This window comes from Balaenoptera ricei, unplaced genomic scaffold, assembly GCF_028023285.1.
Source record: "Balaenoptera ricei isolate mBalRic1 unplaced genomic scaffold, mBalRic1.hap2 scaffold_802, whole genome shotgun sequence".
In the NCBI taxonomy this organism is placed as follows: domain Eukaryota; kingdom Metazoa; phylum Chordata; class Mammalia; order Artiodactyla; family Balaenopteridae; genus Balaenoptera; species Balaenoptera ricei.
In genome coordinates this window covers 1-61,126 of record NW_026777990.1, presented here as the reverse complement: position 1 = coordinate 61,126, position 61,126 = coordinate 1, and the positions used below count along the sequence as shown (strand labels likewise).

Sequence of the window (61,126 nt, the reverse complement as noted above, 5' to 3'; positions counted from 1 at the left end):
TAACAACCTTTATCTAGCACTCTTCCCATTGCCAACTCCCCATTTCCTTTCTTGTTTAGGGTGAGTATACGATTCCATCCTATTCCACCCATTTAACCTACGTTGTCACCGTCCATGGTGAGTGACACTGGACACACCAAAGAGAGTTCCTCTGACTCAGTGGGGGACCCTGGCTCTGCTCTGATGCTGGCAGAATCCCTGTGATGCCTCGCTGGTGGTTGGTTGCTTCTTCTGGTTGAGATCAATTGTACCAATAGCCCGAGGGGCAGAGGAAGTACATTTATGGAAAATCAAGTTGCTTTGACAATTTCAGCAGAAGGGTGAGGAAGACTTTTAAAAGGAGCGTCTCCCGACTTTTGGTATCAGAACTCAAATGTTTGTCTTGCTGGTGAGGAGAAGACGGACCTGTGGATCTAAGAACCATCATTCTCTCCACCTTCATGCCCAGAGTCTGGAGCAGAGTAAGAGGGGCCAACCACAGAGGGAGGTGACGATGCCACTGTGGAGGGAGGTGTCAGGATGTGACACCACAACCCTCCTCTCTGGCTTTCTGTTCCTACACCCACTAGACACTTTATTTCCTCATTCCTGCATGAAGGTAACATGCCAGACATTAGACACTAGGGGAGTAAACTTTAAAAAAACTTAGTACCTGCCTTCAAGGAGCTTGGAAAACAGTTGCACCTGAAAATAATGACAATGAAAGGTGACAGGTTCAAGGAACAGTGGGACGTCTAGAGGGAGGACACCTAGATCATCCTGGATCACCAGGAAGGGTTCACGTTGTCTGAGCTGAAATGTGAAAGATGAGTAAAAGTGTTCTTGGCTGACGAACAGGGCCCAGGCATTCCAGACAGTGAGGACAGCTAGGGAAGAACTGACACACAAGAAGAGGGTGGAAAAGAGAAGGAGTATGATAAGGGCTCATCAAATATACTAGGAAATACACTAGGAGAGAGAGATGATATAGAGGCCACAGATAAAACAGTTTTGAAAAGGAGGAAGAGATTTCAAGTCAGATTCTGTAGAGAAATCAGAAGAGATAAGGGATTCAAGTGCCTGTGGGGCTTAGGAAAAAATAAACCATTGTAGACATTGGTGATAACAGTTTCTGCAGAAGAGCAGGGGGTAAAATCTGTTAAGAAGTCAGGGGAAGTATATTACTTTTCTATTGCTGCATAACAGATTACCATAAATTTAGTGGCTTAAAAAAAAACACCTATTTATTTTCTCCACGGTTTTTTAGATCAGAGGCCTGGGCAGCTGAGCTGGGTCTCACAAGTTTGAAATCAAGATGTCAAGTTCATCTCACCTGGAAGATCTCCTAAGGGAAGGGTCTGCCTCTAAGTTCCCCCATGTTATTGGCAGAATTCATTTCCTCGAGGCTGTTGAATTCATGGCAACTTGCTTCTTAAAGCTGCTACTTTGATCTCTAGCTTTCTGACCCTCTTTTAAAGGGCTCATTTTATTAGTGTTGCCAAGTCCGAGCTCATACTGTTCACCGCATGTCAGGCTAATAAATTGAGAGATGAGTTGTTGGGGCCAGGAATAGCGACTTTATTTGGAAAGCTAGCAGACCAAGAAGATGGCAGACTAGTGCCCCAAGGAACCAGCTTCCCTGAGTTGGAATTCAGTCTTCTTTTATCTAAAAAGAGGAGGTGGTTTGGTTAGTTGTTGCAAAATTCTTGGTGTTGGAATCCTTTGTTCTTGCAGCTGTCCACATAGGTCTGTAGGTCTGGTCACAATGCTCCTATAAACCTTCAAAAAGACAGATGTTATTCTGTTCTGCAACTTTTTATCTCTATATGAATGGAAAAGTGTTACACCTTTAAAGTTTAGAGCCTTGAGAATGGGCTATCCTGCATATTTCAGGCTATAGGCAACATTCTTAACTTGTAGCTAAAGCAATAGATACACAGGTTAAAGTAAAAGAAACACATCCAATATGGAGTCAGATTTGTTCTTCCCTATTGCATTAGGGCATGCCTACTCAGGAGGATCTCTTATTTGATTAAGTTAAAGTCACCTGATTAGGAACCTTAAATACATTTGCAAAATCCCTTCACCTTTGCCAGGTTCTATTAGCTAGAATCAAGTCACAGTCTCCATCTGTACTTAAGAGGAGGGGATTAAGGCAGTGTGTGTGGGGGTGGCTGTTTGAGAAGTCATTTTAGGGTGTGTTGGCCAGAATAAGTAAGGAAATCAACACAGTGATGGTAGGGACAGGTGTGACTGAGAAGAAATCTACATAGACTTGTAACTAGGGTATTTACAGGCACCACAGATCTTGGTGCATATGTGTGCATGTGTTTTTATCAGTTAGATTTTGTTGCTTGACAAACAGTGCCAAAATTGTGTTTTCAAAGAACAACCATATATTTAGCTCAAAAATCTGCAGGTCAACAACTTGGCTGTGTTCAACTGGGTGGTTCTGCAGCTCTGGGTCAGGCTCAGCTGATCTTTGCTGTGGTTCACTTACGGGTCTGCAATTGGCTGCTGGGTCAGCTGCTGGCTGGTTAGCTGTCTGGTGGTTGGTTAGCGGAGATGTGGTCTGGTATCTTCCAGGGGACTAGCCTGGGCTCATTTACATTGTGGTAATGCTCTGCACTCAGCAAGCCAGTAAGCCCCAATGCACAAGTGCTTTTCAAGTCACTGTGTCTTGTATCACATTTGCTAACATCCCACTGGTCAAAACAAGTCATATGGTCAGGTGAGGTTAAAGGGTGAGTGAGGAAAAGGACTTTGCCTTTCTTATGAAAAGAGTAGAAAAATGTGGACATTTTTACAGTCTACTACATGATAGTTATTATTATCTTTTTAATGATGAGAAGTATTCTGCTTTATGTTAGGATGAGAGAACCAGTAAAAAAGAAAAAGGATGAATACGTAGCATACAGGGGATAGTTAATGAAATGGGATCCCTGAGAAGGCAAAAGCTGCTGGGATTCAGAGCACAGAGGGAAATTTACTCTTAAAAAGGGAAAAGACATTATTTTTCTTTAGAATGAAGGAAAGGGGATAAGAATAGGTCTAGAAAAAATTTAATTTTTCTGGTAATCGCAATTTTCCTTGGAGAAAAGGAATCTCAGTCATCTGTTGCAAACAACGAGGGAGGTTCTGGGAAAGGGGTTAGTGAGTGCTAACTTTGTGGAAGGCTGTTGTTTAGAACAGGAGAGGAAGCTGAGGTCAAAATATAAGAAAAGAAAAAAAAATCCCAAATGACCCACAAAAAAGCTGAGTGGTACACAGCCCAGCTGAGACTGTAGACCTTAAATTTATGATGACACCAATTTACAGTGCCTTACCCAGCCCATGTGTGAATTAGAAAAAGGTACCCCGTCTGCTTAGTGTAGGAAAGTTCAGTCCCACTCTCAGCTGGTGCCCTGGTACAGGACAAGTTCTTAAATCGAGTGCAGTGGTCCTGGGTTCTGTTATATTTTTTAAATAACAGCTTTAAGTAGACTAGGTCTAGGAGCGTAATTGATTTAAGAATAATGATTTGCCAAGTGGATTGGCAAAAGAACAAGATGGCTAGGGTGTTGACAATATTGGCAAGAACGTTGAGATTAAATAAGTATTTCTAAAACCTAAAATGCAAAATAGCAGGGGATGAGGGAGATGAGACTGGCTAGGAGGAGAGGGGCTGTGTTGTGAAGGAACAATCTTGAGTTCATGGTAGATGTGGGAAAGTATTGGTGGCATCTTGAGCATTGGTGTGTTTTGATTAGATTTTTAACAGGTCAGTCTGAAGATAGGTGCAATTGGGTGAAACTAGAAATAGGAATACCAAAAAGATGACTTAAATTGTTCAGGTAAGAAAGGCTGAGAATCTGCTCAGTCACATTGCAAGTGTCCATCAGTGAGAAGAGGACAGATCAGCAGGTTTGTTTAGGATGCCCAGGTGCTATAATGTAATGATTGCATGCAAGGACAAAGGAGAATCAGGAGTTTCTGCCTTGCAGAAACTGTACAGATGCAGGAGAAAGAGCACAACAATATGGACCAACATGGTTCAAATCTTGGGAACTATTCAGACCATCAGGCAGCAGATCAGACATTTTGGCTTTTATTCAGATGTTTTGGAATCTCATGGACACATTAGGAAAAACTGAATATACACAGAAGCAGTTAATTTTATTTATTTATTTATTATTGAAGTATAATTTATTTACAATGTTGTGTTAATTTCTACTGTACAGCAAAGTGATTCAGTTACACACATATAAATATATACATTCTTTTTTTAAATATTCTTTTCCATATGGTTTATCATAGGATACTGAATATATTTCCCTGTGCAGTACAGTGGGACCTTGTTGTTTATCCATTCTCTCTATATATAATAGTTTGCATCTGCTAATCCCAACCTCCCAGTCCATCCCTCCCCCAACACCCTCCCTTAGCAACTGCAAGTCTGTTCTGTATCTCCGAGAGTCTGTTTCTGTTTCATAGATAGGTTCATTTGTGTCGTATTTTAGATTCCACATATAATTGATATCATATGGTATTTGTCTTTCTCTTTCTGACTTACTTCACTGAGTATGATAATCTCTAGTCATATCCGTGTTGCTGCAAATGCCATTATTTCATTCTTTTTTATGGCTGAGTGGTATTCCTTTGTATATAATTCCACATCTTCTTTATCCATTCCTCTGTCTATGGACACTTAGGTTGCTTCCATGTGTTGGCTACTGTGAATAGTGCTGAGAAGCAGTTAATTTGAGATTGACTAAAATGACAAGGCAGCTATACTACAGAGACTGGTTGTTAAAATAACTGATAGCCTCTATTATGCAGGATCCAATGTGGATTTAGGATTAAGACCATCCACTTGATGAGAGCAGAACACTGTAAGCCTAATCTGTTACAGAGATTACTGTGAATGTATTCAGAGCTCAGGATAGCTTTTCTAGGAGAAGAGAGTTTTGAAAATGATTTTGGAGGAGGTATGTGGTAAGGGAGCTCAAGGAATCAGAAGAGGGCTGGGGATTGGAGAACATAGCCAGGGGTGATTTTAGAGAGGTGTCTGAAGCAAAGACATCAACAAATATCAGGTTAGAAATAAATGGTGGAGAAGACAGAGAACAAGTTTGAGAGAGAAGGAATTAGAGAACCTAGAGAACAGAACAGGGGTTATTAATGGGAGAGGATGAAAAGATTGATATAATTTGTAGGCATCATCAAAGAAGTTTATTATCATCAGTAAGGGATTTACAGGAAAGAGCTAAAATAAAGGGCCTATTTCGAGCTACTTGACTGAACATTTGACAGGTATCCATCCTTTCTTCCTGCATAAAATTATTCATGCCTTTACTTGCTCTTTTTTTAAAGTTATTAATATGAGGAACTCAGGAAAATGAATCTTTTTCATTAAAAAATGCATTCCCCTCTCCTGGGAATTTTATAAAAATATGGTGCCACATTTTTATATTAGTATAAATTAGGATAACATCAAATTAGAAAAAAACATATTGCAAATGCTTATTAATACATCAAATAGGAAAATATAATAAAAAACATTCTTAGACTTTTCAGAATCTTTCCCTTTGAACTTTTCTTAGAAGTTCTTCAATAATAAGCTATTAGAAAGTACAGTAAAATTCAGAGTTACTTATACTAGGTAAGATATGACTTCATGTAATAGAATGTTTGGTAATTAGAAGCCATAGTCTTGGGGAAATTGGAGGGAACAGTCTTTTCCTCTGATGAGACCCTAAAAAATCACAGTCCTGAGATTTTAACATGATAATTTGGTGGATAATCAGGATGAATTAATGAGTTTGTTATATAAACTGAAGTTATTTGGAAACATGACTGAAAAGGTAATGGAATTTTTACGGCTGTTATTAATTTTCAATTTTTTTTATAACAAAAGCTATGGCATAGCATGCAAAGAGACTGTACATAGCCTCGAAATTTCTTCATTCCTTCCATGAGGACAGACCAATCATAGGAAACAATTAGAGAAGACCTTTCACTTATGGCTAATCACATGAGTTGGTTTTACAAATACTGGATAAGCAGAATTGTTTTTAAGCAAAACTTATGTGAGGGAATTGTTAAGCTTTCTTTCTCAATTTGATTGAATTCTGTTTGATTTTCAATTATCGCTGATTTTCAGATATTCTGGGTTACATGCCAAAATTATTCAAAAATAATTTATGTGGCAAGAATTCTGTGTTGCAAATACACAAATGAATTTACATATAAAAAGAGAAAAATATTTTGGGTACATTTGCTCAGAAACTTAGAAGTTTGGGGTGAGTTGTTTGAATTTATCAGTGTTTAGAACTCAAAACTCTTATGATATGAAAATCTTTGCATTAGGACTGACGGACACCTTCTTAACATGTTATAGAGCAAAATCAAGAAATATCTTTTACTGAGTTTATAAATGAAGCTCTTGCTAAGTTTAATTATTATGGTCGTACACTTTTCTGCTATGTAATGCAATGTACATAATATCATTATACAACTTAATATATAACTTAATAAATTAAGTATATAACTTAATAAATACAAATTAATATTTTGAATAACAGATATTCCCTAAATTCTGTATTAGGTACAAATATTTTCTTTTCTCTTATGGATCAATAGACTCAAATCAATAATTTTGAAGGGAAACCTCTGTTTAAACGATTTGGCTTTAGAATCATTTATAATTTCAGTATTTGTCTTAAAGTACTGGATAATTTTAAAAATAGCGCAAGAATAGAGCTAATCAGTTATTTTACAGGCTCTCCCTAGCTTCTCTTGAAAGTGATACATTATTTCTTTATTTTCTTTTTATTTGATGTGGGATTGGTGGCTTGCATTGTTCCAGGCAGATTAGATGAACCTATTTGCAGGGCACCTATAGAGACGTAGACATAGAGAACAGACATGTGGACACAGTGGGGGAAGGGGAGGGTGGGACGAATTGGTAGAGTAGGTTTGACATAAATACACTACCATGTGTAAAATAGATAGCTAGTGGGAAACTGCTCTATAGCACAGGGAGCTCAGCTCGGTGCTCTGTGACGACCTAGATGGGTGGGATGGGGGCAGGGGTGGGAAGGAGGTCCAAGAAGGAGGGGATATAGGTATACATATAGCTGATTCACTTCATTTTAAAGCAGAAACTAACACAACATTGTAAAGCAATTATACTCCAATTAAAAAAAAAAAAAGATAAAGTACTCTGGCTTCTTTCCATATGAAAGAGTATCTATTCATTCCTTCCAGCATAACTCACATCATTTGTTAACTGTTCATTCTGGCAAGTAATTAGGGAAAATATTTTTCATAAGCTAAAACTCCCTCTCTGTTTCGGCCTTGGCTTTCACTCTCTCAATTTATCATAGTTATGTTGATGTTGAGCGCTGCATGTTTTGAATTCTGGGCATCATTTTCAGGTTTACAATATGTAGGAGTAGTCCACGTTTTTAGAATTTTTAACACTCAAAGTGTGGTAAAGTTTTTAAGGATTGTAGTCATTATTATTATATTATGGTTTATATTCTTGCAATGGAAGAAAACCTATTTCCTTTTCCAAAGTGCATTTTGAAATTTATATTGATGGTGATTTAAATCTTTTCAAATCACGCAATTCCAAAAGGAGATAACTCTTTTAGATTTTTGTCAATGAATTATTTTCCAAAGGGAGACATGCAAATACAATTTTATATTGATGTTCATTCTGGAGAATAAATGAGATATAGTATCTAAGAGTTCACCGTTTATTTATATTTTATTTCAAATTCAAAGCAATGCCCCATTAGCCAAACAGAATTTCTGCCATTTTCTCAAAGGTTTAAGGGCCTCTTTTTGTGTAAACTAATAGGACTGTTTGCATAAACGCGCAAGTGACAAGAATGTTTTGACAGTTTCACAAATGATGTCCTATGACCCTGTCTATTTCTCTTTCCTCTAGTTAACTCCTCCCACTGCCTCTGAGCAGCTTGCCTGTAAACCACCTGCTTTCTCCTTTGTTTCTCCAACTAATCAGAAAACACCACCTGTCCCAGTCGACCTAGCCGGAGCCTCTGTCCTGGAGGAGTTCCACGCGAGGAGGCTGGATGTCAGTGGGGCCCTGGTGGAAGAAACAGCCACGTACTTTCAAACTTCCGCTCACTCTGCACCCTTTTTTGCACCGAAGGGCACGTCCTCGACGTCACAGTTCCCCCATCCCGCTCAATTATCAGGTTCTCACTCATCCAGTCCAAGTGCAGTCCAGCAAAAACCTGGCCTGACGTCTGAAGTCCTCAAGAAGACTGTCACCTCGCCTGTCCTTAGTCCCAGAGAAAGTCCGAGAACCTCTTCTCCTTCAATGTCCTCCGGTGCTTCTCTGAAGTCGAATTCAGCCTCCTACATCCCAGTCCGCATCGTCACGCACTCACTCTCTCCGAGTCCCAAACCCTTCCCCTCCCCTTTCCACGGCTCTTCTTCCACTCTCTGTAGCCAAGCGTCATCCAGCGGGAACGTCTCAAAGTCAGGGGTGAAATCCCCAGTGCCCTCCCGGCTTTCCCTCCTCACTGCCATCCTCAAGTCCAACCCTTCTCACCAAAGACCCCTTTCCCCGGCTTCCTGTCCCACCTTCTCTCTCAACTCCCTGGCTTCTTCCAGGCTCACACTCGATCAAAAAGTTAAACAAACCTCTCCTACGCCTAAAAAATCCCTCTCGAGTTGCTCCCTGCGAGCGGGGTCTCCAGAGCAAAGGGAAAACCAGGTTTCTGATCTCAGCCAGCAATCCTTTCCCTTCCCTTCTTCCACTAAAGCTGCTCCCCTTCCTGTGGCATCCTCCCTTTCTCCCCCCAAACAGGGCAGTAGCAGCCTTGCTTCTTTGAATGTAGAGAAAATGCCATCCCCCACTTCTTTGAAGAGCAGCCCAATGATTTCCCAGCTGCAAACCAGTACCTCCAGTTCTACGGGTCTGCCTCCTGTCCCTCCAAGATTTTCTCCTCTGTTTTCCAAGGGCAGACAGGATGCTGACCTCAGGGGCCCAGGAAAGCCCAGGGATATTTCCCCACATCCTTCTGCGTTAGCCTCCTTGGCATCATCTTCGGTGTCTCCTCCCACTAACCCAAGAGCCAGGCTCCCCTCTCCAGAGAAATGCTACCATCCTTCCCCAACTCTTTCAAACCTGATAAGCAGATCCAAGAGAGCATCAGCACCTCTCTCTGGCCAGGGGCAGACACCTTTAGCTCCTCCCCCACACCCTGTCTCCAGCGCTGGCTCTGCCTCTCTTCCCCAACTGGGGTGCTCCGTTCTCCCTTGTGCTAATCCGCCCACGGAGGTGCGCCACCTCAGTCCCTCAGCGCTGCACCCAAATCTTACCCTGCCTTCAAGAATTGGGAAATCCGAAAGCTCCATATCTGACCACAGGTCATCTGTTTCATCCCCATCACCTCCCATCTCTCTAACAAGAACCAACGAGCTGATTTCACCTTGTGCATTGTCCATGTCAACAGGCCCTGAAAATAAGAAACACAAGGTATTTTTTTTTTTTTTTTTTTTTGCACGTTGCATGGTGCATGTTTCTTTTGAAATACGGAATCATTTTTTTTCAGAGGAAAAATCAGCAATTATGATATTCTTTCTGTTCCTACAAGGAGATAGTGCAAGGGGATCTAGGATTTGGTATATTTGAATGTGTAGATGAATTATAAACAGTCTAAAATTGTGCATGTTTCTGAAAACCTCTTTGATTTTGCAAATCCTCTTATGGTAACCTTTTATATCTGTGGCTCCAAGGGCATTTTTTCCAGGCATAATATGAGTTATATTATTGATCCCAAAGATGGAATTTAGAGCAGTTAGATGGAATTTGGGAATATGATACATTTCTGATTCTTTAATAACATGGACCCTATTATCCATCAAAATATCCTGTACTGATAAAATAGTAGACAGGATTACTGTAAAATGGAATATTATCATATATCAAGCCCCATATGATTGCCCAGCCAATTTGAAAACTTTCTATTTCCTTTGCTGGCATTTATTTATTAGTAGTAATTTTCTTCCCCTTCTACCATGATGATTTCTTTATTGCTCTCCATACACCTCAAGCTAAATCAATATGGACTTAGCTATATACATGTTGGGCAAAAGAGAATAGAAATTTCCTTTGTATGTGAAAATTATTTGATTTATTATGAACACTGAATACTTAATGATTATAAAATATGGAAAGTATGGACAGGCTGGGTAGAGGGAAGTAGAGTTAAGAGAGGAGAAGTATTGACTTTTTAAATTTTATTTTAACATCTTTATTGGAGTATAATTGCTTTACAATGGTGTGTTAGTTTCTGCTTTATAACAAAGTGAATCAGTTATACATATACATATGTTCCCATATCTCTTCCCTCTTGCATCTCCTTCCCTCCCACCCTCCTTATCCCACCCCTCTAGGTGATCACAAAGCACTGAGCTGATCTCCCTGTGCTATGTAGCTGCTTCCCACTAGCTATCTGTTTTACGTTTGGTAGTGTATATATGTCCATGCCACTCTCTCACTTTGTCACAGCTTACCCTTCCCCCTCCCCATATCTTCAAGTCCATTCTCTAGTAGGTCTGTGTCTTCTTTATTCCCATCTTACCACTAGGTTCTTCATGACCTTTTTTTTTTTTTTCCCTTAGATTCCATATATATGTGTTAGCATACTGTATTTGTTTTTCTCTTATTGACTTTTAAATGCTCTGAAGCGACACATTGAGGAAGGATGGGAAATCAGCATTTATTTTAATATGAGAAGGGAAACATTTGAAGGAGTTACCCATAGCATTCATTGTTCATTTTTCCTGGAGGAAGGCAACTCTGCCCTAGAGTGTACCGGCTTCCCAACTGTTCTCATGTGATTTAAGACATAGAGTTTAGACACTTAGGATTCAGTCAGTATTCTATAAATGAAATAAAATTCTGAAAGTGTCTGTATTAGGAGGGGGTTTGGATTTTCAGTTCAACGCATTGAAATAACACCATTTTGGAGTGTCCAAGTTGGTTCCATGGAGATTGTGTTCAACTCTGTCACTGTTGGGATGATGAACTTACCATGGAAAAGATGAAACAGCCCACATGATGCTGTTAATATGTTACAATACAATTCAACTTACAAAGCATGCTTTAGACATCTACTGTATGCCCACCACTATACTAGCTTTTTTGTGGATGTGTTTTATTTTTAAGGAAAATAATCCTTTGTCTTAAAAATATATTTTATTCAGCAAAACAACATATATATAACGTGGAGAAGCTATAGAGAGTTATTAAATCTACAGTAAAGCTAGAAAACAAGGATAAGGCAATATTAATATAACATAATACAGATTATGTATAAAAGTTCACTGAATTCAGTATAAGAGAAATATTATTATGGGATATGGTTAGTAAGGGAAGTTATCATAAATGTCAGGCCTGTTGGAAATGTTTAGGATTTAGCTTAATGAAGAGGAAAGCAGGTGGCATTTCAGAAATGGTAAACAACTCCACCAAATATACAGATGATGATCCCAGAGGAGTATATGTGGACACGTAAGAAGATTGGGCTTATCATCGAATAGTGATGATAGTAATGATAATTACAGTAACAGATATCAAATACTTTCTGTGAGTCAAGGACTATCCTAGTAGTTACACAAAGTAGTTAAAATTTAATTAAAAGGGACCATGTTAGTTAATTTTGTCACGACCATATGAGATTGGTAATATTATTTTCTTCATTCTGTATACCAAGAAACTGTAGTTCAGTGAATAACTTGCCCAGGTTACATTTCTTATACTGGCAGAGCTGACATTTATATTAATTGAAATCTACTGATTCCTGAAGCCATGTTCTTTATTACTGAGATTTATTGCTACAAAGCAATAACTCATATTAATTATCATTTTAGCCTTATTTATTAATTCTCATGAAGGAATGAAATGATGATTAGAATTACCAATTTACATAATATTTGGATCATTTTAAAATGTATTTTTCAAGATTATTAAGTCCTTGTACTTTAAACTTCAAAGCAAATGGGATGGAGGAAATCTAACTTTCTCTCTAAGTTCGAAAATATGATTTATTTGAGGTGAAATGACCTGGTGATTATCTTTTCAATACATATGTGTGATTATGGAACTCATTTGTAATGTATTGAAAAAAAACCCCTGGTGATCTAAACATTACTTTTTCCTGAATTTATTGGCAATTATCTCTTAAACCATACTGCCTTACACTTATTCTTTACCTTTATGAAAAGTAGTTTTACTCCACAGGCTTCTTAGAGGGTTTCTGTTTGTGGTTCACTCTGTTCTGTTCATGTTTTGTCCCATTTTTGGAGAGTTGGAAAAGGATGAGCCCAGAGCGGCTTCTGATGAAGTCCTTTTTTGCCCTAAAATCAAGTTTTTTGAAGACCTGTTACTCCCCAGCTCATTTACTGCCCCCAGTATTGAAGAATTTTCAGTGTTAGCTTTATTTTTTCTGCTTATTTTCTTTATTTCCAAGTTAATAAAGTTCAAAATTTGATGAACATGTATGAAAATATGGAGAATGATTATAATTAATCCATTTTTATCTGTTCCTTTGAACATAAAAAATGTTTCTTATAATGGGTAAAATTTATGATAACTTTTGCAAAATTAGTTTCTCTTGAGACATATTTATTTGTCATATTTATCATATACATATCATATAATTATTTGTCATATTTATTTCCTCCTTGCTTCTTGCTGTTATCTCTGTAGGTAAAAAATCAGTATGTGTATATATATATAAGTAAAACTATTATTTGCAAGAATTGTAACTTGAGTGTAAAAAGTTCACTAAAATGGACACTGTTGGATACTGGAAGAGATAAATCTTATTGCAGTTTCTTTTGATGTTTGATTCGTTTTGTTTAAATTGCTAAGATTATTTTATAGATTGATAGGACGAAATAGACAAACGCTTTGGGATATCAAAGAATTTATATGCTTTTACGGACTGTTTCTTGTCTGGCTCGTTCCACTGTGGTGCTAATCTGAGCACAGAACCCTCTTTGAAGTCAAAGAGTTTCAGATTTAGATCAGCTTCACTCAGTACCAGATCCTGAAAGGAAAGAGGTCCTAGAATACAGATAGCCATCAAATTAAAACATCAATGCTTGAAAGATATTAGTTCCAAGTCTGGCCTTACTGTCCTTTGATATGAAAATGAAATGGAACAGCTAGCTTAGGCTGGGCTAAATTCAGGTATAAGATATGTTTGATGTTTCTTTTTCATAGATAGAATCTTAAAGTTCGGAATCTGCTTTTATTAGTATAACAGCTATATTCTAATTTCAGATATGGTTGAAAAATATTATTTCACATTATAATCATGGTCCTAGACAGGATGAGTGTCTCCCTGAATGTTGCTCCTATGGCTCTTTGATCAATGTGTATATTGTCTGAGACACTTTTTCCCCTTGGGAAAGCCTGAATATCAGAAAATTAATCTATGGAGTTGTATTTGGGTTCCCAATATCTTTTGCCTTCATTATAATTTACATTTTTCTCCTAACGAGTTATCATGGTGTTCCACATGGAAATTTGGGATGGCCATTACATCAAAACCTCATACATTTTGCCCCTCAATGATGATGGTCTGAAGCTCTGTGTAGGCTTCAGTGGTGTCACTGCCCTGGCCTGAAAGCTAGCTGGACACATGGATTGGTTAGGGAATCAGTTGGGAGCTTTTGGATATTTCATGAACTTTTATAGCTGATGTTTTATTTATAAACTCTCATTCTTTTAAGGCATCATATCATTTCCAAGTATATCACACTGAAAACTTGGTGGTTACAAGCTTCTATGTGATTTTCTCCATTTCTTTTTTTTTTTTTTTTAATTTTATTTATTTATTTTATTTATGGCTGTGTTGGGTCTTCGTTTCTGTGCGAGGGCTTTCTCTAGTTGTGGCAAGCGGAGGCCACTCTTCATCGCGGTGTGCGGGCCTCTCACTATCGCGACCTCTCTTGTTGCGGAGCACAGGCTCCAGACGCGCAGGCTCAGTAGTTGTGGCTCACGGGCCCAGTTGCTCGGCAGCATGTGGGATCTTCCCAGACCAGGGCTCGAACCCGTGTCCCCTGCATTGGCAGGCAGATTCTCAACCACTGCGCCACCAGGGAAGCCCGACTTTCTCCATTTCTGCTGATCCTTACATAATCTGGGAAATGAACAGAAGGAAATGTACCTCCATGAGCAAAACTGGTCAATCTGAGTTCAAAACAAATCACTCATTCGTACAATAAATATGTATTGAGTGCTTATTATGTATACGTTTCAAAGTTGTGAAGATGTTGAAACAAATAAAATTGCAAAAAATGCATGCTAAAAGAACATTTATATTCTATGGTGAAAGAGAAACAGTCCACAACCCTCCCCCTCCCCAATAGGTAAATTTTCTTGTAAGTTAGAAGATCATAAGTGGTATAGAGAAAAGTATAGCAGGCTAAGAGGTGGTTGTCACCAATTTATGTTGGGTGGCAGAGATAGGTTTCTTTGAAAGGGTGACATCCAAGGAGGTGATGCTTCTTGAGAGAGTATAGTTAGGCCCTTCCTCAGGGTCTTGTTGTTTATGTAATTTGAGGTCCTGGCATTTACCTGTACTTAAAGTGTAACCATGAGTTCAAATCCCTGATTCTCAAGGCAAATAGTACAGTTTGCTTTGAGATCTTATAGGTCTTTATTACTAGAGCCTGTGGTGAATTTTATGTGTCAGTGATGGGGGTGGTGGTGAGGAGAGCGGTGGGAAGTATTTTCTGAAGGGGAAGGGTGTGTTCTTGCTATCCCCACCTTCACACCCAGGATTTATGTTACAATATCTAGCATTGCCTATAAATAGAATTAGCTCTGATAAACTTACATACAAAATGCAATTTCCTTTTTTAAACCTAAACTTTGCCCTGTACCTGTCATCTAGTGAATATTTAACAGATATTTATGGAAAGATGACTAAAACCATAGATTGCAAATTTGAGAGATATAGTAGTTATCACTGAATTTTTTGCTGGATTCAAAGTCAGGCTGGTCGGTTCTACCTTGTATGATTAGCTAATGGTGATTCCAGCCTGTAATATTACAGCCTATTCTTATTATTTAAGTTGTAATTACAGTGACTAGAGTGATCTGTAATTTTAAACCGAGGAAGGGAAACCAATGAATTTGCTTTCATACCTGGAAGTCTTGACATACTAGAAAAGAAATATGCTCCAAATTTGGATATTGTTAAGAGAACCTAAAAGAAATATACTGAACACAAAAAGTATCTCTTATGGCAACAAGAATGATGTTTGGACTGAAAAGGAAAGGCTACATGTGTCTTAGAGATGCATAAAGCCCAAGATAGATGAAGAACTAGAAAGGACATCTAGTTGCTTTAAATAAGTTCATGTCTCCTGGTCTAGATAAATCATATCTCAAAAAACAGATGAAATTTCTAATTCTATTGCAAAAGTATTGTAAATGATGGGAAAGAGGAGATTTACCAGAAAAAAAGAAGCAAGCTGTTTTTTAACACAAAAAATGGAAGGTAAATTCTGAAAATTATGGCAAATTCTTAGGTTGTGAATGTTTACCAAAACAGTTATAACTGGAAGTCAGACATTTTCTTCAAGCAATAGACATTTTATTGAATGCTTTCCAGCTTCTAGCTTTTGTGATGTCTTTCATGGTATCTTGAACAAGGAGAGATATTTGAGAAGTAGTGATATATTTCTGTGAATTCTGAATGCTTAATCCAAAGCATCCTCGAGATCACTGTCTATCTCATCACCTTATTTTAATTTTATGCATATTATTATCTCTCTATGGCTTTTCTTTTGCTTTCTTATTTATTTGTTTGTTTATTGTTTGGTTCAGTTCATTAAGATGTAAGCTCTAAAGAGTAAAGGCTTTGTGTGTTTGTTTACTGCTGAATCACCAATACTTAGAGCAATGCATGTCACAAAGTAGATACTCAATAATATTTTGTTGAGGGAATCCATTAGTTGAACTACCATATCCAAATAAATTTACAAGGTGGATTGATGCCCACCAGGTTGACAGAACCCAGTAGGCAAGAGCTCCCTATCCTTGTATGTGACTTGAATGAAGATAAAGATGATATGCCTAAAAAATCGTTCATGAAATAATATAAAAGTATTATCTTTGCAGTTTACAATGACTGACAAATCTAATCAGAGAAATTGGATAGAGATAATACCTTAAGTGCTATTTTTGGATCTAGAGGGAAAAAAGCATAACTACAGGATGGAGTTTAATTTCAACAAATGTTAAGAAAAAGATGAAAGGATTAGGAATTTTAGGTGATACTATACTCAATGTGATCCAACAATATAAAATAACCTCAACTGCATTCTGTGTTTTCTAAACACACCACAAAAACCAAGGAGGCAATTCCAATGATTATCATCTTCACTGTATTAATTGAGTTTATTGTCAATATCATGTCAGTGATGATGATATTCTACTTTGTGTTAAAAATACATCTAGGTAAACACACCTTTTAAAAATTTATATATAATAGTGTGTTAATCCCAAATTCCTAAGTTATCCCTCTCCCCACGTTTCCACTTTGGTAACCATAAATTTTTTTTTAGAAGAAATGCAAATGTTCTTTTATTTTATTTTTAAATTTTTCTTATTTTTTAGCTATGTAGGGTCTTTATTGCTGAGCGTGGGCTTTCTCTAGTTGTGGTCAGTGGGGGCTACTCTTTGTTGCAGCGTGCAGGCTTCTCATTGCAGTGGTTTCTTTTGTTGTGTTGCATGGGCTCTAGGCATGTGGGCTTCAGTAGCTGTGGCATGTGGGCTCAGTAGTTATGGCTCGTCGGCTCTAAAGTGCAGGCTCAGTAGCTGTGGCACACGGGTTTAGTTGTTCCGTGGCATGTAGGATCCTCCCGGACCAGGGCTCAAACCCATGTCCCTTGCACTGGCAGGTGGATTCTTAACCACTGCACCACCAGGGAAGTCCCCATAAATTTTTTTTGAAGTCTGTGAGTCTGTTTTATAAATACATTCATTTGTATCATTTTTTTACACATTGTAAATCAACTATACTCTAATATAAACTAAAAATTAAATTAAAAAAATTTAAAGGAATATTGACAGAGGAAAGGGATAGTGAAATTCTTCAGCTGAGGATCAGTAAGGAAGGGGTAGATGGAAACAGCAGTATAACTATCACCCAGAAGAGAGTTCTTAGTCCAAGCAGGGAAAAAGAGGACCAAGGTCCTATAGGAGTAAGTTAGCAGGAAACATATTTTGGCTCAATATAAAGGGGAATTTTGTACCAATTCTAACAGTTAGACCTAAATATGCTGCCTTGGGAGGTAGGCAATTGTTCATGGTGTGGCTGAACAGAGGATCAGAGAGATTGATGCCTTGGATGAGGGGGTTGAAACAGATTGCCTTCAATATCACTTCTAATTCAAAGATTATATGGCATTACATTTATAATAACAAGATATTGCTCTGTAGAGGCTTCACCAAATATATTCTTTAGGACAGCTGCGGATAGGAGAACAAACATTATAAATGATTATGTATCCTGAAAGGAGAGGCAAGGGCATATGGCAGGTATATCACAGTTGTTGGGCTGGAGCACCCTTGTCCATATCCCAGCTATGATTTAGTAGCTAGTGACCTTGGATAAGTTTCTTAACATCTGTCTGCTTTAGTTTCCATATATAAAGTAAACATAATGTAATATCTACATAATAGGTTTGTTGTGAAAATGAAATGAGATAATACACATTAAGTTTTCAGAAGGGTACCTGGCTTGTAGTGATTGTTATCTATTATTATTGTTGCAACTATTGCTACAGTTAAATATCCACAAACCATTGTGGAGTATTAATAACATATTTTATTCTGCATTATTTGTTTGTTTAGATATTCCTTGGGAAAAAGTATCTTATAGAGAAGCATGGATATTGGATCCAGATGGGCCTGGATTCCAAATCTGTTTGTTTTTTATGGGCTGTGGTCTTAGATGAGTCACCTGAGCTCACCACATCTCCTTTTCCTAATGACTCTTTAGTTATAGGGATTCTGCAAAATTAAATGAGGCAATGCATGTCATTCGCCTAGTCATAGATGTCAGCTCTAATTCCACATGCTGAGATGGCATTTTACTTTAGTGCTTATCCAAATACATTATTTTCTGGAGACCATAGCAGTGCTGGATCAATAGAGAGACTTATAATTAATGACTTTAGTCATTAATTATAAAATTACAGGATTCTGCTTCAGTAGGTAAGCTCAAGTCTTGAAGGGACCAGAGGCTTTCTTCTTCCAGGTCTGGCATTTTGATTTTTTTCTACTTGAACTTCTTCTTAAGGAATATGAATGTGCCAGCCTCTTACCTTCCTCACACCAGTTGAATAAGGGTTACACCAATGCCATCTATAAAATTCAAGGTTTTATTTTACTTGATTACACTGTCTTCTTCTGTAGATCCTTTGGTCTTCTTTCCAGGGGACAAAGACAGCCTGGAGCTGTGTGCCAGTTTCCCACTGGCTCTGGGCTAATGGGGAAGCTGCCTGAGAGCTTTTGAAGTGAGAGGAACCTTGAGTTTAGTTAAGCAGCTTGGGACCCAGAACAATATCAAAACTGGGTCTTTGGTTATGTATATGATACTGGTTTCTACAACTTTCTCATGCTCAACCCTCTCCCCCAAATACTTCCCAAAACTGAACTAGATTACTCTGAGTTTTACTTAAAACTCAGAATGTTTTCTCATTTGATTCATTAACATCACTGTATTAGAAAGTACAGGAGAGGGTGGTGAGGTTTAAAAAAATGAAATTAAGATCAAGAGCATGGCCTTCTAGTTCTTCCATTATGGAGTTAAATTGCTGATATCACTTCTATTCAAAATACACTACTTTCTAAAAATTACTGCTAAATTTTATGTGTTCTGATCATTGTTTTTATGAATGATGCAAGAGAATGTATTGAGTTCAATTAAACTTATTGGCATAATTTTTGTTAATTATGGCACTATAAAAAAGAATTGCTTTCCTTTGAGAATAAAGCAAAAATACCCCAAATATTTATGCAGTAATATTCCTCTCAGGGCATGCTGCTAATGAGAAATTTATATATAACTTTGTAAAAAGGAATGTTTTTAAGTTCTGAAATGATATAGCATATACTTGCCTATAATCCCTAGGCTGCTATTTTACTGTGATATTTCTTTGCTTGTCATTCTAATAAAATATTAACATGATAAACTAATTTTTTTCTGTCAAAAACAAGTGTTGAAGCATAATCACTATTTTCTTCACTTGATAACATGAGGTTTAACTTTGTAGAACTAGTCTAAATTTATGTCACGTTCTTTCCCCTTTTCAACTCCACTCTTGCTTTCTGGTTACCCCCATTCTAGCAATACAAGACCAAGTCCAGCTACAAGGCTTTTGCAGCAATCCCAACAAACACATTGCTTTTGGAACAGAAGGTCAGTGTTGGCTCAAAAGCAGACTGAATTTTGGTGATGTTTTCTAAAATTGCTTATGTCATTTTTTTATGTTTAAAAAAAATTCTGTTTTCAAATTCTGCCTTTACTAAAATAAAATTCTGCTCTTAGTTTAGGATGACGTGGTGAAAGCATCTTGGTGGATAGAATCGGAGACATCATTGATTTATTGGTACAGTCTTGGTAGGAGCCTGGAGTTATCCAAGCTACTAAGCAGCTCTGAGAAACTTGATTCAGATTTGGGTACATCCCTGTCCTTTGGAATTTTAAATGGTTATTAATATTTAAGAGCTTCTACCTCTATTCACATTGATCAATAGAGTAGAGGTAAAATGGGGTTACATGTGGGCAACTGGCCACCTTTGAAATTTGATGATTAATAGTGGCTTCCACAGGGTGGAAATATTTTAGCCAAACATCCAAACATCTTTATCCATTTTCCTCAACCATTGATCTGACCTCCATGAATGGGAGGGAGAGGTTGAGATCCCTTCCAATGACCCAGCTACTTTCACATGGCTCCAGGGTATTTTTGACTTGCTATTGAGTCGCTAACTATAAAATTACAGGATTCTGCCTCAGTAGGTAAACTAAATTAAAGCCCCTTGTTTCATAAGTCCATTACAAAGGCTCAAATGAAGCCCCAGTGGAGGATCATATCAGAATTGAAGTGAATCCAATTACCAAGTCTAGGACATGACACATTTCTTATGTTATTTTTATGATATTTATGTTGGCAATTTATCTTTGCATGAAGCCCATTTTTTTCTGTGCAATTATAGTGTTTCAAATAATGTTATAATTTGTCAAAATGTTAATGTTTGCAACCAGGTGGTATTTTGACCACTGGCTTATGAGCCTACTACATTCTTGTTATTTTAGCATGATCTGGAGAATAAAACTGTTATATATTCTCTTGTCTAAAAAAGTAGGAATTGTTAGTGGGAGATGCTAAGTGGTATATAGGTGAACATTGGTTGGCAGTATCTCTTATATCATGTATCTCTGATAATAAATTCCCAATTATCCGCCTGTGGCCCAGAGTCTATGCTCTATATATCTGAATGCCTTGAACTGGGGGGTGGGGGGTGAGGGAGCCATCTGTAACTTTTTCTCTAGCTTCTCTTCTGAATTTTGACCTTCTATGGTTCATTGAAAGACGAGATGGGCATAAAACACCAATTTCAGGAGGTTTCAAGAGGCTTCAGGAAGTGACACCTTCACCAGATGCCCCTTATCCTATTTTCTAGAGTTAAATATTATGTGGAGTCATAGTAGAAGTGTTCCCTCACCATAGACCTTCTCCCCATTTCAGATGGACATTTCCATCTGAAATCTGGTCACAAGTGCCTGCCTTCACAGAAATGGGAGAAACTCTCCCACCCAGTAGCCAGGCAGAGAGAATAGGGGCTGTTGTGCCACAGTGTCCTTCCCTCATGCTGGCCAGCTCTCTTCTCTTCCAATTCAATGGATTTTAGAGATTATAATCCATTAGTCAGTCATTAAAAATGAGGAATGATTAGCTTAATTTCAAATTGCATCACAAACCCGTTTCATAAGTGTCTATGGTGGTATCGCTTTGCATTGAACCTAATGCAAGTTCATATGGGAGAGGTTTTGTGTTTTTAATTTTGAATAAAACATACTGTTCAGTAAAATTATTATTTTTATTTTTAGTACCACAACATGTAAATATCATGATATCTAGTTTAAAATATCTAAGTTTAAATATCATGATATCTAATTAAAAATATCTAATACAATTATCTAGTGTGGATAATGGTCTCTTGGCTAAGATGTTGTTTTGGGGCAATAAATATTTGAATTCTTCAAAGGTCACAGGATATAACATGATGTTTGTTTTTCTTTAGAGCCTTTTATAATTCCACATTTTTTTTTTTTTTTTTTTTTGCTGGCTTTCCCATGTTATGTATTCCTCAATGAGAGATTTTACTTTGTAAGAATTTTTAAATAACAAAAGTATTATCCCAAGATTTTATGAGAGTTTATTTCTATTTTCAGTAATATTTCTTGAATGATATTGTGCTGTTTCTATCATGATTGCTGTTTTTTAAAAATAAATCTGGTAATTTCGATCTTTTTGCCCATCTGTTTATACAATAGAACTCATCCTATGCCATTAAAATCAAAGGGACTTATTTCTGAATTGAGTGAGTAAATTAAAACTCTAATCATCAGAGACTCATCTGTTTGGGAGAGGATTAACATTTTGGAATATTTTAAATCACAGAAGGTTTTCTGAGATCCCTTTAATATCTTACAGAACAGCACAATTAAGGGGTACGGTGATGGCGCAGTGTCATTACAATATTCTGTTAGGGTCCGTGCTGTGGAACAACTTGAAGATAGAAAAAGCACATTTATTTCGTCTTAAGATGGATGGGCAATTAATTCTCTCCCCCAACCAGATTTTTTACACCACATTCTGTTTTATAGCATATAGTATAATTAATGAGGAACCAGAATCACTTTAAAAAATAATACTATTTTTAAAAGCAAAATTTTCTCCAAATTGAAATACAGGCATCCCTTCCAATCAGACATTAAGTTTTCATTGAATCCTTGGATTGGTTTCAGTTTTAATCACCCCTTGATGAAGCCCATAATTTTCAAAAGAGTACATTTTGTTGGCAGGGGACACGAGGTTTCTGATACTTCAATTCTGTAATTTATTGTCCGCGTCAAACTTAAATTTATAGCTTATTCGGTTTTCTATCATTTTTTCCCCTATGAACGTTTAGGAGGGAAACATTTTAAACTAAAGCCTTAACTAAGGCTTTACAGGCATCATATTTTAATGTGTTGGCATTGGGGTCTTTGACTTAATCTCCTGCCAATAATCATCTTCTCTAAGATTGAGATTGAGACAAGTGATTATAAAGCAGGAACAAAATAATGAGATGAACGTGCATTTGTGACTGTCCTTATTACAATATGTTCAACAATATACTGGGCTCTGTAGAGGAAATAATTTTGATATGGACATTATTTTTTAGTCTCAATGTAGGTACTGCTGTCCTTTTCAGAGAATGTTGACGATCTCTCTCTCTCTTATTGACTAATTTTTCTTCTTAATCATCTTAGTCCGATAGCAATAGGTAAAAAGTTAAAATTAAACTGAAGGGCACATATTAATATTCTAAATAAATGGATTATTATTTTTATTGAGCAATTGTATTAAGGAAAGGAAAGATGAAGGGATATTTCCTTGAAATCAAATAATGCGAATATATATTGTCTCACAGTGATTAATTTTTTTCCATGAAAGAATACACTTTTTCCTTGTAAGTAGTTTATCTGTTCCCTTCCTCACAATTATTTCTCAGGATAAAATCAAGGCTATGGTTAGGTACTGTTTCCCAACAAATGATATTACTATGCATTTAATTCATAAGCTTAATGTGTTTGAAAGAATTTTAGAGTAGCTCAATTTTATAAATAGCACCTATAAATTATAAGATTAATTATTTAAATGAAAGTTACAGGAGAAAAATTATTTTATTTTTCCTGGTGGAAGGAGGATAAAGAACAACCGTTTTGAAGACAGTAGTAAAAACTGTGCTACAAAAATAGAAAGGTAAAGATTTGAGATATCTTGTCAATTGTCAAATCATTTTATTCTAAGTTGCCAGTTTAATTTTTTAAAACATGAGTTGGTAAACTCCAATCTGATTAAACATATGTCTTTGGGTGAGACTATTTTAGGATCTTTGCGTGTCTCAAAAATTTAACAAAATCTGGTTACCGACTTAGCATATGGTCTAGACTAGAGAGACATCTCTTAATTTAGGTTAGTTCAAGAAGTAAATGTGTTCCCAATTTCTTTAACAATGGGAAAGTGCCCAGGACCCAAATCTATACAAATCTATACTAATTGGTTCTTCTTGGGCAGTTGTCTACCATGCAACTATTTCTTTTAAGGCGCTTACTAAACCATATTAAAGTGTGCATATTGGTTGTTGTTTTTTTTTCCCTACTATAAAGTATTTGAGAAAATCTGTTTTGTTAAACAGTCATTGAATGAATTAATTTAGTTTGCACCTGGGTAGGTCTCTTAAATTTCCAATTTTATTCCACACGATTTTAAAGCAATTTTTTGCTCATAGGACTGTAAAAATAAGGGGGCCTCATATATGGCAATTAGGATGATGATAAGCGTCTTCCTTTAGGGTAGAATAAGCTTCATCAATTCTAATTCCATGGAAAAGATATAAAAGGCCTTCTGCTACAAGGAAAGTAAGTTGGTTTTAGACTTGGTACCTTTTAATGGTTAAAGAATGCAATCACAATGGCTGCCATACTGAGTACTTTAGCATGTCAGACACTGAGCTAAATGCTTTACTATCCTCACAACTCTGTGAAAATTTTGGTGCTCCAAAATGTCAACTAAATTTCCCAAAGCTGCAGGGCTAGTGAGTTGCTGAAATGGACCTTAAGTGGGATCTGATTATCCCCTAGCTTTGCCCTGCTCACCATGCAACAGTGACATCAATTAGCTAAAGTGAAATATTGAGCAAGAGGTGATGTTTTGGATAATTTTTTATTACTTGCTAAAAGATATTTAAATCTTCATTAAATTAGAGCAGCAAAAAGTTTTTTTTTGTTTTGTTTTTTTGTTTTTTTTTTGTTTTTAATGAGGAACAGTTAAAGGGAATTGGAAATAACTTAGTTCTGACAAGACTTAAGTTAGTGAGGGTTTACAAAGCAGCCCAATTTTCTGAGTTATTAAAAGAGAGGTGGTGAATTACAGTAGAGGAGGTGCTGGCAGGGAATCAGGAACACCCTTCTGATATACTTGATTAAACGAAGAAAAAGTCTAGAGGCTTTGAAATTAAGCCTTCAGGAACAGGTTTGAAACTGGCCGTAATGACTTGCCAAAACTCCCTTCCTTCTGTGTGAGAGGAACAGACATTTAATCCTCCAGAGATCTTGGGATTAAAAACAGCAAGTAAATTTCCTCAATTCTTGAAATTTTTAAACCAATCATATGAAAATAATCTGCTGATAAATATTCCTAGACCTTTAAAGAAGCTGTAATTTTATATATTGGAGGCCCCTTTGGCTTACAGCATACATTTCCCCCTTTTCTTCAGATCTGAATGCTATTCATACCTGAATCTCCAACTAGAGAATCAAAATAAGATTTATTTAGCTGAGAATATCTCCAATCCTACAAATGGTTTTGTATTAATGACTAAAAATCAAGCAAATCTCTTGTAGTCACAGGATTTATTCTACCAAATAGCTGGTCAGATTAACAAAGTATAGCAGTTTCTGGGTTCTGCCTGAATTGATTTTGGGGAGGTTAATTTTATCATTATTGAAATACAGTACTCGCCCATGAAATTTTTGAAATCCAATCCAGTTAGATAGTCCAGGCATCACAAAAAGTTTACAAGCCCTTTTAGAGTATCCTTCCTTTGGAAGCAGTTTACTTTCTAACTCTACTTAGAGTGCAACTAATTCATTCTATTTTTAGATTTTTAGAACTTAATCCTATTTCCAAAGAGAGCAGGTTCTAATCAGTCTGCTGATTCAATATATCTGACTTAACAGTGTTTGCAATTCCATGAGAGATGCTCCTTTTGGATGGGGAACACCTATTACAGTGTGTGGGCATATATTCTCATAAAGACTTTGATTTACAGTGCTTGCTCCTAGTTCTTGCCTCTTAATTATAATGTCATGCTGAGCTCAGGAACTATTTTCTTCTAAAAGGAGATTCACTATGTCTCTTTTCAAAAACTGGGCCCCAAAGTTGGTTGTGCTGAGCAAAATATAACCACTTTTAATGAGACTATTTCTAACCATTAGTTAAGAATCTTTAAAAATAGGATTCAAAGCATGTTCCATTTATGCCTCACTTGGCTATCAGACAGTTTGGTAGAAAATATATGTTTTTTTAATAAAATCTTTTATTGGAGAATATTCTGAAAGAACTTCACTCAAAATGAATAAATCTAAAGAAACATCAATACAATCCTGCTGGCTAAGTTGTCAAAAAACAATCTATGGTCAGGCTTCACATTAATGGAGATTTAATATATTTTCTTTTAATACATTTTTGTACTACAGAGAAAAAACCTACTTTTTATGGCTGCTAGAAGGAGTGGATCAAGATGATATATTTGACAGAGAACTCCTTGTCAATAAAAAAATCAATTCTAGTGAATTTCAAGGCTATTCAAACTCAAAATAATCCCCCTTCCAAATTTTAATGCAGTTCGAGTATTGTCTCCATTTCAAAGTTTCAGCATTACTGACTGAATACTAGTTATCTTCCTTAATTTTCCAAGCATTCTGAGTAGATAGTTTTTTCATTCTTTGAGTAAATTTCAATACTTTAAGTAGCATAATAAAAGTTGTGTTTGCCTATAGTAATGTCCCACGAAGTAACCAAGATAATAACCTTATTTGATTTTGGCTGAAAAAATATTCGCTCATTATATTAACATGGATCACATACTCAGATCTTTGATGGTAAACAAATTTAAGAAATATGGGAAAATAAATTGTTACTTAAAATATTCAGAGTTTAAACTCCTTCTCTAGAGCATTTTACCGAGGCATATTAAGATCATATTCTTTCTATGATTCATTTATTCATTTAACTCCATTTATTTGTCAGTCTGCCCTTTCAAATCATCCTAAAGATCTTTACTGAAGACATATCATGTGCTGTATCCTGAGACCACCAAGATAAATACCATAGTTTCCTAATTGTTATAGGGCAAATGGTCCAGTAGAGAGGAGATACAGTTGAAGAGTAATGATGATACAATATGCTTAAGGCATGTATGGAATGATGCGGTGCCCCAAGGAGGGAGGGGCAGATTTTGCCTGGTGCAAACGCCAAAAAACATTATACAGGAGCTGGATTAGGATTTTTAGGAAGAATACGAATTCTAAGTGAGCTGAGGGTGGAGGAGGGATAATCTAGGCAAAGTTAGAAGGTCAGGAAGTTAGGAAGGTCAGCACAAGTTCAAAGAACTCAAGTGATCCATTGTGGTTAAAGAGCAGCATGCAAGTGCGGAGTGGGTAGAAGGTGTTGTTGGAGAGCGAGGAAGAGCTAGACCAAGGTTCTCTCCTAAGGAGTTTGTTGTTAATCCTGGTCACTAATTAAATTTTTTCTTTTCCTTTTTTTTTTCCTTTTTTACTTTACAAGTATTTTCTCCCAGTCTATGGCTTTTATTTATTTATTTATTTTGGAGTACAATTGCTTTACAATGTTGTGTTAGCTTCTGCTCTACAATGAACTGAATCAGCTATATGTATACCTGTATCCCCTCCCTCTGGGTCATTAATTTCTGACTTTTTTCTTCTCTATAATGATCGTCATAGTTAGAAGCCATGTGTAGTGTAAAGCCTAAAATTAAAGCCCAATACTACCTGCTTGGCACCTGGTAGAATTGGGAGGGCCTCAGCTGGTCTAATTGCAAGCTCACCTCCCCACTCTGCTCCCCCAGATAAGGTCCCCTAACCCTCCCTATCAAACCGACCAGGTGCAGTGCCTACTTAATCAAACAAGCCGACCACACCTTTCTAAGGAAGCAGGAACACCTCACTCTCTTGATCCTACAAAACCTGCCTTCCACAGCCCCTGTTGTTCACTGTTCCCCGAGCACAGGTCTTATGTGGCCCTGATGGAATGCACAGTTTCTTCCCCTGGGCCATGACCACCTCTGACTATTAAACTGCTGTTGATGGCATCTGTCCAGTGTCAGGTGTCATGTATTTGGCCATCCCCATCACCACAGAGTGGGAAGCCCTTCCCTTATCCCACCAACAGGGTAAATAGGAGATGATTAGAACACCATGTCAAGGAAAAATTAAGCTGTCTGAACACCAGCAAGGAGTTATCCTTATGACATTTTCTGTTCCTTGCTATCCATTACTCATGATTAATCAAAAATATAGAGGATGGAGGAAGAGAGGAAAAGAGAATTTTTTTATGGTAAGAAAGAGGCAGTCTCAAGGGTTTCTATTAGGTTATCATAGCCAATGTTTTATATTTTATTTAATGCAGAGAAATAGATTTTGAAAAAATGATTTTCAGATAGTATTTTCCTTTGTGAGTTATTGAAATAAGGGGGATAGCTTAACATAATAAATGTTTATTTCCTCCCCACATCACAGTGGGGTATAGCTCAACTTGGCCATTCAACATGGCTCTCTGTCAGTGACTCAGAGATGTAGTCTATTTCCATTTTGCATCTTAGGTATATGCTAATAAAACATTTGGTTGTATCAGGCAAAATAGAGATTAAGACACAAAGCACTATTAGGGATATAGAGGGTTACCTTATAATGACAAATCTTTAATTCATGAGGAAGGTATACTTCTTCTAATTACGAATGTAGCTAATAAAATGGTTTCAAACTACATTGAGAAAAATTGCTAAGATCACAGGGAGAAATTAACAGACTCACTACAATTCTGTGAGATTTTATGGTGACTTTCAATTAATTGATGACTTTCAATTATTAATAGAATAAGCACACAAAAGAAAGTGGTAAAACTAAGATGATTTGAAAAAAAAAAGAAAAATCTTGATCTGATAGATACATACACACACACACACACACACACACACAGAGCTCTGCAGCCAACAATTAGCGAATAGATGTTTTCTTTAGCATAAATGGAATATTTACAATTCTCTAATTTTAAATGGAATATTTACAATTAGAGAATAGATGTTTTCTTTAACATAAATGGAATACTTACAAAAAACTAATCATGTCTTATACCATAAATCTCACACTACCTAAGAAATGGCTATTTTGAGAAGTTCTATGGTTATAACTAAATAAGTAGGTAATTTAAAAATTGAGGGGAAAAAACCCTTATATTTAAAAAAAAATAGAAAGAAAAACTACCTTAATGGAAATATCTAAAAATGTATTTAGAATTGAATGACAGTGACCATACAACATATCACAACTTGTAGAATGCAACAAAAGGGATTCTTTGAGGGAAAATAGGATAAATCCAAAGAATGTAGAAGGAAATAAATAGTAAAGATATGAACAGAAACTACTGAAATGGAATGTGAGTATGCCAAAGAAGATCAAAGCCAAAAGTTAGTCCAATTAAGAGATTAGAAATGGATAATTCTACATGGAATTTGATTAAGAACAAAAGCAGGTGGACACAAATAAATATTAGAAATGATGAAGGAGATGGACCAAGATGGCAACATAGGCAGCTTCTGAACTTCTCTCCTCCTAGGGACACATTGAATATAAAGCTGCACATGGAGAAATTCCCTCTGAGAGAAATCCAGAAACCAGCTGAGTGACTCCAGCATCTCAGATTAATAAGAAAATACCCATACAAAACCTGGCAGGAATGGCTGAGATACATTCTTGCCATCAACCCCATCCCTGGCACAGTGCCAAACAATTGGGAGGGAAACCCCAGCTCCCAACTTTGCCCTGAGGTTTTAGGCTGCACATCTAATGTCCCAGCCTTTAAGCCTCCCACCCAAGGGACAAGCCCCCAAAATACTTAGCTCCAAAAGCCCATGGGGCTTGTGCCCACAAGAACTACAAGACTCCTTATATTGGAGATACTAGTTCCACAGGAGAAAGTAGGCAGTTGTGGACAATGCCTCCAGGTCAGAGAATAGCTCATCAAATGTTTCAAAGATATTTCTTCTTGAGACATACAGGGCTTTCTTTGAATTCAGACTTTACTACATGTATATTTGACTAAAATCCTCACATGAGAACTATTTCATTTATTATCACTAGGCACTAGATGAACCAGCCAAGACAGAGAGCATCTCCAAGGACAACACATTAGATCCACCTCTGGAGGTAATGGCTTCAGATCACCCCTGCTTTTGAAATGCAATCCCGAAACTCATTGCTAACCCAGTACCTGGTTTCAATTCTTCCAGTTGTGTTCCCCTGAACAGCTCAGGCAGCAAACTGAAGAGCTCTGTGCTACCATTGATAAGGTCTTACAGGATTCCTTGTCTATGGTAATGCCTTAGACTAGACCGTGCAATTCAAGCCTTTGCTTTGCTTCACTTCATTTCCCGCTGCTTGGCTAGGATGGATGCATCATAAGCTTGTCCTTTTTTTTTTTTTTTTTTTTTTCTAGCATTCTTCTGATTCTCCTTCAAGTTCCCTACAGACATTTTTGGGTTCTGACACAATCAAAGTATGTATGTATTTAATATAATTTACTGAACCATAAGAATTACTAGATTAATGATTTTTAAACTGCAGGTCAAGGCCCAGTAGTGATTTGGGAAATTAGTGGATAGCAACTAGCATTGTGTTTCTTTTTGTTTTTTGTTTGTTTATTTGTTGTTAGCAAACAGCATATTAAAAATAGAATAATAAGAATATAAACTATCAATCAAACTGTATTATTCCAAGCAGTGAGTAGGTATTGTTGACATTTATTTCAATTCATTTGCATGTACAGGTATAGGCATGTGTATATAGGTTGCAGTAAAATCTATTTCTAACTGTAGGTCAAGTTCAAAACAGTTTGAAAGCCAAAGTATTAGACTGTGTTGTTATATGTTGGCATTTAAGATATAGAACTGTATGTAGAATTTGTGACTTATTCTCATCCCAAACCATAGCTTCAGTCCTTATGTAATTCCGAGCCCTTAGACTTGTAGAAACTGAAAATGAGGTAGACTAAAGTAGTGTTAGTCTTAGGGATTTAATACTGGTATTATTTCTGGAATTCTTTTCTTTTGGTTAACTGAATTTATTTCATTGTTCGTTGACTCAGAGGGACAGAATCCTGGATATTTTAGATCATTTGAGGATTACTAAAGCATTGTTATAATTGAATATTTAAGTACTCCCTTCTTATCATGTAGCCTTTTTCATTTGTTGGGATGAAATATTACATTTCTCCAAGTTATTATTTTTTGAATGCTTTGTACAGATCTACTTACCCAAATTTCAAAATGATTGTGGTTTTTCTTTTATTGATAATTGTTAGGCTTTTTTGGTCAGTCTTATTTTCTCTCTTGGAATTAGTATAAATACTTTTTGCATATTCTTTTTCAAAATTGGACAGTGTATGTATAAAGTAGATTTTATTTTATTTTACTTATTTAAAAATTGTTATTAAAGTTGATTTACAAAGTTGTGTTTAAAGTAGATTTTAAATGTACAAAATTGCCTATAACTAAAAGAGTATTTCTAATTTTCAATTGGAACATTATAGACAAATATCCTTTAATAATGATGTAGAAGCCAGGTAATCACTCATTGTCAATATTATTATATTTTAGTAAAGAGAACCTGCAAATGGATACTTATAGCTTCTCTATTTGTAACCTGTTTTGTATATTCTTTAAGTCTTTTAATCTAAAGATAGAAAAGTTTGATTTACCAGAGACTATATAAATTTTAAATGTATTTTTTTCTCAATTCATTTGTTGGACATGTAAAAATACCCCATATTATATTAAATGTAATAGGAATAGGACTTAAGTAACATATGAGTAATAACCTGTATTATTGATTTATTTAACAAATATTTAATGCTTATAGTGTTAAAGATACATTATTCTAGGCCATTCAATTTAAGGCAATTATTTCATTTAACAAATATTTATTAGTGCTTACTATGGGCTTGGCACTGTGAGGTACTATCGTGACAAGTGTGAGCAAGGCAGAGTAATCGGAGAGGCGTACTTTTTTTTTTAAATTGAAGTAGAGTTGATTTACAATGTGGTGTTAGTTTCAGGTTACAGCACAGTGATTCAGTTATACAAATATACAGATATGTATTCTTTTTCAGATTCTTTTCCCTTATAGGTTATTACAAAATATTGAGTATAGTTCCCTATGCTATACAGTAAGGCCTTGTTGTTTATCTATTTTATATATAGGAGTATGTATATGTTAATCCCAGCCTGCTAATGTACCCCTCCCCACACCCCCTTTCCCCTTTGGTAACCATAAATTTGTTTTCTATGTCTGTGGGTCTGTTCTGTTTTGTAAATAAGTTCATTTGTATCTTTTTTTTTTTTTAGATTCCACATATAAGTGATATCATATGGTATTTGTCTTTGTCTGACTTACATAAGTTAGTATGATAATTGCTAGGTCCATCCATGTTGCTGCAAATGGCATTATTTCATTATTTTTTATGGCTGAGTAATGTTCCATTGTATATATGCACCACATCTTCTTTATCCATGCATCTGTCAACAGACATTTAAGTTGCGTCCATGTCTTGACTATTGTAAATAGTGCTCCAATGAACATTGGCGTGCATGTATCTTTTCAAATTGGAGTTTCCTCTGGATATATGCCCAGGAGTGGGATTGCAGGATCATATGGTAGTTCTATTTTTAGTTTTTTAAGGAACCTCCATACTGTTCTCCATAGTGGTTGCACCAATTTTCATTCCCACCAACAAGGTAGGGGGGTTCTTTTTCTCCACGCTGAGAGGTGTACTTTGGATATAGCGATCCGAAAGTAGGATTCAAACTGAGACCATGAAGGAAAGAAGCCAGTCATAGAAAGATCAGGGAGAATAGCTTTCAGGAAGAGGAGTAAGCATGTGCAAATATCCTGTCAGGAAAGAGCTTAGTGTGCATGAAGGCCAGTGTGGTTGCAGTATGGTGAACAGTGTGAAATGAGGTGAGAAAGGGGTGTAGGGACGGTGAGGATATTTACATGCCATGCCATGAAGTTTGGATTCCAGGGAAAATGGGAAGATATAAAAATATGGGGGGAATAATATGAAACCATTGAGAAAGATGGCTGATGGCTGCTGTGAGGAGGCTACCGAGGTCAGAGGAAACATGACGGTGGCCTGGTGCAGAGGAGCTGCAGAGAAGCACTGGGTATGAAAGAGATATTGCAGCCTTGCTTGGGTTTGGATGTGTGCAGAGAAGGAGAGGAGAATCGTGGAAGAGCTCCCGCTCTTTGCCTCGACTGTAGACAAACGTGAAGGAGGCTCAGTGTGGTAGAGGGAAGAGGGTTATGTTTATTTGGATAGGATAAGTTCAAGATGTGTGTCAGGAGGCCTTAAACCTGTGTGCTGGAGCTGGTAGGATGGATCGGGGGATGACTGGTACGTCGATGCTGTGGACACCCTGTACGGAGCTCCCAGGAACAAAATATTGCAGGTCCAATCAAGAAGAATGAAAATCTATTGTGGTCAGAGCAGTGTGGTAACATGGAAGCTACAAGAGCACAGTGTTTAAGAGAGTGTGATCGTGGTGATTGTTGCCAAGAAAAAGAGAATGAATAAGGCTAGAGAAGCGTTCATAAGATTTGACTTTGATTTTGAAACTATATTGCTATTGCTTACGTATTTATTCTCATCGTTTTGATTTTTCTAGCCTTTAGTAGCCCATACAGTCCTTGTGAACCTGAGGCTGTTCTTTTTAGTCTCATATGAAAATTGTGACCTTATATATTGATACATAACATATATGTAATTTTTAATTCATGTTTTCCCAGATGTATCTTTTATTACTTTTTTCTATTATTATTATTGTTTTACTATTTTCTATTACTTTATTTTTTTATCTTTTTGTACACTCATCTTATTTTCTTCAAGACAACATATTTCTAGATATCACTTTTATAGTTGATCTGAAATTCTGTTTATCTGGGACCTTAAACCATTAACAATTACTGTAATTCTTCTTATATTAGGACTAATATCTCCTATCTTATTTTATATTTGCTACTTGAACTGTTTTCTTTTTTGACTTTCCTGCTTTCCTTTGGATATTTTGATATTTACTGGTTTGAAAATTTTGAAAATTTTACTTTACATTTTTGTTACTTTTCAAATTTATGTCTAAATTATTAAGGACAATAATTATGCTTATTTTCCTATCAATTTTAAAGCTTACATATATCTTTTTCTAAACTTAAGTTCCACAGCATTTTTCACTTTCCTGTTGTTTTTAATCAAGATTGATCGATCTATCTATTTATCTATCTATCTATACATATGTATGTAGACATAGTTTGTTAGTATTTTTTGGACATCTAGATCTGAATTTTAATGGTTATATTTTTCTTGATTTCTTCCTTATTTAGACACTTATACTTTATTTAGATCCTCATTTCTTACACATTCATAGATTTTCCTGGATTTATTTTTCTTCTTGTTGACCTCTTTGTTGTATTCAATAAGGTCTTTTTGTATTGATTCTATTGCCTGTGTTCCTGAGATTATCATTATTTTGCCCTTTTATTTATTTATTTTTAGTTAAATTTATTTGTTTATTTTTAATAGATCTTTATTGGAGTATAATTGCTTCACAGTACTGTGTTAGTCACTGTTGTACAACAAAGTGAATCAGCCATATGCATACATATATAGCCCCATATCCCCTCCCTCTTGAGCCTCCCTCCCACCTTCCCTATCCCACCCCTCTAGGTCATCGCAAAGCACAGAGCTGATTTCCCTGTGCTATGCTACTGCTTCCCACTAGCTATCTATCTTACATTTGGTAATGTATATATGTCGATGCTACTCTCACTTTGCTCCAGCTTCCCCCGCCCCCAACCTCCATGACCTCAAGTCCATTCTCTATGTCTAAGGCTTTATTCCTGCCCTGCCACTAGGTTCATCAGTACCATTTTTTTTTTAAATTTTAGATTCCATATATATGCGTTAGCATACGGTATTTGTTTTTCTCTTTCTGACTTACTTTACTCTCTGTGACAGACTGTAGGTCCATCCACCTCACTACAAATAACTCAATTTTGTTTCTTTTTATGGTGAGCGATATTCCATCGTATATATGTGCCACATGTTCTTTATCCATTCATCTGTGGATGGACATTTAGGTTGGTTCCATGTCCTGGCTATTATAAATAGTGCTGCAATGAACATTGTGGTACATCTCTTTTATTTAAAAACATTTTTTAAAATTAATTTATTTAATTTATTTATTTTTGGCTGCATTGGGTCTTCATTGCTGCATGCGGGTTTTCTCTAGTGTGGTGAGTGGGGGCTACTCTTCATTTCGGTGCGTGGGCTCCTCGTTGCAGTGGCTTGTCTTGTCGCGGAGCATGGGCTCTAGGCAGGTGGGCTTCAGTATTTGTGGCACGTGAGCTCAGTAGTTGTGGCTTGTGGGCTCTAGAGTGCAGGCCCAGTAGTTGTGGTGCACAGGCTTAGTTGCTCTGCAGCATGTGGGATCTTCCCAGACCAGGGTTTGAACCCGTGACCCCTGCATTGGTAGGTGGATTCTTAACCACTGCTCCACCAGTGAAGCCCACATGTCTCTTTTAGAATTATGGTTTTCTCAGGGTATATGCCCAGTAGTGGGATTGTTGGGTCATATGGTAGTTCTATTTTTAGTTCTTTAAGGAACCTCCATACTGTTCTCCATAGTGACTGTATCAATTTACATTCCCACCAACAGTGCAAGAGGGTTCCCTTTTTCACCACACCCTTTCCAGCATTTACTGTTTCTAGATTTTTTTGATAATGGCCATCTGACGGGTGTGAGGTGATTGCTCATTGTAGTTTTGATTTGCCTTTCTCTAATAATTAGTGATGTAGAGCATCTTTTCATGTGCTTCTTGGTCAGCTGTATGTCTTCTTTGGTGAAATGTCTATTTAGGCCTTCTGCCCATTTTTTAATTGGATTGTTTGTTTTTCTGATATTGAGCTCCATGAGCTGTTTGTATATTTTGGAGATTAATCCTTTGTCCGTTGATTCATTTGCAAATATTTTCTCCCATTCTGAGGGTTGTCTTTTCATCTGGTTTATGGTTTCCTTTGCTGTGCAAAAGTTTTAAGCTTAATTAGGTCCCATATGTTTATTTTTGTTTGTTTGTTTGTTTTTATTAATTAATTAATTAATTTATGGCTGTGTTGGGTCTTCGTTTCCGTGTGAGGGCTTTCTCCACTTGCGGCAAGCGGGGGCCACTCTTCATCGTGGTGTGCAGGCCTGACTGTCACGGTCTCTCCCGTTGCAGAGCACAGGCTCCAGACACGCAAGCTCAGTAGTTGTGGCTCACGGGCTTAGTTGCTCTGCGGCATGTGGGATCTTCCCAGACCAGGGCTCAAACCCGTGTCCCCTGCATTGGCAGGCAGATTCTTAACCACTGCGTCACCAAGGAAGCCCTATTTTTGTTTTTATTTACTATTTTGTTTTCTATTTTGTTTTTATTAATCTAAGAGTTGGGTCCAAAAAGATCTTGCTGTGGTTTATGTCAAAGAGTGTTTTTCCTATGTTTTCCTCTAAGAGTTTTATAGTGTCCAGTCTTACATTTAGATCTTTAATCTATTTGGAGTTTATTTTTGTGTATGTTGTTAGGCAGTGTTCTAATTTCATTCTTTTACATGTAGCTGTCCAGTTTTCCTAGCACCACTTATTGAAGAGGCTGTCTTTTCTCTATTGTATGTTCTTGCCCCTTTGTCGTAAATTAAGTGACCATATGTGCGTAGGTTTATCTCTGGGCTTTGTATCCTTTACCATTGATCTATATTTCTGTTTTTGTGCCAGTACCATACTGTCTTGATTACTGTAGCTTTGTAATATAGTTTGAAGTCAGTGAGCCTGATTCCTTCAGCTCCGTTTTTCTTTCTCAAGATTGCTTTGGCTATTTGGGGTCTTTTGTGTTTCCATATGAATTGCAACATTTTGTGTTCTAATTCTGTGAAGAATGCCATTGGTAGTTTGATAGGGATTGCACTGAATCTGTAGATTGCTTTGGGTAGTATAGTATAGTCATTTTCACAATATTGATTCTTCCAATCCAAGAACATGGCATATTTCTCCAACTGTTTATGTAATCTTTGATTTCCTTCATCAGTGTTTTATAGTTTTCTGAGTACAAGTCTTTCACCTCCTTAGGCAGGCTTATTCCTAGGTATTTTATGGTAGATGGGATTGTTTCCTTAATTTCTCTTTCTGATTTTTCGTTGTTACTGCATAGGAAGGCCAGAGATTTCTGTGCATTAATTTTGTATCCTGCACCTTACCAAATTCATTGATTAGTTCTAGTAGTTTTCCGGTGGCATCTTTAGGATTTTCTATGTATAGTATCATGTCTTCTGCAAACAGTGACAGTTTTACTTCTTTTCCAATTTGTATTCCTTTTATTTGTTTTTCTTCTCTGATTGTTGTGGTTAGGACTTCCAAAACTATGTTGAATAGGAGTGGTGAAAGTGGGCATCCTTGTCTTGTTCCTGACCTTAGAGGAAATGCTTTCAATTTTTCTCCATTGAGTATGTGGTTTACTGTGGGTTTGTCATATATGGCCTTTGTTATGTTGAGGTAGGTTCCCTCTATGCTCACTTTCTGGAGAGATTTTGTCATAAATCAGTGTTGTATTTTGTCAGAAGCTTTTTCTGCATCTATTGAGGTGATCATATGGTTTTTATGCCTTAATTTGTTAATATGGTGTATCACATTGATTGATTTGCATGTATTGAAGAATCCTTGCATCCCTGGGATAAATCCCACTTGATCATAGTGTATGATCCTTTTAATATGTTGTTGGATTCTGTTTGCTAGCATTTTGTTGAGGATTTTTGCATCTATGTTCATCAGTGATATTGGTCTATAATTTTTTTTGTGATATCTTTTCTGGTTTTGGTATCAGTTAAATCTATCTGGTCTATTGTGTTATTTAAAGCTTTTGTTTCCTTATTTATATTCTGTTTGGATGATCTGTCCATTGGTGTAAGTGGGGTGTTAAAGTCCCCTTCTACTATTGTGTTACTGTCGATTTCCCCATTCATGGTTGTTAACATTTGCCTTATGTATTGAGGTGCTCCTATGTTGGGTGCATAAACATTTATAATTGTTATATCTTCTTCCTGAATTGATACCTTGAACATTATGTAGTGTCCTTCCTTATCTCTTCTAACAGTCTTTATTTTTAAGTCTACTTTATCTGATACGAGTATTGCTACTCTAGCTTTCTTTTGATTTCCATTTGCATGGAGTATCTTTTTTACATCCCCTCACTTTTAGTCTGTATGTGTCCCTAGGTCTGAAGTGGGTGTCTTGTAGACAACATATATACAGGTCTTGTTTTTGTATCCATTCAGCCAGTATGTGTCTTTTGGTTAGGGCATATATACCATTTACATTCAAGGTTATTGTCGATACGTATGTTCCTATTACCATTTTCTTAATCGTTTTGGGTTTGTTTTTGTGGGTCTTTTTCTTCTCTTGTGTTTCCTGCCTAGAGAAGTTCTTTTAGCATTTGTTGTAAAGCTGGTTTGGTGGTGCTGAATTCTCTTAGGTTTTGCCTATCTGAAAAGCTTTTGATTTCTCTGTCGAACCTGAATGAGATCCTTGCTGGGTAGAGTAATCATGGTTGTAGATTTTTCTCTTTCATCACTTTAAGTATATCCTGCCACTCCCTTTTGGCCTGCAGAGTTTCTGCTAAAAAATCAGCTGATAACCTTATGGGGATTCCTTTGTATGTTATTTTTTGTTTTTCCCTTGCTGCTTTTAATATTTTTACTGTGAATTTAATTTTTGTTTTTTTGATTAATGTGTGTCTTGGTGTGTTTCTCATTGGGTTTATCTTGTACGGAACTCTCTGTGCTTCCTGGGCTTGGGTGACTTTCCTTTTCCATGGGAAAGGATTATAGTGGGAAGTTTTCCACTATAATCTTTTCAAATATTTTCTCAGACCCCTTCTTTTTCTCTTCTTTTTCGGGGACCCCTATATTTTGAATGTTGGTGTGTTTAGTGTTGTCCCAGAGGTCTCTGAGCTTGTCTTCAATTCTTTTCATTCTTTTTTTTTTATTCTGCTCCTCGGCAATTATTTCCACCATTTTGTCTTCCAGCTCACTTACTCGTTCTTCTGCCTCAGTTATTCTGTTATTGATTCCTTCTAGTGTATTTTTAATTTCAGTTATTGTGTTGTTCATCTCTGTTTGTTTGTTCTTTAGTTCTTCTAGACCTTTGTTAAACATATCTTGTATTTTCTCAATCCATGCTTCCATTCTGTTTCCAAGATTCTGGATCATCTTTACTATCATTACTCTGAATTCTTTTTCAGGTAGATTGCCAATATCCTCTTCATTTATTTGGTCTTGTAGGTTTTTACCTTGCTCCTTCATCTGTGATGTATTTTTTGCCTTCTAATTTTTTTTTTTTTTTTTTTTTTGATGAGTGGGATTGTGTTCCTGTCTTACTGGTTGTTTGGTCTGAGGCTTCCAACACTGGAGTTTGTAGGCTGTTGGGTATACCTGGGTCTTAGTGTCAAGATGAGGACCTTTGGGAGACCTCACTCTGATGAATATTCCTTGGGGTCTGAGGTTCTCTGTTAGTCCAGTGGTTTGGACTCAGAGTTCCCATCACAGGACCTTTGGCCTGACCCCCGGCTTGTGAACCAATATCCTGCAAGCTGTGCAGGGTAGCAGAAAAAAAAAAAAAACAGAACAATAACAAAGTAAAAAATAAAATTAGACTAAGAAACTAACAGATATGTTAGAAAGAATATAAAAATTAAAAAATAGATGAAACAACAACCAGAAGGGACAACAGAACCATAATAGTAAGAAAGAGGAGGAGAAAAAACCCAAAAAGGTGGAAAAGGCCTTGGCTGTGGAGGGCAGGTCCTAAGCAAGGGTGGGGTTTGGGCAGTGGGTGGGACCTATGCTTAAGACCCACAGGGCTGGAAAAGGCCCTGGGAGGTGTGGGGGGTGGGGCTTAGACTTAATGGAACAGAAGGGGCCCAGGTGTGCCTCCCACCTCTGGTCTCAGAGAGCAGGGGACCCCACCTGGTAGCCGAGCAGGCTTCCCAGGCTCAAGTAGGCAAAGCAAATGCCCTCCGTGCCTCTCCTGCTCCTTTGGTCCTGGAGGTGCCCTCCCTCCTGCTTCTCTTGTTCTCCCCCCAGCCTCCATCCTATGCCCCCAGGACCAACGCAGCCCAGAGGGTGACTCTGAATGCATAGGACGTGGCCCAAGAGCTGGGCAGACTTCCCCAGCTGATTGGGCAGGAGAAACTCTGGGTACATTCCCCCCAATCTGAGCCCCTGAGGGTCCCTCCACTTGGGAACCCCTCCCCCCTCTCAGCTACCCCTCAGGGGCACCCATCCTGTCTGGCCTCCACTTCTCCTCCCCCCTCAGTCCCCCCACATCCTACCGGTTTGCTTAGGGGTTCCTCTCATTTCCTTGGGCATTGAGGTCCCCCACCAGTGTCCAGCATGTGCCCTAGTTGTGGGGAGACATGAACTCCACATCTTCTCACACTGCCATCTTGACTCTGTCCCCCCCCTTCTTTTAAAGTATAGTTTTGCTGGATGTAAAATTATAGGTCCCCTCTTTTCAACAGCTTTTTGTCTAGGTTCTTTTTTAATCAACAACATAACTTGTGAAGTATTTTGTCAGCATGATATTTACTCCTCTGCTACAGAGTGATCATTTACAGAGTGGCACTGTGATCTTTTAGAATTTTATCTTTATCTATGATGTTACTGATTTTTCCTATTATGTGTCTAAATGTTCTTTGTTTTTCTCTTATGTATCTCTTTGATCTCTCATCTAAAGTTTTCACTCTTTTTTTCCCCTTACATTTAAGATCGTTTTAGTCATTATTTTTTTTCAAACATTTCTTTCCTCCTAGGACTCTTACTAGACTGATTTTGTCACCTTTGCTTCTGTATTCTATGTCTCTTAATCTTTAAATATTTTCTTAATTTATTGCTTCCTAATGCCTCTAAGAGAATTCATCAATCTGATATTCCAGTTCAAGTATCTGTTCAGTATCTATTATATTCTTCAGTCCCTATGTTCAGTTCTCTATTATAGCTTATATAGTTCTGTTTTAAAAGTCAGGTTTATTGAGGTATAATTTACCTACTATAAAATTTTCCCCTTTAGTATACAGTTCTATGAATTTTGACAAAGCATAGAGTTGTGTAACCTCCACCATATCCAAGATATAAAACTTCCATCAAAAGAAAAAGTTTCCTTGTGCTCCTTTGTAGTCTATTCCTCCCTGCAACCCAAGTGCACTTGCATGTATCCATAGCTAATTTCTTATTTTTTATTGAAATATTGTTGATGTACAATATTATTTCAAAATTTTTAATGAAATCAGTTAGCTTGGTTGAGAGAGTTTCCTCAGCCATGTTTTGCATCTCCAGTACAAATTTAGAGAAAATATATGACACGGTCCATCATATATAGGTTTTTGTTGTTGTTGTTAGTTTCTGTGAGTTTGTCACAAGGAGAGAAGGAAGCAAGATAAATTAAGGTACTATTAAAATGGCTGAGAATATGAAACATGTAATGAGAGAGGCAGTAAAGCCATAACGGAGCTGGGAAGGCTCATTGATTTTGAAGTCTCAGTGAGGCTGAAGAAATGTTTTGGGATATTTGAGAAATGAAGATGGTAGATGGGAGGTAGAGTTCTAAGAGGAGGATGTGAAAATGAAATTTCAAAAGTTTTCCATTTTATTTGTGAAGGTAACATCTAGGAATGGTCCTGGGAGCAGAAGATTGAAATGGAGTGGATAAGAGTATCTTTGGAGTTGAGCAGCTCAAAGAATTGAGGGGATAGAGACTTCTGTGTGAATTTTGAAATTGCCAAAATTACATAAGGGACTATTATGATCCATGAATGAACATCATCAATAAATAAGATAAAATTTCCTAGAAAGCTGATCAATAACAGCAATGAAAAAAATAATAAAGTGATAGTGTTTAATGAAATAATTTTCAAAGGGACAGGTGGGTTTGTAAAGAAAAGAGGGAGTAATGGCTAGAAAGTCTTAATAGGAAAAAAAAAGGTGAACATATTTATCCCAGAAGTTGAATCTTTTAACATTTTCTTGATTACTTCAGTACTGTAATTGTTTTTATTTTCGTATAGACACCTACAACTCTTCTGAGAGCAGCTGGTCGAGAAACCAAATATGTAAGTCGCTTTATAATTATACATACTGCTTTTTAAATGGGTGCATGTGCATGCTTTGGAGAGAACTCAATTATATAGTCATTTAAATTGAATTAGTTGAATTTTTCATAAATGGAAGGGGTAGGATGGTATGATTGGCCCAGAGGTGGAAAATCAGGTTATGTCAGGTAAGTTTATTGAATAAATTCCTTCTTAAGTGAGGTCTCATTTGATTAGTTTGGCTGAATCAAACAGAATTCTAACACCTGCTTTCTGTCTTTCTAATTATCAAGGCTTAGATGACATTTTCATTTCTGTAATGGTTTATCATGCTTATTATGAAAGAGTCAACTCATATAGTTGAAACATTAAGATTTGTCTGTTTCTAATAGGATTGCCAATTTATTTGATTTGGACTAGTTTGTTGCTTTCTTTCATTTAAATTTTTTTCAAATAAATCAATTTCCACCTATGAGCAAAAATATAGTAATAATTGGTACGTAGGTATAGACTCACACACTTGATTCAATTAATTGTGGGTATCTGGCTCCGAATGTCCTAGATGCACACACACACACATAGCCTCATCCCATTCCTATTCTTTATTTACCTAATAATCCATCATGTGGCCAACTTCTGCTTCTGACCCAACATATTCTAGTGTAAGCAAGATTGTCTCCTAAGCAAGTGTTTAGTTTTTAGTTTAAAAGAAACCAGTAAACTATTCCCTTTAGTTTATACTTCATATTTTCTACTATGTAGTTTTCAGCATCATCACCATTCAGAGTCAATAATTAGTAAATGTAAATTTTGTGACATATCTTCTTTGCAATTTATACATTTCTGCCTTCTTTAGAACCTCCCTAGGGCAGATAATAAATTGGATGAAGTAACTGAGCTTTATCACATTCAGAAAATAATGTTTAGAAGGTATGGATAGGAACACTGCTTAGAACATTTTCTAGAAGTTTTCACTGTTATTTTCTGTTATTACTGGAAGTCATTTGGAGTAATACTTAAAAGAGTGGAGGCATTTAGTGGACTATACCCAAGTTTTAATCACAGTGTTGCTGTTTGCTAATGAATCCTGGAAAGTCACTTAACCTCTCTGTGCCTTAATTTTTTCATCTATAAAATTGGGATACTAATATTTGGTTGATGTAAGATTTATAACTGTTAACATATGAAAAGCCCTTACTGTAGTCTGACACATCGAAATGATTCAATAAATAATGGTTCTCCCCCTTTTTCCCTCTCTTTTTCCTTTGTTTTTCCCTTTATCCATGTCTCCCCCCTTCTCTGCCCCCTCCTTATCTTGGAAAGACTAGACACACCATGATTTAGCTGAGTACCTTGATTCTTCAGTTGGATATAAGAAAAGACAGTCCCTAAAGATGCTTCTATTTTTTTGTGACTGAGACATTCTACAAGAGCCAGACCCAAGAAAAAGTAGCTAGAATATTCTTTACTCTCACCTTCCTTTCTCATCTATTCCTAATTTGCACCCAAGTGCATCTGATTTAGACTCATTTACAATGAGGTACAGAGGGCTGATGCCTCCTCCCACACCTCCTGGAGGTGGATAATTTGATAGCAGTGGAAACAATTCTGGAGGGGCTGCTTCAATCTCCATAGTTAGAAGTTATGTCAAATTGTTCTTCTGTCAGTTATCCGACTTGATTAAAGGAGGTTAACCTTTGCCCCAAACTTTGTGAGAGCATTTGAGTCATTCAAAGTTAACACTGAATGATCAAATAGATTTAATATAGCCTCGAACAAATATAAACTCTAATTCTGATAAGATTCTTGACTTTGATTAAATTTGGTTTCTTGGAAAAGCTTTGTTTTTTAATTTCTCTTACAAAATGACATTTGAATTGTTGTTTGTGACACCTCAAATATGTATTTCTTTTGAAAGACTAAATGGGATGATTTTATGGTGGAATGGGAAAACCAATTTTTGGTGCCATCAGAGAGAAGTCACACTTGTAACTATTTGGTTTCAGTTATTACATTTACTAAGTGATGTCTGATACAGTTTTTTTGAGGAGAAAAATGAAATTTTAGAACAGAAGTGTTCCTTAGCTATAAGCCTTAATCATATGTCAACAATTGACCTTGAATACACTATGTCCTGATTTTTAAAAAAGAATGATACTGTAATATTTTCTTTCTTAAAAACTTTTTTATTTTTTATTTTTTTAAATTATGTTTTATTTAAAAAATTTTTTATTTTATACTGGAGTGTAGCTGATTTACGATGTTGTGTTAGTTTCTGGTGTACAGCAAAGTGATTTAGTTACACATATATTTATTCTTTTCCAGGTTCTTTTCCCATGTAGGTTATTACAGAGTATTGAGTAGAGTTCCCTGTGCTATGCAGTAGGTCCTTGTTGATTATCTATTTTATATATAGTAGTGCATAAATATACGTTAATCCCAACCTCCTAATGTATCTCTCCCCCCTGACACTGTAATATATTTTTCTAGAAATTCTAATATTCATATTAGCAGAGCTACAAATGCCTCATATTAAGTGCAACTTGAATAGTTTTCCCTTAATTCATTAATTAATCTCTACATTTTTCTCCCTTCCTCTCTCACGGAAACTCAACAGCAAATCTGAGAATCCTACAGACTGTAACATTTCAATTCTACCATCTCTCTTCAAAACTTTGAAGAAAGTAGGCATCTTCACAGTATACACCTGCTGGGACTTGGTGTATCATTGCCTTTGTAGAGCTTCTTAGATTCGATTCTAAAGCAGGGATCATGCAGTTTACCAACGTCTGCACCAGAGAGAAAAAAAAGGGAAGACTTAAATTAGAACCAAGAAAAAAAAAGTTTTTTACACTTGAGGATGGCCTCAGCTGCTTAGCACAGTCTACTCAAAATCCCTATTTCTGGGGGCTCTTTAAAAGTATAGTATATAGTCTGTGAATTGTGATGAGTAGAAAGTGTAGCCAGTTCCTAGCTCTATTATTCAATTTCCCACTTTTTTTCACTATTTTGACAAATATTTGAGTGTCTGCCATGCCCCAGTACTCACATGGAGTCACTGGGGTGTGAGGGATGAATAGAACAGCAAGGTCCCCATTTCTGAAGCATAGCATGTGGGAGACAGTAAACAAACTAGGAAAGAGCAATCTTGCAGAAATTGGAGGAGAGTTAGCCAGAGTACTGGCTGATGTTAAAACAAATGTACAAAGTTGCTAGTTTTCAATGTGTCAGTATGTCCATTGGATTTCCAATTTTCCTGGGATGTTGAGAGTGGTTTAATTAAATAATGAGAAATGATATGACTAATTACTCTTTAGGGGACTTTGATGAAAAGCTGACTTTCCTTCATCAAAAAAAGAAAGAAAATCCATGTAAAACAATTCATTTCCTTTTCTTAATCTTGATTGCACATATTGTTACATTTCACATAGTCTGTTTTTTAGGATGAGCCAGATACAGTAAAGGACCTTCAACTTAAACTAATTAAAGTCCAGGTTTTTCTTCAATTCATCGTGTACTTGAATTGCAGTTTAAAGTAATTTAATTGAGGTTCTCTTAAGTGTCATAGAATTTAAACAAGGCGAACAAACACGTTGAGTGGTCCTGATCTCCACAGGTAACCTGTGGGATTGATTAATTTATCATTCATATTTCACTTGATTGTTTTTAACAGATGCAAAATTCAACAATCATAATACCTAGTGTTTTGAGTTCTTACCTTGCAAATCAGCTTTAACTATCTCATTTAACCTTATACCAGTCCTATGAAGTGGGTATGATTATTTCAAATCTCCACTTTATGGAGGAGGAAACAAAGTCACAGAGAAAGCAAAGTCCAACCCAGGTCTTCCTCATGTCAAAGCCCCTGTTGTTATTTTTTGCGTGTACCAACAAGGGCTGGAAATAACTTGTCTTCCTTAAATATTTTATCCATTAGTATTCATATTCTGGGTCTAAATTAATTCTTCATCCCCAGTAAACTCCAGCCTAAACTTTGAATGAATAATTTCATATTTGGTGACAACTTCTAAGATGATAATATTTAGTATATTTCTAATGTTTTAAATTATTTGCTTACATGTAAATTAACTCATAATTTATCAGTTAATCTACAAGTGATTGTTTCTCATGGCACTCATTTTTAAAGAGTTTCTTTCCCTCTATGTAATGGAATGAATTTTCTAATTAAATTTCTCTTTCATTCTGTTTTCACTCTATCATCTTTGGAGGGGAATGTTATTTTTTTTCCTTTGCATTACACTTGCCTTTGTAAATGTTTATTATTTTTCATTAACTACTACCAGTATAAATTCATTTCACTCACATAATTCAAAACCACAGTATGCTTTCTTAATAAAGAGCAACCTCAGAAAATAGGGCAAGTATTTGGACCTATTACTAATTTATCAAAAAAACTGTAATTTGGAGTCACATTCTATTGATAACAACTTATTTAATAAACTCTCTACATTTAAGAAGTTACTTTTAAGTGCCAGAGAAATAACAAAGACAGCTTTATTGAATATGATATAGCATAGAGGTAAAAATCTCATTTTAATGAGCTTGAGGGACAGAAAAATATCATTACAGTGGAAGCATATTGCTTTCAAAATATCACAGAATATTAAAAATGTGTCAAACTTTATTAAGAATATTTCCCTCTGTATATACAGATGTTCAAATAAAGGTCATCTTCTCCAATTAAGCCACCTCACACAGTCCCCTTGTTGCTATGCTTGGAAACGTTGCTAGGCTGGAGTGTTTCAGAGGCGATGTGCCCTAATGCAGCCATAGATCTTAAGAGTAAGAGGTGACAAATCCAATCTACTTAAATCCAGACATGGATCCAAATCTGCTTCTATAGGTTGTGACCAGAGATTTGATGAGTTGTGAAGAATTTAAGCAAGAAATTCCACTCTACTGATCATTCTTCTTTCTGTCTTTCTTTCCTTTTTTTTTTTTTCCCACTGTTCAGAAATGTTTCCAAGGTATGCATGTGTGAGAGGGGATGAGGAGGGAAAGGAAGGTAATTATATAGGCTGAGCTAAATGAGGAAGAAGAGAAATGATTTAATGAGACATCCTTTATGCTTTGGTCCTTCTCATCATCATTTTAGATGTCACCAAAAATGAAGGCACCATATTTCAGCCACACTTCCCTTGATCTGATTTTTTATTCCTCATTTGCACATGCAAACCATGACTGTCGCTGGTCACTATGCACTTTTATTCTGCCTACCAATTATGTTCATAACAACGTGGAATCATCATTCCCTAAATTACTGAGTCAAACTTTTTAAATACTTTCAACTCTACTTTTTACATTTAGACCTTTTGGGGACATATCACTAACTCATAATATAGCTCTTAGTGAGATATTCATATAGGGTAAGGTCTACAAGTAGAATAAACAGTATGAAGCAAGAAAAATATGACACCTCATACATATATCTCTCTGTCTTTGGTGACTAACATGCTCACCATTGGATTCAACTTTTTAAAATTTTATTGAAGTGTAGTTGATTTACAATGTTGTGTTCATTTCTGCTGTACAGAAAAGTGAGTCAGTTATACATATATAGATTCTTTTTCATATTATTTTCCATGTTGGTTTATCACAGGATATTGAATAATTCCCTGTGCTATGCAGTAGGACCTTGTTTTTTATCCATTCTATATAGAGTAGTTTGCATCTGCTTATCCCCAACTCCCAGTCCTTTCCTTTCCCACCTCTCCTCCCCCTTGGCAACTGCAAGTCTGTTCTCTATGTCTGTGTGTCTGTTTCTGTTTCGTAGATATGTTCATTTGTGTCGTATTTTAGATTCCACTTATAAGTGATATCATATGGTATTTGTCTTTCTCTTTCTGACTTACTTTGCTTGGTATGATAATCTCTAGGCCCATACATGTTGCTGCAATGGCATTATTTCATTCTTTTCTATGGCTGAGTAATAGGTCATTGTATATATGTACCCCATCTTCCTTTGGATTCAATCTTTTGAGTAGTGCCTTATGTACAAATAACAGGAACGTTCTCTAGCTTAAGGGTAAGACAGTGTCTTATCATTTTATAATTTTATATTTCCTCAATGCCAAGCTCAGCAACTCAGGGATTATTAGGGGCTCTGTTGATATTCTAAGTTTTGCCTTTTTGCTTATCTGTAGATCAGTCTTATCTGGGAGAACTAAAATAATTCAATTAACACATTATCACTAATTAGAGTTCTTTGAGCCTTAAGAAAAGAAAACTCAAGACAATTAAAGCCAACAGGGAAAAGGTCAAAGAGAAACATTTTAATCCTATTGAATTGGATGTTATATTCAGGGAGGAGGGACATGACTGCTGAAAGGGAAGAAAATATTGCCCAAAGTAGAAGTGCATAGGGTGAAGGCAAAAGTAACTGTTCAATACTTTTTACCTGATACAATTTGATTTTGTCCCAGTCTCCCAAAAGGGTGTCTGCTAGTGTGATGCCTGACACCCATAAGTCGAGAATGGGGAAAAGCTGCAGATTGCAAGGAAAAGAAACTCTAGACAATGACTGAGGAGCTTGGATATACTTTATGTACCTCCGGCATGAGGTCTTTGGAAGAGGAAAATGGTTTCTCCAAAGTGGCCTTGGCCTAATTGGTGGCTTTGTGTAGAAATTTATTTTTCAGTGGATCTCAAATCTTCATTTCTTTCCTTAGTCTTATCTCTTTCAGTTTGCATATAACCTACCACTTTAATAGGTTTTCTTTGAAATACGAAATTTTGACTTTCCCATTTTTTTGACTGCTCTATTTGTTTTAAAGTTTTGTTTGCTTTTTAATGGTGATATGCTGGTTAAAATGCTCCTACTCTATCTTTCTCTCACTTTTTTTCTTTTGTAATTAAAATGATGTCAAAGGCTGTAGAATATAGGTTATGGGATCTTGTTTCACACAAGAGTCTTTCTTATACTCATCTGTAACGTTCTTCATGGTTAGTATTAACGTGGATAGATCAAATGACTAAAAACATCAGTGTTGTTCAAGTCCAATTTCAAGTTTATTTTTAGGTACCTCATGTTGCTTCTGTCCCTTAGTTTAGTTGACCAATTGGCAGTTTTTTAAATATAGTAGCCTTCTCTTGCTACTCACCGTTCCAATCTCAGCTCACCAGACAATCTTTCCTTACTTTTCAAAAATCATTGCTGCAATATTGATGACATAACTATAGCTACAGAATTTAATAAACATTAACGTGTATTGGGCAAGCAGAGAGAAGCTTCTCAAAGGGTTTGACACAACTGGGTTAGTTGAAAGAATCTGGTTATATTTGTGATGATACACATAAGCCAATATTCTTTTTCTTTGATAAAGGATCTGCAGTAGCTTTATAAATATTAACTCCACCCTGAGGTTCAAATTTAATTCTGTTTTTTCTCTGGGAATAGTTTCTTATAATAGTGATATGAAGTCCATTATATTAGATGAAATAAAAATGTACTGGGGATGTCTAAATCACCTTGTTGTTATGTCATAATTCCCAGTGAAGAAATTTTGGGGACTTATGGAGACTGGATACAAAGATATTTGTGTTTTTCCCTAATTTAATTAATGTGTTTGCTTGAGCACTTTCTCTTTTTTCCCTATGATAATTTGGTATTATTTAGCACAAAGTACTGAAAAATGTTAGTAATATAGTTAAATTGTGAAAATACTTTATTTTTAGTGTGTGACTTCTTTTTTCCTATAATTATTGAGATAAAAATATAACTATATTTTGTTCCTGTCAAGATACATTCAGTTCAGCATATTTCATAGAAGTCATTTAACTTAGGGAATTCATAGAGAATTCTCTCATTACTGCAATAATGAAGAATTAACCAAAAGGAAAACATCCTAAGACATTAGAAGAAATCATTATTACTCATATTACATTATGAGGTTAAAAATGAAACCCTAGGTGAATTGAAAAATCACTGGGATAGGCATTCTGAAGGGTAATTTTCTGCAGCACAGAATAACCATGAACCTCAGTGCACGGTAACCTGGTCCACAGCAATTAGAGGTGGGGAGCAATTAGCCAGGACATACTGCTGCTGTAGAGCAGGCAGGGACGGCAGTGAGCAGTGACCATCCTGGTGAAGAACGTCATGAGTCAAAAAATCAAAAACAAACCATGTTGGACACAGTATGAGAAGGACAGGAGGAGCCTGGTCGTTATGTTTGGTGATTCACACTCTTCCGTACTTGGCGATACCATAGGAACTACTTAGCTTTCAGTTTTCAGTTATCATTCACTTCTCAGAGAGTAAAAGCAATATTGACACATCTGTCATAACCCCGAAAATATTTGCAATTTCAAAAAGAATAGAGATAGTACAGGAACACAACTTTATCATGTGTCAGCCAAGTATATTTATGATTGCGCATCTGTATGTTGACCACTTCCCTGATGTGGAAGCCTGGTTTCTCATTTAAGGGCAGAAAAGCTTGAGAAAACGTAACTATTAATATATATATATGTAACCCAATCTACAAGAAAGAAGAAGGAACTGTGAGTGTCAGAAATGAAGAGGGAGCTCCAGGTGGGAAAGTTAAGAAGAAGCTTAAGCTCTGGGGGAACACAGGTATGTCAGAACACAGGTGACAGGAGCCAGGAGCTTAGAGTTTAACTTTCACTATATAACGAGTCAGAGCTGTGGATGAATCCTTTGTGTGTGTCCAGGAGCCTAGAAGGCCACACAGCCATGAAGCATGTGATAGAAATAGACATAAATCCTCCCACCATCTTTAATCTACACTCTTGGGTGGTAATATAGTCATCCATGAGAAAATGGGTGCTAAACCTGTGAAAGTTGAAGATGTGGGCACCTGCCACCCTGTAAGTTCAGGCATATGAGGGTGACGAAATAAAACGGAAACTGGTCCAGAATCAGTGAAGTACCTGGGGCCCCCATTAGGGCAAACATGAAATGTATTGTAGGCATGGTTTCCCAACCCAGGGTTTCTCAGATACCTACAGAAATCATCACTGAAATTACCCTGACTGAAGAGGAGCTCAAAATCAAAACTAAAAAGCTATCAAATGAGTAAAGAACATCATGGGGCAGAGGCATGAAGGAGAGTCAACAGATACAAGAAACAGGGGATTTAGCCAAGGAAGATTATAGAAAAATCTGGAATGAATTTATAAATATAATAAAATGTTGAAATAGTTAAAAGGAGTTACAGATACCATAAAGAAAATTTGATAAAGAACCAAACTGAACTTCTAGAAGTTAAAAATAATGTCATTAAAATATAAAATTCAATAGCCATATTAAATGTATTAATATACTGTTGAAGAAAAATGTGTTAACCGTCAGGCTTATATGTGGAAACTATCCAGAATGCAGCATAAAGAGACAAAAAATATGACAGGGAATTTTATAGAAATGGAGGATGGATTCAGAAGACCCAACATATATTTAATCAAAGGTCCAAAGAAGAGATTAGATATAATGGGAGAGAGGGAATATTTGAAGTAATTCCTGGAGGATTTTCCAGAAATGAAGAAAGATATGTATTCTCAGAATGAAGGACTACATCAAGCCCCCCAAAAGGATACATATAAAGAAGTCCATGCTCAGACACATCATAGTGGAATTACAGAATGTCATGGAGAAAAATCTTAAACGCTAAGCAAATGTGGAGACTGATGATCCAAGTTATGACGTTTACATTCACAGCAGTAACAGAAGTCAGAGCAAGTGGGCAGTCCTCAAAATGCTGGGAAATAATAACTATTGCCTTAGAATTCTATGTCCAAGTAAACTCTCATTCAGGATGAGAACAAAATAAAAACATTTTCAGACAAAGCCCAAGACAGGAAGTTCTGAAAAAACTACCAGAGCATTTACTTCAGCAAGAAGGAAACTAAATCCAGAAGAAAGGAGTGAAATTCAGGAACCAAGGATGATGAAACAATATTAGCCTCCTCTTTAATTTAAAACAATTAAAAAATTTTTTTCATGAAATCATGAAAACTTTATTTTCTAATATGAGTAATTTAATGAAAAAATCTGTTATTTGTTTCATTTTGCTGTACATAAATATAAGTATAGCTAACAATGTTGGTAAGTTTGAGTAAAATACGGAGTATACAGAGCATGACATATTACATCACCTTGAAGAATTTTTGATGTCTTACGCTAGTACTTGTGTTGAGATGCTAAGGAAAAGCAACATAGAAAACATCATATCTACTATTATGTGAGCTGAATAAAAATGTGTAGGAGAAATATTGTAAGGCAATGTACCATAAATGTGAAAAAAAATCATTTTTTGGTGGCATAATGATATTTTTTCTTTTACTTAATACCTGTCAAAATTCTACAAGGGGCATGTATTATTTTAGCAATAAAAAACTTCAGAATACTTAAAAACATAGATATATTATCTTACTAAATTATGAATTTCACTAAATAAACACTATGTTTATAATTTTGCAGGCAAACCTCGCCTCACCATCTTCTACGGTATCTGAGAGTCAGCTGGTACGTATCCTTTTACTAGACATAGACCTGGTACTTTAGAAAATTCTGATCTTTTAAGACAGCTTTATCTGAACAAATGTGAACTGAGAACAAATTGACTGTATATATAAGTTTATTTGCTTACTTGTCTAGTAAAAGTTCACTGATGCTTTTCTAAAGTTCCATGTGGTTGTTTTGCAAGTCACAGACATACATAAAAACATACATAGAACTTATTTGCCAGTAACTTGCATCCTAGTAGTGGTGTAAGGATAGAACGGGCAAGGCCAGAAGGAAGATGCCGATGGAGGTTAGAGGCAAGGACTCACTTCTGGATGGGAGAGATCAGAAAAGGGTTCAAGGACAAGGTAGCCTTTGATCATGTAGAGTAGGTTCTGGACTTGAGGAAATGAAATATTTCAGACAGGAAGATCAGCATGTGGATGGTCTAGACCAGGGACGAACAATAGAAATATAGTGTGAACCTCAAATACAAGCTACATTTGTAATTTAAAATTTTCTAAGAGCCAAGTTAAAAAAGTAAAAAGAAACAGGTCACATTAATTTCAATAATACTTTTATTTATACACATATTATCATTTCAATATATAATCAGTATAAAATTGAGATTATTTTACATTCTTTTTCGGGGGGTAAAGTCTTTGAAATCTGCTATGTATTTTACATTTACAGCATACCTCAGTTCAGGCTAGCCACATTTCAAGGGCCCAACAAGGGGGCTGGTGGCTACTGTGTAGGACAACACAGATGTAGGCTCTAGAATCTGTTATTTATAGATAAAAATGTGATTACGTAGGAAAATTACTTTTTCTAACAGTGTTCTGTATTATTGTTACAGTGATGAGCAAATTGGAACCATGATATGTTACCTAGATATTACTAAATATTTTCTTTATTATCTTTTAATTTTTATTGTTTATAATTGTAAACTCCTTCAGTAAAAATGAATGAAAATATCTAGTAAAGCACTGTGAGACATTAAGAAGACAAAATCAGTTTAATACTGATTTTTCCCCCCATTTTAAGCAATTATTTCTGTGTCCTACATCCATAGCCAACAAGTCATCTTGTCATTATCATGCCAAAAGGACAATGATATTTTTATTTGTAGTGCTGGAAAATCATAAAAAGTGTAGTTTGACTCTTAAAATAGCATGATTGAAGCAAATGGCTTAGGCATGTTGGTGTTTATACATGCAGTGTGTATATGGGGTGTGTTTGCGTGTGTGTGCATGTGTGTGTGTGAAGTGTTATTTTAGTGTCAGTTGATTTAGAATAGTGGCCGGCAGTATAGGATAGTTGAAAGAATGCTGGAACGGGGCCAGGAGACCCATCTTTTACTTCCTGCTCTGACACTAACTACTGGGCTGACAGTGGAGAAGTCAAGAATCTGGGAGACTGGGCTTCAATTTTCTAGATGAACAACGAGACCATTCGATTACACTCTGTCCAAGCCTTTCTAAGGCAGTGAGTCCATGGTTACTAGCTCAGGGGAGAGAAGGAGTTGCCATGGAAACAAGAAGTACAATAACATTGTGAAGTTGAACAATTTCCCACTTTAGATATGGAACTATTGTTACAACTATTTTAATGTTTAAAATAATGATATATGTACTTGTTTCTTGAGAGTAATGTGTGAAAATTAAGAAATATTTTGTATGCTCAACATAGATACAACAGATTTTAGATGTTGAATGTGTGTGAGTCCATATATATATTATCAGACTGACATATACATATATATAGATAAATATCAGTTCTTGACTTAATATTTTAAGAAACCATTTCAAAGAAGCAAATATATATAATGATTTCATAAATTAAGACATAGTATAAGTGACCCATTGTAAATGTAATATGTGAACTTTTTGGCCAATCAATTCTATGAATTTGATGTTTGTGTTCTGAGAAAAATACGAAGTGTTGCTTTGACTGACTTTGATGATAATTTTTTTGCATTTACTTTAGACCTTTTCTCTAGAGAGTTCAAGGAGTTTCTTAACCAAGTTTTAATTAAGTTTTAATCCCAAAATTCACTTGAGATCTAGGTAGGTTTGTGAAGGGATTATTATCAAGCAGGCTATCACACACTAAAAGAACATCTCTTGGATGGATGTAATTATTCAATTCAATCACTGACTTCTATTTCATGATATTAACCCTGTATTTACATTCTGTGGATATAGAATAGAGTAGAAGTAATTGCATGCAAGGGATGCTATAAGCATTTGCTTTTTTAAGGATTTGTAATATTTTCACTCTTAAGCATTGTAATTTATGAATAAATTATATTTTTATGAATGGATTTCCAATATTTGCCATCATGAACTCTCTTCAGGGTTAAGTTCAGAGTAATTTCAGTAAATAAGAATGACTTTGAAAAACAAATATGTATATATACACACACAGTATGTATGTGTGTTTATAACATATACTATACATATAGATGCCATATGACAGGTAATTCTGAGAGCACACACACACATATACATATTGCTTTTTGTTTATATGTGTGTATACATGTGTATAGCACATAAAAACAAAATTTGGGGGAACACATGATAGATTATAGTTAAATTATGTAAGCAAATATTGTATGTTTTGCATAAAATAAGCAATTAAAATTATTTGACTCCTATTTTAGGGGAGAAATGTAATAAATTGAAGTGAAAATAAATGTTGAATTGCTATGATAGCACAAGCTTAATACAGAAGCCATTTTGCTTTTGAGCTTTGGCTTTTTAAGAATATATCATTTTTTCATATTTTTTCTTTTTAACGTGGCTTAGCTATTTGCTTGTTTACATTGCAACTGTACCAATTCAACACTGGAAGGAAAAAAAGAAATATGACCTTGCCCCTTACTCTTAAAATATTTCCACTGTTTACTCTGAAAACCAAATTATGTAGTATTAGGCTCAGAGAGAAGTGTTTTGGGGGTCCTTATGAAACTAGTTCACCATTTTGTGCCTCAGTTTCTCTTCTTCTATTAAACAGTAACGCAGTATATCAAAACTGGGAAGGGACTTAGAGATGAAGAAGTTTTAAATATACATCTAGAAAATGGAGGTTGGGACAACTAGCCTGTCAACCTGAAGGCATTATTGTAAGGCTCACGTATCATAAAATGTGAAGTTGCCAATGTAGCCCTGTACATACGGGGTTGGGGGGGATGTTATTATTGCATATAAAGTCTCTGAAATATTATCTCTGAGATTTAATGAGTGGCCATTTTTTACAGATAAAGAAACAGAAGGTCACAGTGTTTGAGTAGATCAACTAAGATCACAGTGTTCGTGGTCATCTTTGTTCCGTGTGACTTTCAAAAGGAATCATTATTGATTTTAGATAATACAAGGGGAATAAAAAAGGCTGATGAAGGAGTTGGGAAATAGGGCCTCTGCGGAAGTGTGACTTCCACCGGGCTCATGTGATCACTTTCTGAAGAGAAGGGGCTGAGTAGGATCAGTTAGGGTCCTGAGGCTTCACACCTGTGGATAGTGCATCCCCTGGCATCAGAAAGGGAACAAAAGGAAAGGAAGATCCCGGATCTAGGCTGAACCTTCACAAAACTTTCCTAATTCCTGAGCTGACTCATCATAATATTAACAGAGGCTGGTGGAGTCTCTTTTCTCTGGGTAGGAAAACAGGTTGGGCTTTATAAGATGGGTAAGCACTGGTCTTCCTTGGCAATAGGTAAGGGAACCTGGTTTAGGAGACATTTGGCTTTTGCTTTTGAAATTTCATGCCATTACAAAATGCTCATTGTTGCCCAAGATGGAATACTGAATCTAGAGAGTACAAAACAATAGATTTAAAAAATAAACCACATGGTTATATATAGGTAAAAGCAAAATGGAGCTTACTGGAACACTGTACAGAAGAGGCGCTTAACCTTGCAGGTACTTTGTTCCCAGTTCTGAAAGCCAACTGATGTGTCCTGTTTTAGTGGTGCATGACTGATCTTTCTAAGGGCCCTTGAGGTCTCTGTTGTTCAGAAAATGCAGCCCTGAAAGCTTTTGCATAGAACTAATGTCTTCTTCCAGCTTGTAGGCGGTTTGTCCTTGACTAATTTTCCTTGACACTACATGCTTAAGTGCTACAGCGTTTATCATGTATGCCTCTTCAGGTCTGAGTCATGCTATTTTCTTTTAATTGTTGAAATATTTCAAACTGGCCAATCTGTGTTGTGTACATTCCAAAAAATATTTTTGGAGCTGTGAGCTGTGATTTATAATTATTGAAATCCTGCATATGTTTATTTTAATACAGCTATCATAGTAATTACAAAATATATTTTTGGAAAAAGCTCATCAGATAAGTATTTTCCTGGGTAGTCGAGATCATTTGGTATCAATACTCTGTATTATAAGTGCAAAAACAGGAAAAAGGAAAGGTTTTTTTTTTTTCCTTTCAAGTTCCTTTTATGATATTTTTTCTTTACAAAGTTCTGTCACGCATATGATCTCATTAGATTCACACAATCACTTTGTGAGTTAGTATGGCAGGAATTGTTATTTCCATTATTCTGATGGAAAAAACCCTGAAGTCTAGCTATCTAACATGTGTCAACAGTCCTACAGCTAATGGGTGGTATTAAAAACTGTCTGCCACCTCCTCCCTAATCTTGGAAGCATTACTCTGTACTATAGTGTTTTGAAATTTGAGATGTTTCTTTGAGGGAAAAAAAAAAGCTTATGTATTTGCTTCAAAGATATATTTTTATTTTAAAAAAGAGAATTAGAGTTAATAAATTTTTATTAATTGTGAGTGAATCAGCTAAATAATTTAGAAAATATTGCTTTTGTCAACAGTCTTGACTAGGAGAATGTTTTTGAGTTTCTCTGAGCTGGTTGCCACAGAAATTCTAAAGAAAAAAAATAACACTGGAGAATATAGACAAGACAGAAGCAAATGGCTAAAAGAAGCAGCAATGGTACTTTCACAAACTCCTTGGATCCATCAAATTAGCCAGACTCACAGAATTTTATATATGGTGTGTTTTATTAGTTTCTTGCTGGTTTTTTTTTTTTTACACATCTTATTTCTTCAAAAAGATAGAAATAAGCCCTTGAAAACTGGGATCCTATTCTTTATTTCTTTTCTTTTCTTATCACATGACACCAGAGCTTACTAGCTCAGTCAAAGGCAATTAAAAACACCAGTCCACTAGTTGGAGTTAATTTATGAAAGACGTGGTTCTAAGAAGGCATTATCCATATAATGGATTCTCTAGGTCAGTGTTGGCAGTTAATTTTCAACTTTGGTGTCCAGCCAGAGGCAGTACCAACTTGTTGTCATAGAATTATGATTATAAGTTCCAAAGGACAGAAACAATATCTATTTTCACAGTGCCCGAGTAGCAATATTCAAGGATAAGTGTATACTTGATGAGTTATAAACACAAATGAATAGCGGGATCAGTGCCCCACAGGCCATTAAAACCTGCCCCCAGGCCCCGGGACTCCACATACTGTATCTCTTGGACTTTTTCTCTCTTAAGACTAATAATAGAGTTAGATGTGATCTCCCAAGTTCCACCCACTCTTGAATTCTCCAAAGAAAATGACATCATTTTCTTCCATGTTAAGACTTTTATTGCTTATCACCACAATCAAACGGGGAGAAAGAAATGATTTTTTAAAAATAAAGAGACTTAAAATCTTGCAAAGTCCTAAAGACGTGGCCTCTGGTCCCTGGTGTTGACTTCTTGTATCATTGGAAATGATAACTTCGGCTTTCTACTCTTTCTTATCTCTGAGGGTGGAGCTCACCAACTCACATTCATTCTTCTGGTCCCCTAGGGTTGAAAGGCATGTAGATCTTCTATCTTGCGAAGTTCCTTCTTCTTGGTTATACTGTAATCAAAAAATCAGTCCAGGAAAAATAAGGGGAGACCCTAAATGGGCAATCAACACCCTTTAAGGCCTCCATACTGGATCATAGCCAGCATACTGAACTTCTGCCTGTCAATTAGTTTATTCATCCTTCAAATGTCTATTTAGCATCTGTTAGGTTCCCGGCACAGTTCTAGGTTTTGGAGAGATAACAGTGAACAAAACAATGATCTCTGGCCTCACAGATCTTAAATACATTCTAGTGGAGGAAGCCAGAAAATAAACATAAACTGAGGTCAGATTGTGTTAAGTACTATGGAAAATAATAGGGTGAGTAAGAGGAGGTGGGGATTGATATTTTACATGGGTCATTAGGGAAAACCTGTCTGCTAATAAGGTGGCATTTGAGCAGAGACTTGAAGAAGTGAAAGAGAGAGTGCTGGAAAGGGAGAAGAGAGTTCCAGACAACACAAAGAGCAAGTTCAAACTCCCAGAGTAGGGAACACAATGTGTGCCAGAGTGGAGAGTGAGGGAGAGAGAGGGGCAGTAGCAGGAGACAAGATTGGAAAGGGAGAACCTGGCTGGGGAGTGAAAGATTAGGTCATATGGAGCCTCGTAGGCATCACCCTGCAGGCATTGAAAGGGTTTGGGTTTTTACTCTAAGTGTGAAGATGAGGCATTAGAGCGCTTTGACTGGAGTCCTGTGACGTGGATTGATTTACTCAGTGATTGTTCTGTGCTTAACTCACCTGAATTGTCAGCCCTCTGAGTACAAGGGTTATGTCTTATTCATCTGGGTAGACACTACAGTTCCTGACATAGAATAGGTCTCACTTGGCAAAATACCTGCAGAGAGCATCTGATAGATGGTCTGATAGAAGGATGCTTCAGAGCTCCAAGACAATGGTTGCTTTTTCTTTAAGGCACTTCAAAAATGTCAAGAATACATACATACATACATATATATGTATATGTATAACTGAATCACTTTGCTTTACACCTGAAATTAACACAACATTGTAAATCAACTATACTTCAGTTTTAAAAAAAATACTTTATCAGTATGGTGCGAACTACTCTTCTCATCAAAGCAAATGGAGAGCAGAGTTGTTCATGACTGTTGGGATCTAACACTCTTGGAATTGTGTCAAGAAGAATATAAACAGGCAGACTCCCCATCCACTAAAAGCCCATATGTACCCCTGGCTCTAATGAGGTTCTCAGATTTTAAAACTTGAGATAACTAATCAGAATCACAGTATTCTGGTTCCAGTTAAAAATAAAACATCTGCCTACCCTTTTCTGCAATGATAATGCTATTTTTCTGAAGGCAGGGGAAATATTTTACTAGCAAGAATGAAAGATTAACCTTTTTTTTTTTTTTTTTTTTCAAAATATAGCTCCAAAAGAGGGGGGGAAAGCCTTACATCCAGTGTAAATCAATTATCCGGAGGTTCATCACAATACATTGAAATTTGCTATTTGGAGAACCTTCTCGTTGTTCTTTCTGTGTTCTTTTTGCTGGTTATGGGAGTCATTACCTGTTTTTATTTCTCCATGTAGGCTGGAACGAAAATAATGGTGTCATTTTCCCTGGCATTGTAAGAATGACATTTGTTTGTATCACTCATGAGTCTAGCTGGATCTGTCGATTCTTTAGCAGCTAAAAATGAAGGGAGGGCCTCCTCGGGTTAGTTAAGTTGTCATATTGCTGGCAATGATCATCTTAGAGTAGCTCACCTTTATAGATTCTTCTCACTTGTTAATCTAATTTCCTTTGTTTTTGTTTGGATGCAGACTTAGCAAATTAGGTTTGCCAGAATTAGCGAACCAGTCTACTTGGAGTCTGAAGATACCAGGTGACTATGAGCAAGGATGCAGCATAGATTAGGAATTGATAAAGGACAGTCTGTTCTAAGCCTTATGCAATAACTTTGTGTGGTGTGGTTCTTGAGGAGGCAGGAATGTAAATAATCAAATGTGCCGTTATTCATTATTAAAGGACCTAATCATGCAGGAGGATTAGGATCCTTTAGTAGACGGTCCAGTCAGGTCGAATGGCTTTTTTCCAAGGTCATACAGTCTATTAACACTATTGCAAAAATCAAAATCTATGTCCTTATACTTTCCCCCCACCAATATCATGCTGCTTCTTGGGACTGGATTTTATACCAAGTCCAGAGAAATATCAGTATAAATTTTGATGTCTGGCTGTGCAAACGACAGAATCCTTTAGGAGGCTGAATGTAGTGTTTGTGCCCTGCTTAAGGTAAGAAAAACTGGATTTACTAAGACCAGTGAAAAGAAAAGTAAAATGACATGTAATGAGTTAACCATGGCCTAAGTCATGAACGTGGCAATTGGCAGTGGAAATAAAACAGAAGCAATGGATTTAGAAGGAATCAAAAACATAAAAATACTAGGACTTTGTTAGTGATTGCCCAGAGGAAGTTATAGAGAGGTGGGTGTTTAAAAATCATGTTAAGTTTCTCTCTATGCTGTTTCTCTCCCTGTCTCTGTCTCTGGAGTAGGCATCAGAGTAATTAAAATCCTGGGTTTATGATCAGACTAGACCTGGATTAAACCTTGACTTGTTCACATATTAACTGCATGGCTTTGGCATGTGACTGATTCTAAGTCTCTCACAGGGTTGTTGATAAGGAATTGATGAGATAATCAATTTAAAATATTGAATGTAGCACCTGTAAGATATGGAATCTGGGTCTATGGGATAATGATGATGTCATTATCTGCAATGAATCCTCAAGTGTTTTGAGGCTGGTTTCAAAGCATGTGGAATGGTATGAGCAAGGTGCAGAGGCTGCCATAAACAGGATTGATCAGTGTACCATGGTTTATGGAGAGTACGTGAGGCTCAGAATTGGGCCAACAAGGTTTGAGTTTTAATTTGACCAAAGGCCGAGACACAGTTAGGTGTGGAGGGTATGGTTAAAGGTTATAGGGCAGGAAGTGTGAACAATGTCAAAGGCAAACTATGTTTAGTCTTCCTTTGCCTGGAGTTGGCTTCCCTGTCCATGAAATGCTGGCTGGTAAGTGACAGCAAGTTATGGTGCAGGAGAAAAAACAGGACTAAGGAAAGAGGTAATGAATATAATGGAAGAATTGGGGCAACGGTACTGAGACCAAATAAGCAAACTAGAATGAGGAAAATTCAGAGACTTCAGGTAGACCAAAGACTAAGAACACAGAGTCCAAGAAAAGGGCAGGTGGAAATAGAGGAAATAGGGAAAGAATCCTTGTTCAGTTGCCAGACAACTATCAAATCCAGGAAATTCATAGCAACAAAAAGCATCAGACCTGGTAGAGAAATAAGCATGAAGCGTCAGTAACTGATTCTGATATTAAGGCTACTTGATATCCAGCCAACCAGAGGACTGTCTTTTCTGGATTCACCCTGGAGGATGATGATCCCAAGAGAGATGATCTGAGTGGAAGTTTCCAGG

General features: G+C 36.4%; 1 protein-coding gene across 1 annotated transcript; it reads left to right on the top strand.

Moving 5' to 3' along the window:
- Positions 1 to 5,810: 5,810 nt before the first annotated feature.
- Positions 5,811 to 51,855, top strand: LOC132359002 (muscular LMNA-interacting protein-like; the record flags this gene model as incomplete). The annotated part of the gene is made up of 8 exons (XM_059912209.1): positions 5,811 to 5,822; positions 7,916 to 9,475; positions 19,377 to 19,448; positions 29,244 to 29,309; positions 29,393 to 29,476; positions 29,599 to 29,658; positions 41,298 to 41,342; positions 51,781 to 51,855. Coding segments are annotated over exons 1-8 (1,974 nt in total), but the record flags the coding sequence as incomplete, so codon positions are not given.
- Between the last annotated feature and the right edge of the window lie 9,271 nt (positions 51,856 to 61,126).